Raw genomic sequence first — 70,064 nt, forward strand, 5'->3', positions numbered from 1 at the left:
CAGTCAATCAGGAGCCGTTCGATCGGCTCCCACGAGTTCTCGGAGTGGGCATAACCCCTCCACTTCACGAGGAGCTGTCGCTTGCCGCGACACCGTTGCTCCTGGAGGATCCGCTCCACGTGGTAGTGGGCTTCTCCATTCCGGTCAAGCAGAGGCGGAGGTGCCCTCGTACGAGTACGAGTACTCGGCGCCTCCCGAAAGCCACTCTCGTCCGAGTGCTCCGACTGCGGGTCCGACACAGGGCCCTGAGGTTGACCGCCTCCGTCAACGTGTCCTCGTGCTTGAGATTGTACTTGGCCTTGGGACTGGCGGCGATGCTGCCGCCCAGGCCGGGAATCAGGGCGAGCTCGCTCGTCTTGCGGGCCGCCTGGACCTGTTGGAGCGAGAGGTCGCGAGTCTGCACCTGCGGGTGGATCGCCGGGCCTCTTCGTCCGATCTGGACGAGGCCTTTCGCATGATCCGACGGATCGAAGCTTTGTTGCCACGTCCGGAGCCGCCTGCGGCACACTCCCAGACGTACGCGTATGATGCGTACCCGGCGTACTCAGCGTACTCGGCGTATGGCGCCAAGGTCCGTTCGTATGGAGCCCCTCCGGTGTACGGTCTTGACCGCAGCCTTGCCGTCCCGACCGAGGCTTAAGTGCCTGCTCCGACGTCCTCGTCGACGACTGTGACCGGCCCTCGCTTCGAGGAGCTGGGTCAAGGGGGGTCTGCGAGTCAGCAACCCCCTGCGGGTCAAAGTACCGCTTAAGACGTCCATCATAGAACGTCGGGTGCGTCGTCATTGACTTTGGAAGGTCGATGGTGTACGATGCACCATGTCTGGCCAGGAATGCAAATGGTCCGATGAGGCGGTGCTTCAGCTTGGAGCTGCCGACAGAGCTGACAGTGTCAAGAGGTAGGTTCCTCGTGTCTAGTAACACTAAGTCTCCCACTTTAAATACACTTAATTTTCCTCTTCCATGTTTGTCGGAGTACTCCTTTTGTTTATCTGGGGCCGCTGCCATGGCATCGCGGACCCTGCTGACAATGCTCAGCTTGGTATCCATAAAGGATTCCACTTGTTTCCGCAGCGAAACTGGTCTCACATCCGAGACCTGGGAGGAAAGAGCTTTCGGAGCCTCTCCCCCACTTAGAATAGAGGAGTCAGTGTCTCCTCGAAGAGTGAGAGGCACTCTGGGGTGGCGGAAGCTGTTCAAGTACAACGTGAGCCCCGTGGACGCGTGCACCGCGTTGTTGAGCGCAAACTCAACAACTGGAAGCTGCGTCGACCACGTACGTGGTGCTGCCACGCACACACTGCGCAGAGTGTCCTCGAGCACTCGATTGACGCGCTCTGTTTGGCCGTCTGTCTGCGGATGGTCCGCAGTGGACATCTGCAGACAAGTTCCCAGTAAAGGGAACAGCGTTTTTCAAAACTCAGCAGTGAACCGCGGGTCTCGGTCCGGGACAATCGTTTCCGGGAGACCGTGATAGCGGAACACGCCTTCGACGAACTACCTTGCGGTTTGTTCGCCCGTAACAGTGACGGGAACTGGAGCAAGATGTACCATCTTGCTCAGCCGACACACGAACACCAAAGCTCCGGTGTTGCCGTGTCCGTCGGCGGGAAGCCCAAAGATGAAGTCAAGACTCATCGACTTCCAACAGTCAGCCGGTACGGGCAGGCTCTGTAGTGGAGCCGAAGAGTGCCCTGCGGGCTTGACCCGCTGACATGTTTCGCATGTCTTAACGTACCGGGCGACCCACTTGTACATGTGGGTCCACCAGAAGGCCTGAGAGACCGACAGGAAGGTCTTCGCGACCCAAGTAGCCGCTGGAAGGCGCGTCATGCGCCTCCGCGAGGATATCGAACTTCAGACCCTCGTCGTTGGGTACGACCACCCGTGGAGGATCAGTGGGCTCCACCCGGTAATAGAGGAGACCCTCTTAAAACTCATATCGGTGGAGCCGTGAGCGCTGTCGCGACGAGAGCCAGTCGGACTTCGCGCTCGTTCCGGCCATAAGGAACTTGATGATAGGCGCGACAGCCTCATCGTCCCGATACGCCATGCGTATCCGATCATATAGATCTGTTGTCACCCGCGTTATGTGGGCCAACTCATAGTCAGGACGCCGAGAGAGGGCGTCCGCAAGCACGTTGAGCTTGCCCGGCTTGTATTCGACGCGGAAGTTGTATTCCGCGAAGAAGGACAGCCACCTCGCCATCCTTTGGGAGAGGTGAGGCGAGTTAGTCGCCGTCCTCAAGGACGCGTGGTCTGTGTAGATCACAAAGGGCCTAGAGCCCAGAAGGTGAGCGCGAAACTTCACAAGGGCATATTTCATTGCCAGGAGCTCCTTGTCGTGGACAGGGTAGTTCCGCTCGGCGGCTTTGAGTTGCCTGGACTGGAACGAGATGACTCGTTCGTGTCCAGCCGTGTTGGCCTGCAGCAATGCACATCCGATGGCGTAATCGGAGGCATCGCAGACGACGCTAAACGGCTTCGTCTCGTCCGGCAGGGCCAGGACAGGGGCCTCTTGGAGACTGGCCTTGATGCTGTCAAAAGCATCCTGGTGCTCCTGCTCCCTGCGCCAGTCGACGTCCTTCTGAAGGAGGCTCGACAAGGGCTTAGCGAAGCCCGCGTACCCTGCGCTGTACTTGTGAAGGTAGTTGGCGAAGCCCAACCACTTTCGAAGATCCTTCTGGGATCTGGGCGTCGGCCATGCTGCTATGGCCTTGACCTTGTCTGGGTCAGCCCGAACGCCCACGTTGCTTACGAGGCAACCGAGAACTTTAATCTCTGGTGACGCGAAAACGCACTTGTCGATATTGGCGTAGAGCTTGTTCGCTCGCATTACGTCCAACACTCGACGGAGGTGTCCTAGGTGCACCTCCATGGCCGTCTTGCCTCCTTCGGCACGGCTATGGACGAATATGTCGTCTGTACGAAGGTACGCAAAGGGCGGAACAATTGCGTCATCAGGCGATTGAACGTCGCCGGGGCGTTAGACAAGCCCTGCGGCATGAGGAGCCACTCCCAAAGCATGCTGCTTGGAGTGCTTACCGCGGTGAGCGGGATGTCGCTCTCTCGCATCAGGATTTGGTACCAAATCCAGCGCACTGTGCAGTACGCTCCCGGCCGTGTTGTTCAACAACACATCCTTTCGTGGGATTGGTGTTTGGGCCGGCACCGTTGCGTTGTTCAGCTTGTTATAAGCGTGAACCAGACGCCACTTTCCGTTCGGCTTACGAACGCAGAAAGTCGGCGTCGAGTGCGGGGATTTCGACTCCCGCACCATGCCTGCCTTCGCTTTCGCGGCGAAGAAGGCATCAATGACCTCGCACTGCTCGCGTGGAAGATGCCATTGTCTCGTGACACAGTACTTTGTGCCAGGCGCGAGATCGATCTTATGCCGTACGCCTTGATCCGGTGGGAGCTGGGTCGGTGGGTGTTTATTCACCACGTCCGCATACTCCTTCACCAAAGGATACAACGGATCCTTGGGGTTCTTAAGAATCTCAGAACCCAAGCGCGCCTGACGCTGCTTGTTCAGGTCTTCCAGGACGTTCTCGTCCAAAACAGAGGAGGCGTTCAGCTCCTCCCGAGTGGTCTCAGGTCTCATGAGTACCATCTCAGCAATCTCTCCAGTCTTGAGGTTGGTCAGGAAAGACTCAGCCGTCATTTCCTCGAGGTGAAGTATCTCTGCAACCTCTGGCAACGGTTCCAAGTGGACACCAGATGCCTTGACGGGTAAACCGGTCTCGCCATCGAAGATGTGATAACACTCTTCCACCGGCCTTGTCGGAGGAGCCCGGGCCCTGGACTCCGAGTCGCTTGAAGCGACGTCGATCGGAACGAAGTTCGGATCCGACTTGAGGCGGCGGCGGCGTCGTTGACGACGGCGACTGTGACGGGAAGCTTTGCTGCCCATGTCTAGGGATGTCGTCGCTACGATATCCGAGGCACTCGTGGCCTCGTGTGGTTATTGGGTACCCACACAGGAAGCGTGTTCGACGCCTTCCTCTTTAGTTAAGGTCTGGGCGACCGCGTGTGGCACTGTATTACCCACACATGAAGCGTGTTCAACGCCTTCCGCTTCAGTTAAGGTCTGGGCGACCGCGTGTGGCACTGTGTTACCCACACATGAAGCGTATCCGACGTCTTCCTCTTCAGTTAAGGTCTGGGCGACCGTGAGTGGAACTCTGTTACCCACTCTGAACACGCTGTTCTCAGTGTTCGTGACAACTGCAGCTGTCTGCGGAACTAAGTTACCCGCCTGTGGACCTAAGTTACCCACTTGGCCAGCGCCTCTTCTGGGCGCTGCCACCATCAAAACATCCTCGGAGTCGTCATATACGTCGACAACTCCCTAGCATCGGTGGGATGCTTTGGTACCCTGGCAACCCTTGCGGGCGCCCCGGGTACTGACAGAGGTGGAAACATGACTCGCCAATGCTCTGTCGGACTGCGCAGGGCGGCTGGCACCGATTGCCTTGCCTCGCCAGTCGACCCAGGGCTCGTGCTTCTCAAGCCAGACAATGCCCAGGATCATATCGTACGGATCCATGTCGAGAACAGTGAGCTGTTTGAGGCTGTCAAAGTCTTCAAACTTGACGGTCAGATCCACTTGGACGTTGACGACCTTCCCGTCGGTCAGTCGCACTGACACCGTCCCGTTGCCCTTGCTTTCTCTCAAAGCATCGGGCAACTTGTTGCTATTACAGGCAACCGTCTGGCGGCGTGCGAAATTCGCCCCAGAATCGATCAGGATTCTAAAGAGATGATCGTATCCCCGTACATATCCGTGTACTACGAGCAACCCGCCGCTGCTCTTCGCCGATTCGAGAGTGCGAAGACTCTCAGGGGCTAAGTCCCCGTGGTACGCGCCACCTGTGCGCCCTTCATGAAAACTTAGTTCTTCCCATATAAGGCGCCTCGCCCCTACTGGTTCCCAGCGTTCCCCTGTCCCCGGGGTCCTGGCTTCTGCCAGCGACCCTTGAGGACGGGCTTGGGAAAGGACCGTCTGCGGAGTCTTTCCGCAGGACAGTCGCGCTTGAAGTGGCCCATCTTCCCGCAGCCGAAGCAGCGGATGTCACGCTGCTCGGCGGACCCGAGCTCCATGGGAACTGGTCCGTTGGGGCTTGTTCGGCCGGGATCTGACAAGGAACTCCCAGGCCATGCTGAGGCCGGCGTACGCGCCTGGCGATGGCTGTACTCTTCTTGAAGAGCCGCTTAAATCGCCTCTTCAAGAGTGCTTGACTGCACCCGGAACAGCTGAGTGCGTGCGGGGCCCACTCGAAGGCCGTCCATGAACACAGTCATCTTGATGTGTTCGTTGAGTGGGTTTCCCACTAGGGACGCCGTAAGCTCCCGTATCCCTTGCATATACTCGTGCAGTTCGCGCCTCCCTTGTTTAACCGCGAGGAAGCACGAACGCTGGCGGTACTCGTAGTTTGCTGGGAGGAACGCGGCTCGGAGCTGTTCGCACAGCTGAGCCCAGGATGTGAAACATCCAGGGGATGTTGCTTCCCGTGTGTACACCCAACTCTTAGCACGGCCGCTAAGGTTGGAGAGTGCAAAAGCAACACGCAGTTGCTCGGTCGAGATCAGAGCCGCGTCCATCGCGAGCTCTACTTCTCGGACCCAGAAGTGAAGGTTCTCGCCTTCCTTCCCTTCATACGGCTTAACCTTCAGCCGTATTGGCTTCGAGTGAGGCGGATTTGCTTCCGCCGCCGGAGCCTGCAGGTTCTCCCGCACACGCGCGATGAGGCCCTGCTCGTACGCGTCGAATGCATTGACGCGCTCGAGCTGCTCAGCCGGTGTTGACACCACCAGGCTCTGCAGGGCCTCCATCCCGAAGATTCCTGCCATCTTCCGAACCGACTCAAACTGAGAGTCGTTCATATGGGAGAAGTCGTTCCTATCCATGGCAACGAACTTCGGAGAGGTTCAGGTAGTCTACCCGCGGTGGCGTGGATTGACTACTAGTGCTACCAAGTGTGACGGGGTCACACAGCACCTTGCGCTAGAGGAAGTTATCTTCCGAGAGTATACAAACTCTCAGTGAACGGCAGTTCACAGGTCCCCTCTTTATTTAAAGAGAGCGAAGTGACCTAAATAAGGTAGATTGTAAACTGAGTATATTTATAGGTAGGTTAGGTTTGGGTTTAATACAAACTATAAGTTACCTTTAGAAATGCAATGTCGTTTGACCAATGGTTGGCTTTGAACGACCTTGGTACCCTGTACCAAATATCCCGGGGTATGACGTGTCATACACCTGAAGTGTGAAGCGTCATACTTCATGTAACCAGGGTACACTTAGGGCTACGTACCCCGTTACAAGTCGTGTTCACGGAAGATTGTCCGCAGGATCAATTTATAACTCTGCCATCCCAACCGTACGGGAGTTATTCTGTCTTAGCCTCACTACTCATATTTTGTTAACTTAGAGCGAGAGTTCTCTTGGGCTCATAACCCTGTTAGAAAGAGGATCTTAAGCAAGACAAAGAGGCGTCTATCGCCGAGATAGACGGATGAAGGTCTTGAGGACTTTCTTGTGAATTCGGAACTGCTGTATTTGATACCATTCTCTCTCTCGTACGTTGGTTACATCTACAGCTCTCCTTCCTCATGAAGCGACCGCCTCTTGGTCGATATGTAACTGGTTACCCTCCTACGAGCAGCCATTTCAACATGCACAATCCCAAATGGGATTTCCAATACACATCAGCCACTGGCTGACAGCCAGCGGTCGTCTGCGAGTGTGACATCAATTGTGATCTCAAAGATGTTTAAATTCCTTAGAAGTTCACTTTATGGCCAATTAGATGGGAAAACGTCAGAACGTGTATCAATTGGGCAAACGTTTGTCATAAGCGGCTACAGAACCAGTTAGAGTGATGGTCACCGGCAGGTTTGAACCGAGCACACGTACTGTCACAAGTTTTGGGGATAAATAGGGCGAAACCCATTGTTCAGCACAGAAGACTCGGCCCATTTACGAGACAATCACATTCCAGCAAGTGAGCGACGCCGAGATGGCGCGATCTGTGGCGCTGTCAAAGAGAACTGCGCCGTTGTACGCAGAGCAAGAGCGCATCTCATGCGTTGCGCATTCATCTAAAGTCGGGTATTTCAAGGCGAAGAGCAGGAAACACCGGTACATGAAGAGGCGGGCCCCAGTCCGAGATTCTAAGCGGGCTTACCGCTGTGGAGTGATGAAAACGGCGCCCCTTGGCGAGTTTGCCTCCTTCTGGAGGGGGCCATGCTTCAGAGGCCCGTGTATTTCGCGTGTAGGGAAGACTGGGGCGGAGAGCCGACGTGAAGTCAAAGCACTTCCTTTCATTACGGACCTAAACCCGGAGTTGAGTGACCTTCTACATGTTCCAACAAAACAAAAAAACACGAAATTGACTTCTTTGTTGCTCTATAGCGACTGAGGGACACTCTTTTTAAATGTGTTATGTGCTATCCGATTGCGTGCATGAACGCTTGTTGTGGCCTTTCTGATGGCAACTTGAGCAGCTCTGTGAAGTTCTATTTTCGTCCTCTCCAACACTTATTATGCGCTTCGTCTTGGGGCGTCCCGGTTTCTTTGTGAAAACTGCAGGTAGCCATTCGGAACTCTGGGTGATGTCTGATTCTAGCGGTATAAAGACAGCTTTAGCGTGAAATGCATTGGCATACACCGACACTTTATAACACGGCTGAAAGTGTGTGTACACGTCCAAACGGTTGCCAACACTTTCAAGCGCCGCGATTAGGTGCCTACACGGCATGCCCATTTGATCGACGTAGCTACGCGTACAAGTCCCGTTCCGCAAATTCACTCGGCGTCGGATTCGTACTGAGCTGCATACTGAGTGGACGTAGCAAATCATTCGAAGCATGTTGGACCGAGTATTGGCCAATGTCTGCACTCTGTTTTCTGTGTAGCTTTTCGGCCCCAGGTGTCAAAACGAAACCTTTATTTGCCCACAATCTAGCATTTTCGGATCGCTTGAAGCATTCGTCAACAAAAGAACCGCACATTGCTTGAATAAATCGATACGGAGGTAGCTTTCTCATACCCTTCACAAGCTGAGTACCAAATACGCTCTCGACAAAGTTTGAAGTTCTCCATCCATACAGAGGGACCTCACCGATATTAGCATACACGCACCATCGTTCAGGGGGTATTTCACTCAGATAATTTTTCACATCAGGTCCGAGTTCCAATCCAATCCACTCCAGCCGACTGGTGTACAGTTCTTTTGTATCCGAACTTTGTAGCGACCAAACGAGATTCTTGTGTCCGTGCGTAAACTTGCGAAAGCGCCCTAGGAGATTGCGAATAATGTTAAGTGTACAATACTTTAGGTTCAGACGCATTTCAGTCGCCACGGATATTAGAGAGCCGCTGCGATCACAAAACATCGGAACTCCTCGAAAGCTGTACCCGTGTTTATCCAAGGTCGAAAAAAACCACTTGTAGTTGTTAAAGTCTTCCGCCTCCACCAAGCCAAAGGCAATAGTCACGTTCCTTAAGTTTCCATCTCTGCCAACGAGATGCATTTGCACTCCACTGTACGATGGGCATTCGGAATGGCTACAATCAACCCCAACAACTCCTTGACGCGCGCGAACAGCATCCGCAAACACCTTTACAATCACAATCGCTCGTTTGAAATGTCCCAATGAGTCCTTTTCCGCTAGAGCGATGCTACCAGGGTTTAACTCCGAAAAGTTCGAGAGGTAACTTGGAATTTTGCTGTACGACTGCACTAGATCCTCCTTACTGATGTCATCAACGGCTTCTTTGGCACGGTAAAGTGTTCGTCGCTTTTTCCCAAGCGAAATTCCATCTCTAGACTGGATCTGATCAATGAGTGCGCCTGCTGTGACGCTGCCGTCAGCACGCACAGCACTTTCAAAAGTTGGAAGCTCCGTTATCTGCCTCCGGGTTAGATTAGCGATTGACAGACAGCTGACATGGTCATTAGCAATTAAAGAAATGTACCACGGTCCATACGTCTTGTCAGATCGACGTTTCCGATACACACGCACGGAAAACTCGCATCCATCAGAGCTACACCCAATGAGTCTGTGGACTCCACTTCGTTGCCTGACCTTGACTGCCTTTCCGAGGCTAAGAGCATAGTCTTGTACAGCATGGAGAGCGTCCGTTGCTGACTCAAATACCATGCCAACCGTCAAGCACGCTGAACCGCTTGAGTCGCTACCCTCACTGATATCATCCACGTCGACATCCATTGTTGTCCCTCAGTCGCAATATTCGTTTATGGAAGCGCAAAGTATGCGAGTTTGCCCTGGGACTGTGGGAGGTAGGTCGCTGAACGTCGCGATTTGTGGGTTTGGACCAAACCCACTGTAGCCACTTCTCGGCCAGTGATCTATAGTGCACTACACATTTTGACACACAAACCTCACTTTCATACACCTGTTGGCGTTTGTTTTGAGACTGTCACATACTGTCAATACCGATGGCAGCCCATACACCTATTGACACACGTTTCACACATACTGACAAAACGTTTCAGGATGATACACGTTCTGACGTTTTCCCCAATTAGATGTCGCTGCTTCAGCCTTACCACCCATTGAACACGACGCCCCGCTGCCCACGACTCTCATCCATGGTTCATATCTTCCGCTACTCAGTCGCGCTACTCTGCCTTGCCTCAGTTTTATCGTTTGCCGCCACCGTAGTCCCCCCACGACAGCACAGACAGGTTCTCAAAGAAGCTGGTACGACGAATCCTTCCCCAGCGCCGTCCTCGGTGGACTCCACCGACCACGAAGACACACAGAATGTCGTTTCCTGGGACGTTCAGCCCGACGGTTCCGTCTCCAACAAGCGGCAAGTCCCAGCTCCCTTTGAAGGCAGCAGGACACACATTCAAAGAGACGAGAACGGACATTGGAGGATCGTACAATACGACGAGGTCGAAAGCACACCCGCGCACATTTCTCAAAAACAGCCTCAGGATGGATCAGTTAATGCACAGGATGTCCACCATGTGGCAGAGGACGCAGCCAACGAGGACTGGGGAGCGGACAGGTCGCCTCAGCTCTTCCTGGAAGCGTCCGACACTTTTCTGGCCTTAGAGGACCGTATTGCTGAGGAAGGGCACACTCCAGAACTAGTAGATCAGTTGGTAAAGATAGCAAGCGCCCGTGAAGGTGCTGGTGACCCAGAGACAGCAGACGACTGGGCTTTTGCCGTAACAAAGCTGTCATTCATGCAGCTGCTCGAGCCCAATTTGGAGTCGTTAGATGAGCAGGCTTTTGTTGACGCTATACACAACCTCAACATCGCAGCCGGGGCTGGAGTGCAGTCAGCCCTTGGTGTGCTAGCAATGCTGGATCTACTTGGAGTACCAGACCCCGAGGAGCTGGAGAATCCGAGTGTGCAGCCACTTTCACGACAGGAACGACAAGCACGAGCAGACAAGGCGCTGTCAAGTTTATCTGCTGTTAAAGACTTTATGGCAACAATGGCTGTAGCGTACGGTACTTTGTCCGGAAGAATTTCAATAACGACGAAGGATGCAGCAGGCACTCCATCTGACCCCGAGGCTGTTTGTGAAGCAGCTCTGCCTCTATTCCACAAATGTGCAGAAGAAAACGTGCATATTATTGTCGATGAAGGTGGTGAGCGTCCTGTAGAGATCGCTCGTCTCTCCGATGAGCTACTTGACCCCACGGGAGGAGGCTTCTTTGACGAGTACGGATTCGGTGACACTAATCCCATTCACGATGAGAACCAAGCTCTGCACGAGTTAGAATACTACCGTGGGCTTGCGAATAACCCAATGGATGAACAATATCCTCAAGCTATGCAGCGTCTTGGAGAAATGTATTTTTTTGGCAACCAAGCAGCTCACGTCGCCGCAGATCATGGACTGGCCGCGCAATACTTCCGTCAAGCAGCAGAAGCCGGTGATCCGCTGGCCCAAGCTAACTATGGTATGCTTCTCGCTAACGGGCTGGGTGTGGAGAGAGATGTACCACAAGCACTGGTGTATTTCAACCGTGCTGCTCGTCAGAACCAGGCGTTTGCCTTCCACGGTCTCGGTGTGCTGTACTTTACTGGAAATGAGGTGCCTAAGAACGTGACCCGTGCGCTTGAGTACTTTGAAGAAGCCATTGCGTTAGGCTACGCAGAGTCACACTCGTTTCTGGGATCTGTGTATCTGCATGGTGACGGAGGTGTGCCAATTGACTTCAAGGAGGCTTTTTATCACTTCCAGGCGGCTGTGGACGGCACAGATGGACAGTCCAGCCAGGCGCTGTTTAACTTGGGCGTCATGCACTTTCGAGGCATCGGCACTCCACGCTCTTGCCGCACAGCTCTGCCGCTTTTCCGCGCGGTGGCGCTACATCCCGATCTCATTTCAGGACTTCCATTCTCGCTCATTAAAGCGTATGAATGTTACAAGAAAGGAGACTACGTGCGTGCGTACTTGCACTACCGACTAGTTGCAGAACTTGGTGATGAAGATGGACAGTGCAATGCTGCCTTCTTATTAGAACACCATGGCGAGAGTATCCTCAAGTGGCGCTGGCTTGGACTTGGAACGGCAGTAGAAGACTCGGGTAATCCTTCGCTACGTGAAGCGTTTGCCTTATACTCGCAAGCGGCGGCGTTAAATGACTCGGAAGCTGTCCGGAAGACAGGTGCTTGCTTTCATGGGCCGTGGGTCGGTGTGTGCGCGAACGACCCCAGGCGCGCATTAGAGCGATACCAACTCGCAGCAGAACTAGGAGACGCGCAGGCTGGTTTCAACTGCGGTTTGATGCTACTGACAGGCGACGGTGTCCCGCGAGACCTCACAGCAGCTCGAAGCTATTACGCCGACTGTAGTGAAGCTGCGTTCCCAGCTAATGTACCATGTGCTGTTGCACTTGTGGGGCTTGACGTTCTGCTGAGCGTACAAGCAGTTGTTCGACAGCTCTGAAGATCATCAGACTAGAAGAAGGATATGTTATTTGATAAGCGATAATGAAGCAGCATTCTGCCTAGTTAAAGTTATTGCTCGAATTCTCATAGCATCTCATCTCTTGAGTGCAGGAAGCATGGAGCATCAGCATATTACACAAGCTGCATTTTCCTTGATCTAAACAGTATCGAACGCCTTTGCGTCGTTATCCCACGACTGTTTCCTCTTCTTTGGCTTGAATCCAGCAGCGATTGATGCAGAGCGCATCGCTCCACGTAGTATGCGAACTTGCCACCACTTCCGGATTTCATCGAAGACCAGCACGCTCGACGCGATGCAGCAGATGTACAATAAGTCGCCAAGTGTAAGCGCCTCCGTCTGAAATGTTGCCTGGAGTGGTGGGAAGTAGATGACCAGCAACTGGCCAAGAAGCGATGCGCCTACTGCGTACACGAAGAACGTGTTGGAGAGGATGCCAATCTCGAAGATGGACTTGTCGTCGGACCGGCATGACAACGCGTTGAACATGTCAAACATGACGAACGTCGTGAAGCTCATGGTCCGGTCTCGCTTGCTGATCGTGCCATCAGCACTTAGCTCCACCCAGAAGACGTAGAGAGTGCCACACACGATAAAGCACGCGGACGTGAGCACGCGACGAATCATCGTGCGTGTAATAATACTGGCGTCCTGAGAGCGTGGTCCTTCCTTCATCACGTCATGGTCTACAGGCTCAACACCTAGACTCTGTGCTGGAGGACCGTCCATGATGATATTGATCCATAGAATCTGCATGGCATTCAACGGAGACGGGAGATTAAACAGCGTGGAGAACGCGATCAAGCAGAGAGCCGAGATACTCGTACTGAGCTGGAAACGCAAAAAATGTTTGATGTTGTGGTAGATCGACTTGCCTTCTTCCATCGCACACAGGATCGTACTGAAGTTGTCGTCCAGCAGAATCATATCAGCTGCCTCTTTCGACACATCCGTGCCGTTCGTGCCCATAGCGATACCGATGTCTGCGGCTTTGAGTGCAGGTGCGTCATTAACGCCATCACCAGTCATTGCCACCATCAGTCCAGCCTCCTGAAAAGCGCGCACAATCTTAAGCTTGTGGTGCGGAGACGTCCGATAAAACACACACGTCTTTAAGATGCGCTGCTCCAATTCGTTCATGTCCATAATCTCCAGCTCTTGACCAGATATCACCAGTTCGTCCACACTGTTGCTTCTCTCATCGTCGCAGTCGACACTGCCGAAATTACCGTTCGAAATGATGCCAACTTTCGTCGCAATCGCAATGGCTGTCTCCTTTGAATCGCCCGTAAGCATGATCGTTTTTACCCCGCTAAGTGACAGCTCCAGCACAGACTTCTCCACCTCAGCACGAGGCGGGTCCGAGATTCCCACAAGTCCCGCAAATATCATGCCACGATCCGAATGCTCACCGAAAGATAGCGCTAACACACGAAGGCCACGTGCCGCCATATGCTGAGAAGCCACGAAGATTCGTTCACGATCACCTGGAGTCATGTCCTTCTCGCGACCACAGTTGTCTTCAATCTTATCGCAGCGCGACAGAATCGTCTCAGTCATACCCTTTAGGTACCAGCGAGACGACCGACCCGACGGGGACTCGCAGCACACAGCCATCCACTTCTTTTCCGAGCTGAAAGGCACTTCGCTGACACGACGGAACTGCTGAATAATTGCTGGAGTGATCCCCACTTTCTGCGCACACAGCAGAACGGCTCCCTCTGTGGCCTGGCCCAGCACTTCTCGATCCACAATGTGCGCGTTGTTGCACAGTGCTCCAGAGAGCAAGCAGTGGTAAACGTGGGGGTGAGATGTCTCCGTAACAGGCTCACCACGCATAGTCACGGCCGATTGGGCGCTCTTCTTCATCATTTCAAGCTGCGACAGTGATCGCTCTCGCGCACCAACGCCGTTCACCTCGGCTGTCACACTCTCGAAAGGGACAAAAATCTCGATCACTTCCATCTTGTTGGTCGTGATCGTGCCCGTCTTGTCCACACAAACCACATTGATACATCCCAAAGCCTCAACAGCAGGGAGTTTCTTGACAATAGCGTCGCGTTTGGCCATCTTCATGACACCAAAAGCCAACGTTACAGTCACACAGATCGGCAGACCCTCGGGGATAGCAGCCACAGCCAACGACACTCCGATCTGCAGCATCGTGAGAATACCTTTGTGTTGAATAACACCGATAACCACAATCACAGCGATCACAGCGAGAGAGAACATACTCAAGTGTTTGCCTAGTGTGTCCATACTGTTCTGCAGTGGAGTCTTGCGCTCCTCCACGTTGTGTACTACATCAAAGACCTGTCCAAACTCAGTGCGAGACCCTGTTCCAACCACAACAGCTCGGCCACGCCCAGCACGCACCAGTGTACCCATATAAATCACGTTTTTACGCTCTGCAACTGGATGCAAATGGCTATCGGCAATAGAGTTTGTGATCTTGGCTACAGGCGCATTCTCGCCCGTGAGATTGGACTCGTCCACCTCGAGATCCACCGCCTCAATGAGTCTCGCATCTGCTGGTACTCGATCTCCCACATCCACGATCACAATGTCTCCAGGTACCAGCTCTTTGGCCAGCATATCCACCACTGTGCCATCCCTCAGAGCTTTACAACGCGGAGGTACTAGCTCCTTTAACGCCTCCAGCGTCTTCTCAGAGCGATATTCCTGCACGAAAGCCACAGTCACCACAATCGTGATGGCTACAGCAATGGAGATGGCGTCATCTGTGTGACCCATGGCTACACTCACGACTCCCGAGCCCATGAGCAGCATGATAAGCGGGTCTTTGAACTGTCCTGCGAACTTGATGAGCATGGACTCTTCCTCGTCACCTGCCAGATCGTTGAGCCCACACTGACGTTGTCGCTCGCACACTGACAGCTCACTGAGTCCATAGTTGGTGTCGACACGCAACTCCCGTGTCACTTCTTCGTGGGAGCGAGATGACGCCTGGCTCAACACACCGCCCTCCATACTCAGCAGCGATAGCGACAGACTCTGTCCATGATTCAGCGACAGCGAGCGCTGGGTCTTCAGTACAGGAACTCCGACTGCGGTCTCCACGTCGCTAGAAGTCGTTGCCATGGCTGCGGACCCTGGGGTTCAAAGAAGCCGTTCGCAGGCTGTAGCGTACAGATTTGGATGGGGCCAGCACGATCGCACACAGAGAGTAGCGGTGCGTGCGTTTTGTATGGAAAAACTGGAGAATCACACGAGAGCAGCACCAGATAAGCTGAAGAGGACACCGAGATCTCCTCGGTTGATTCTCCCAAAATGGCACAAAAGTCAGTAATCGGTTGCACTGGACTATCAGACACTGAAACTGGACACTGCAAGTGTGAACCGTCAAAACGCGTACTTTATTTTGATTAGTTAAAAATGGATGAAAACATTTAGACCAATGGAGATGTTGTGTTGTGCGGGGCAGCATAAAAATAAGGACGACCTTCGCGTCCAGGTTTTCCAGATTTCGAAAATACTCAGATTTCTGATTCTCCATGTATTGTCCAGGGATACCCCCATGTTTCTTCGAGGTTTCCTTATACAGAGTGGAATCAGTCGCGCGTAGTATATTCCGAGCGGATATATTACGCGACCAGGTATTCTCCAGTAGGAAAACCCCGGAAAAAGCATGTGTGCGAGACTTGAGCAAAAGTCAAAGTGACGGCAGTATAGCGTTGCAGATAGAGGTGGAGCCAATCAGACATTGCCCCAAACACAGGTATTGTCCAGGGATAATACCTGGGGAATACATATGTGATCTACCTGCGAAGAATCCGAAGTGAGCGCAGCTGATCAGTGTCGGCGCCACAGGCGCCGACACTGTCCAGCTGCATAATGTGAGTCCAGGTATTTACCGGTTGGTTCCCAGGTATAGCCCATGTATTGTTATTTGTTAGCTGCTAGACCACCTGTTGCTCTTCTTCTGGCTTACTACTTCCGCTTCATCTTCAAAATTGCGTGCAGCATTGACCAACGCAGCTTGGTCAACCCTTTCGCCGAGACGTCACTTGGAGCTGCATCGCTCACACAACTCCAAAAGAAACGGAAAACGAAAATACCACAACTGTCGCTGTCTTTCTGGATCGGGTCCACTACTTCCAGGACTGAGTAAGTTGTATCCTTCGTTGCCTTCACCAAAATCTTCGCCACTAGCAGTTGCAACGATTTCCGGTGCTTCTTGCCATTCATGCTGTCGTACACTTTGACTTGTTTGGCACCTCGATCGATTACTATACCACTCCAGTGAACACCCCCAAGATTAACAGGCAAAAGAACGAAATCTTGCACTTCGACTCCTCTAACAAAAGAGCAGAGTGTTTTGTCACCAACGCCACTCTCCTCATCTGTTGGGGGCAACATTTGCTCGTTCGCTCGTTTAAAATGATCCAAGCTTTTCGCCATGTGCCAATCGGAGTTTGTCTCCATCAACGAGTACTGGACGGGCTGACCTTGACCAAATTGATCCATTGCAACGATACTCAGAAGCTGGTAGTTGTATCTATACAGAAACCCTGTTAATATCTGATAAAAACCTGAAAAAAAACTGGAACATTTTTCACCAAATACTATGAAGAAACTCACTTGTTCGTCTTGTGTGTGCAGTCCATCTGGAGCACCTCTGGGAAGCTGTCCTGCATCGCACGCATGTGATCACTCGAGAACGATATCACTCCGGTGTCGCCGTGCGCACTTTCGTTCACCGTGGCCACATTAGCTGGTGACTCCTGGTTAAAGTCCAAGATCATCTCTGCAACAGCGTCATCATCAGAAAGATCAACATCTAGATAGATACACAGTTCTTAGTTAGTCAGGACATTTCCCACCCAATACCACACTAGCATAACTTACCTGACTTCTTCATCCTAGCTATCAAGTTGCGAACATCATCCATGGTGACAGAGTGATTTGAGTTGCTGCGAATGTAGTCGTAAATACTCGAGGTTCCAGCTTGCGCATCCACAAGCAACTCAATCCCGGGCATAAGCGGTGAATCAGCAGGAACCTGGTGAATACCTGGATAATACCTGTAAACTTCCTCGGAGACGAAATGGTTATGAGAGTACACCTCACGCTTCATCTTGATGCACCATGTGCCATCGTCCTTCTTCGAAACCTGGGCCAGCATCTGGAACGGACACTCTGTGCGGCGCAGCGTGTGAGAAGTCCTCTTACCCGACGATCGTTCACGCTCCGGCCAGCCATGAGTGCAAATATATTTTCGCTGAAACGGTTCCATTTCTACGGGCACCAACGGGATCTCAGAATCAGGGCGACCATTGTAGCGTACTTGTGCACGGAGGTCAGCATTACGGCGCGAAACTCCGATCACCTCTTTGATCACAATCTTCTGGCGCGTCGAATCCATGTACTGCTTTAAACTCACTTCGAGGTCCGCCCAGGATTCGTGTTCCGCCTTGAACGGGGGGCCTGGACCAGCTCTTCGTCTTCTACCATGGAAGCCGACCTCTTTTTGCCTTGCCGGTTCGCACCGGTCTGCCGCAATTTGTTTGTCTGAATAGTATTCTCCTCCCGGTTTTCTTGGTCCGATGCCTGGCTTTCTTCACCCTCCTCCTCCTCCGCCGGCCCCTCCTTCGAATCTCTTGACGCTTCAGAAACACATTCTTTGGCACCTTCTTCGTGCCCTGGTACCTCCGCCAGAGCGTCCGCTGAATCACCATCCATTCCCTCGCTGGCACTATCTTCTTCGTCGACTACAGCGTGAGGGCCAAACTGGCCACGAATCTCATCAGCACGCTGGCATGCTTGGGATCTCGCCGCGCGGGTACGAGCGTCCATTACACCGGCGAGCCGGGCTGCCTCCATTCTGCGAGCCTCCTCCTCCTTGCGTGCCTCTTCCGCCATCTGCGCCTTGATCATCGCTGTCTTGTGCGTTCGCGCCATGGTGGGGTCTTCCGAGGGCGCTCCGGTGTCCTCCGGGTGCGCTGCCAGCCGTCCGCCACGTGTCACGCTTCCCCCCTGGAACTGAGTGGCTGAGGCCAAAAGAAAAATTACGGTAAGAAAAACGGTTTTAGTTACAACTGGAAAATACGTGGACGCACACCTGGAAATTCCCTGTTTGGAAAAACCTGGACGCGAGGGGTGCCGTAAAAATAACCACTTCACTTTCCCTCATTTTGTGGACAAATCCGATTAACATGGAAATAGATACCGGTAGCGCGCTTCCCATGCCCTGGGGTCATTATCGTTCCTTTCGGTCATCAGTTAGCATTTTGCAGGGTTTTTTTTCATCCCTAGACAATCATGGAGAATGCTCAGCGCGTGGTGGCAGATATCGTGGCGAGATGCCAATACCGCGGCGTGGAGGTGTCTGAGACGCTTGCTGCGTTTATAGCGCGGTTGGTTGTGCATCGCAGTCAGCGTCATCTCGTCCTAGAGCAGCCCATGTCCCCCCAGGATGAACTATACCTGACGGAGCAGTGCGAAAAAGCGTTATTGCGCAATGATGATCCAGCCATGGAGACCGTCAAGATGCAGCTCGAGTTCGACTTCACATACGCAAATCTCGAAGAGGAATTGCGCACACGAAAAGAGCGCAAGGAGCAAGCAGTGGTCAAGCTGCAGCGCACGATCTCCTCACTTGTGCCGGAGAAAGCCACTGACTTCGAGACGCTCTCGACGCTGTACAAGCACATTTTCACACTGTTGATGCTAGATGCAGATGGACTCAGCAGAAGCAACAACATCAACGACGATGACGACGGTGAAAACACATGTAAAGGGAAATCTAATTGTTCCAGTAAGCAGGAACAAGCAGAGCGTCGTTCCATGGAGAAAGAGGTGGCTGCAGCACTAGAGAGTGTTTTCCCACGCATCGGCTTGAAGTCCTTTGCAACGATGTCTCCTGATGACAAGCGCTTTCAATTGGATGAACTCATGCGTATCGTTGAGGGTATCCGCTTATTCAACAAGGAACTGGGAAAAGGTGGCGCGGGAATTGCAGCCAGCGCCCGAGATATCCAGGAAAGTGTTGCAGCGTTGGCAAAACTTGTGCGAGACGAGGTTCGCGATGCCAACGAGATCTGTACACAGTACACTGAGGTGCTTCTGCATGTGCACCACCAATTAGGAACTGGGGAGGAAGCACACTCCGCGGAGCCATCGCCAAGTCTCGACGAAATCGCACGATGGCAAGACGAGCTGAGCAATCGAAGACAGTTCCTCTCCTACCTGCAGAGCCTTGAAGAGGACATCGCGTTTTCCCACGAGAAAGTTGGCACGCGACTTCAGATGTTCCAGGCCGATATGAGCGCACTGCAGAATCTTGTGGGGGCTCGGACGTCACTGCCAAAGTCACACGTCTACCCGCTCTTTGAAGCTGTCTCCCATTCGTGGGCTGAGCTGCACCAAGAGCACGAACTGCTACAGGCTCGTGCTCGCGCTCTACGATCCTTGCTACGCTTCAAGTCGACCTTTACACGCACGCTTTCATCTGAGTCCCCCATCGTACGACAAGCACGACGTGGAGGCTCCATCCCGCCTGAAGATCTCTTTTCTCATGTTGAGACGTTTCCTGTTGAAAGTCAACTTGCTGTTGATGGCAAAACGCGGAGCTTTGGCTTGGAAGGTGAAGATTTAGATGGCGACGAAGACAACAGCAATCCCAGCGAGGAAGAAGGCTCGGGCTTTCCCATTCGGATGCCAGTGGAATCGACACCGGAGTTCATGCAACTGCCACTAGATTATCAAGGCTTCTGTCCATGGACAGTAGTGGAGCGTGGAGGCCTGTTGCTGCCTGGAGATCCGTCGCTGGGAGTCGTCCAGTATCGCAATGCCTACCACGTTTTCGTCAATGAACGTGCACTAGGCGAGTTCATGATTCATCCACGTCGCTACGTCCAAGGAGTTCTGCGTCGTGCAGGTCGTCAACCAGCCCTCATCTATCTGCTACGTCTGCAAGAGTCTTTCCCGAACATCACGTTGTCTTCGCTTCTCAAAATGTGCCATCGCTACCGTGCTGAAGGAGCTCGAGGGATGCATCTATTGCTAGCCCCACTACCGTCACAGAAAGTAGACGCCAGCACTGCCACACCCACACACTTCATGGAGAAGCGCATCGACTACAATTACGACTGGAACGAGTGGAATCTCCGTCGCAAAGCCATCAAAATCGCCAACCTCCGACATTGTCGCACCGTAGGCGCACAAACAGCGCTCAGTAGTTTCCGTCGCGAGGTCGATACTCAGGTATACTTACCAGGCGATTTGAGCTGCCAAACCAGCAAAACTAAAGGGACCAATCCCTCTCGAGATACGACCTACTTCACAGGATTGCGCAAAGGTCATCTCTACAGCATCGACGACGCCAAACGCGCCGAAGCCAAAGAAGCGAAGGTAAGTGGAACGGACTACAGGAAGAATCGTCGCTCCAAACACAACGAAGTCGACGCAAAAGACGGCAAAGCTATAGAGGAAGATGACAACCAGCCAGTCGTCGTCTCCTACACGTTTGAATTGTCATAGTAAAATTTGGTTTTCATCTAAAAAAATTCGAGCCATAAAAAATTTAGCGCCTTGAAAAAGTGAGAGGCTCAAGCTTGAGAAAACAGCGATACCACGTGACCCTGACACGAGGCTGCGGTCTTGGATCGTGGGTGCTTACACGCTGAAGATGAAGTCCGTGAACTTGTCCGTGTCCACCGACTTACCGTCGGCCTCCAAGAGCTCCGGAAGGTGCTTCTTGATAAACTCGACCTGGGTTGCGTCGAAGCGCTCCTGGATCTGTTCGAGACTGAGCTCGTCCCCCGTGAGAATGTCCAGCGCCTCGTGCACGTCGTCCTTTGTGGATCCACTCTGCAACTGCAGCGTACAGAAGGTGGCGAACCCCTCGAATGAGATCTCGTCATTGTCCTCCACATCGATCTTATCGAAGTAATCGTGGCAGTCGTCTTCACTCAGACTCAGACCGAGACCCTTGCATGCCATGATGAACTCGTCACGAGCAAGGACACCATCGTTGTCCAAGTCAAAGTGGTCGAACACTTCCTTAATCTCCTTCGCCTGTTCGGGAGTCAGACTGCCCACCTCGCTCAGAGCCAGCTCCTTCTCAAGTGACTTGACCTTATCACGGACAGCAATCTCAAGCGACGTGAACTGAGCACGCAGACCGTGGATCGTGTCTGTGGTGAACGGGTTCGTGTGCACCTGCAGACGCTCCAGCTCCTCGTGGATACGCTCGAGCTTCTCCATGTCTTCGGTAAGCGGAACAATGATCTCCACGACCATCGCCTTGGCTTCCTCGAGCTGTTTCGTATTAGCTTCCTCAACCTCAGCGGCCGCATCCTTAGCCTCGTCCCCCTCCTCACTCTCCGGAGCGACAGTTTCAGCGGCGGGTTTAGCGACCTCCTGAGTAACAGAAGTCTCCACTCCAGTGATCTCTGGGTCTGCAGGCTTCCCCTCCATTTCTTCCTCCAGTGCAACGCCAGTGTTAGCTCGAAACAGGCGGTAACGAAGCTTCACCATCGAATTGAACTGGTCCTTCAGTGACCCCTCGACGACGTTAATCGACTGCGTGCTCTGAGCACAACGTTCCTTGATGCGGGCAGACAAGTTGGCGAACTCACGGCAAATTTCGTCACGCTTCTCCACAGTAGCGAGTTCCTGTTCGTAGTAGCCACGCTTCTCAGCCAGCGAGTCCAGCAACTTCTGCACACGAGCATTCGTCTTCTCGATGAGCGCCACATCGCTTTCACGACCAGCTTCGGCCAGGATCTGCTTCTTCGCAATCAGCTTCTCGTTCTCGCTCACCACCGCGTTCTGAACCTTGGGGACGAGCACTGTATCGAACTGACGCTTGGCAGCAACCACACCTGCTGTAGACACGTCCTGGAGCTTTGTGGCCGCCTCCACTTCCTCGTCCATCTCTTCGATGACGTACTTGAGGTTCCGCATCAATGTCTTGGCATCCTTCGCAACGGCGTCCATGTTCTGCTGCAGACGCAGACTCTCTTGCAGTCTGATCTTCACACCTTCCACCTTGTCTTCAGCCATCTCCACGAAATTCTTCATTGCCTCCACTCGCTCCAGCGTGGCCTTGGTCTCGTTGTGCTCCTCTGAGAGTCCATCAGCTTCACTCACGACTGTAGCCAGCAGCTGCTTATAGCGTGGAAGCTCAATGTCCTGCAGAAATGCCACGCTCTCCAGCTTCTCCTCCGCGTCGGCAGTGGACGTGACGCCCAGATCTTCAGCAAAGAGAGACAACGCCTCCTTCTCCTTCGCCCAGGACTCAACCTTTTCCAAGTCTTTAACCACCTTTTTAAGGAAAATCTCAGTCTTCTGGTAGCTTTCCAAGTTTTGGCGCAGTTTCAACTCGAAAGCCGTCTCCAACTCGTCCAGCTGAGCCTTCAGAGCCTGTAATTTCTCAATCGGAGGGTCTAAGTTGGGCACGGCGCGTCCGTTGTTCTTGCAACTGGCAATCCAGCGCCCAGCGCAGCCTTCCACAGCCACAAACTGCGCCTCACGCGGAGGCTTCTCGTTCTTCTTGTACTCAAGGTGACGCGCCAGCGCTTCTTTGATGTCCGGGATGTGACGAGGCTGGCTGAGCGTCTGGAAACGCTCCGTCTGCTGCTGTAGCCACTCCAGCAGACCCGAGGCGTTTTTGTTGAACTCTGCGGACAGTTCCTGATGACGCTGCGCGATGTTCAGCGCCTTGGAGATCGTCGTCACAGCCTTTTTCTTCTGCACACCCGAGGCGAATTCCTTGAAGAGCAGAGACACATACGTGGTGATACTCTTCTCGTCAGGTTTGGCTTGTCCAGCCACGTTCTCCACCTCCAGCAGCTGCGGGATCCGGAGTTTCTCTCGGGCAATGTCGAAAGCGAGCTTAACGTTGGTCTGGGCGTCCTTGGGGTTTAGCGAGTTAAAGTCGAGGAGTGTGGGTGCATAGCGATGGATCAGGGCACAGAAGGCCATACCGTCGGCCCAACTGCTAGAGAAATTCTTGACTTCGACCGTGGGGTAGTCGGCCAGTGAGCGGTTGACCCAGAGCAGCAATCCGTCCTTGCCAGAGACGCCCTCGACGTCGATCTCGGCCACTTGGAAGGCCTTGATGAGGGTCCACATTAGGCCTAGCACCAGCTTGTTGTTGCCATCCAAGATGTCCGAAGAGCCAATGTTCGTCACGTTGACGTTCTTCTTCTGCATGAAGGCGAAGGCGAAGTTCAGGTTCTCCATCTTTTGGATACGCATGCGAGGTTTCTTGTTAAATTTCTGTCAGCAGATAAAGAGGAAGCTGGTAAGCACTACAAGTTTTGAGCATCCCCCCTCCTTCCAAGATGTGTGACGTACGCGGCACACTTTCTCCCGGCAGATAATCTGCAGCAGCGAGATGAGGCGGATACCATCCTTCAGATCCTCGTACAGGTCATCGATGGTCATGCGCTTGCGCGACAGGTACGTGTTGGCCCACTACAGAAGCATCATAACAGTTAGGTAAACGTCTACCCCCCCCCCTCTCGCAGCTGCCGCGCTTACCCTGGTGAAGGTGCTCTTCTGCACGTCGACCCACTCCTCGTTGTAGCCAGCCATACTGTCTGTGGTGCTGTGTCGTAAAGAGGACGGGACGGGTTCGCTCTCGGGCTCGACGCGATCTTCCGCGGTCTCTTTGCTCTCTTGTTCTTCGTGTTTCTTGGGGGCGACCAGCAACACTTGCACTGGGTCCACTCCTCGATGCGAGACTGCGCACGGTCGGTCTGTCGTTGTAGTTGTGTCAGTTGTTGCTGCTGCGTTCAGGCGAGGCGGTTCCGATCTGCTTCGCGCCTGTCTCGCGATTTCTCGATTGGCTTGTTGCTGCCAAAAAGTTTTGAGTCGATTTACACTTGTGCCAGACCAGCACTCTTCTGCTCGAAACTCTCTACACGGCCAGAAAGCCTCTGAGCCCCAGCCCTCGGACCGTGGGCCAACGGACGAGCAGTATTTGACTTCAACTCGGTAAGATCCGACAACGGGCCGCAAACCCACGACCATGTGCATTACTGCGCATAAATGCGACGTACGACAGAGCAAGTCTGTACGGACTCCGTACTACGGAGCCCATGAAGAGGTCGGTCGATACGGTGCAACCGACACTGACCACTGGGCATCGGAAAGTCCGAGGAGCTGAGTACAAAGTAAGGATTTCGTAGCTCGTAGTCCAAGGAGCTGAGTCCGTATTATAGTACGGATTCCGTAGTCAGTGGTCCGTTGCCAGTACTACGGATTCAGCTCTTAGGACTTTCCGATGCGCAGTGGCCCAGTGTTGGTTGCGCGCCGTATTGACTTCTTCATGGCTCAGCTCGTCACCAACAGCAACAGGCCAGCCGCTGCTCGAGCATGGCGCAAAGCCTCTTGGGGTAATCGCGGTCTTGTCAATACGACAATAACTTCAACTGCTTCCGAATTCGAAGCAGAACTTGCATACACCAGCGTTGTCAAGCATGAACTTGGTCGCGTGTGGAGTATGTACCAGATTGTTTTGCTTTTTATCCGACTAAGTCATTTTTCTTTTCTCGTGTTTTCGAGCACACTGTCGTTGGAGCACGGGTTGACTGCAATGCCACGACCTATACGCTGGCTTATCAGGTTGAAGGCTTTGCGGGCTTACGTGGCAACTCCTGTTTGGTCCACGAAATGCTACGACACAGTCCGTTTCCCAGCATCGCTGCATGTTCAACCGCGCACAGCCTTCATCTAATTGTAGCGAGCGGTCCGAGTTGTATTTTCACGAAGTGATTGGTCACTTATTGCAGCTTACACCGGTATTTGCCAGATGCCCCCTACCAATACGGCGACAAAACCGACGAACGGTTTGCAACTTTGGTTGCACTGAGGGAGGCGATACGGGTGCAATTATGCTTAATACAACAATCAAGATATATAGACAACGGTTGCAAAAGTTGGTGTCAGATCTCCCACATCAGCACAAAGACTTCGAAGCAAAGAATCGATACAAGGCAGATTTACGTAGATTGATGTCGTTTAAGGACGGTATTGACTACGCTGCTATTCCCGAGTTCACTACGGAAGCACTCCTACGTATCACGCCGGTCGCTGATGAATAAATGGGGATTGTAACGAGGTACGTATTAGCCAAGTGTACCTCAAATTACATGAGGTGTGACACGTCAAACTTCGGAAGTATGACACATATTTGGTACAGTCACACCTCCTTATTTGAACCTCTATAACTGGCCACTACTGTAACGGGGTACGTAGCCCTAAGTGTATCCTGGTTACATGAAGTGTGACACTTCACACTTCAGGAGTATGACACGTCATACTCCGAGATATTTGGTACAAGGTACCAAGGTCGCTCAAAGCCAACCATTGGTTAAATGACATTGCATTTCTATAGGTAACTAACAGTTTGTATTAAACCCAAACTTAATCTACCTATAAATATACTCAGTTTACAATCTACCTTATTTGGGTCACTTCGCTCTCTTTAATAAAAGAGGGGACCTGTGAACTGCCGTTCACTGAGAGTTTGTATACTCTCGGAAGATAACTTCCTCTTGCGCAAGGTGCTGTGTGACCCCGTCACACTTGGTAGCACTTGTAGTCAATCCACGCCATCGCGGGTAGACTACCTGAACCTCCGAAGTTCGTTGCCATGGATTGGAACGACTTCTCCCATTTGAACGACTCTCAGTTCGAGTCGGTTCGGAAGATGGCAAACATCTTCGGGATGGCGGCCCTGCAGAGCCTGGTGGTGTCAACACCGGCTGAGCAGCTCGAGCGCGTCAATACATTCGACGCGTACGAGCAGGGCCTCATCGCGCATGTGCGGGAGAACCTGCAGGCTCCGGCGGCGGAAGCAAATCCGCCTCACCCGAAGCCAATACGGCTGAAGGTTAAGCCGTATGAAGGGAAGGAAGGCGAGAGCCTTCACTTCTGGGTCCGAGAAGTAGAGCTCGCGATGGACGCGGCTCTGATCTCGACCGAGCAATTGCGTGTTGCTTTTGCACTCTCCAATCTTAGCGGCCGTGCTAAGAGTTGGGTGTACACACGGGAAGCAACATCCCCTGGATGTTTCACATCCTGGGCTCAGCTGTGCGAACAGCTCCGAGCCGCGTTCCTCCCAGCAAACTACGAGTACCGCCAGCGTTCGTGCTTCCTCGCGTGTAAACAAGGGAGGCGCGAACTGCACGAGTATATGCAAGAGATACGGGAGCTTACGGCGTCCCTAGTGGGAAACCCACTCAACGAACACATCAAGATGACTGTGCTCATGGACGGCCTTCGAGTGGGCCCCGCACGCACTCAGCTGTTCCGGGTGCAGTCAAGCACTCTTGAAGAGGCGATTCAAGTGGCTCTTCAAGAAGAGTACAGCCATCGCCAGGCGCGTACGCCGGCCTCAGCATGGCCTGGGAGTTCCCTGTCGGCTCCCGGCCGAATAAGCCCCAACGGACCAGTTCCCATGGAACTCGGGTCCGCCGAACAGCGTGACATCCGCTGCTTCGGCTGCGGGAAGATGGGCCACTTCAAGCGCGACTGTCCTGCGGAAAGACTCCGCAGACGGTCCTTCCCCAAGCCCGTCCTCAAGGGTCGCTGGCAGAAGCCTGGACCCCGGGGACAGGGGAACGCTGGGAACCAGTAGGGGCGAGGCGCCTTATATGGGAAGAACTAAGTATTCATGAAGGGCGCGCAGGTGGCGCGTACCACGGGGACTTAGCCCCTGAGAGTCTTCGCACTCTCGATACGGCGAAGAGCAGCGGCGGGTTGCTCGTAGTACACGGATGTGTACGGGGATACGATCATCCCTTTAGAATCTTGATTGACTCTGGGGCGTCGAAGAATTTCGCACGCCGCCAGACGGTTGCTTGTAACAGCAACAAGCTGTCCGAAGCTTTGAGAGAAAGCAAGGGCAACGGGACGGTGTCAGTGCGACTGGCCGACGGGAAGGTCGTCACTGTCCCCAACGTCCAAGTGGATCTGGCTGTCAAGTTTGAAGACTTTGACAGCCTCGAACAGTTCACTGTTCTTGATATGGATCCATATGATATGATCCTGGGCATGCCCTGGCTTGAGAAGCACGAGCCCTGGATCGACTGGCGAGGCAAGGCAATCGGTGCCAGCCGCCCTGCGCAGTCCGACAGAGCATTGGTGAGTCATGTTCCCACCTCTGTCAGGACCCGGGGCGCCCGCGAGGGGTGCAGGGTACCAAAGCATCCGGCAGATGCTTGGGAGTCGTCGACGTATATGACGACTCCAAGGATGTTTTGATGGTGGCCGCGCCCAGAAGAGGCGTCGGCCAAGTGGGTAACTTAGGTCCACAGGCGGGTAACTTAGTTCCGCAGACAGCTGCAGCTGTCATGACCACTGAGAACAGCGTGCTCAGAGTGGGTAACAGAGTTCCACTCACGGTCGCCCAGACCTCAACTGAAGAGGAAGACGTCGGATACGCTTCCTGTGTGGGTAACACAGTGCCACACGCGGTCGCCCAGACCTTAACTGAAGAGGAAGGCGTTGAACACGGTCCTGTGTGGGTACAACAGTATCACACGAGGCCACGAGTGCCTCGGATGTCGTAGCGACGACATCCCTAGACGTGGGCAGCAAAGCTCCCCGTCACAGACACCGTCGGCAAAGACACCGCCGCCGCCTCAAGTCGGATCCGAACTTCGTTCCGATCGACGTCGCTTCAAGCGACTCGGAGTCCAGGGCCCGGGCTCCTCCGACAAGGCCGGTGGAAGAGTGTTATCACATCTTCGATGGCGAGACAGGTTTACCCGTCAAGGCATCTGGTATCCACTTGGAACCGTTGCCAGAAGTTGCGGAGATACTGAACCTCGAGGAAATGACGGCTGAGTCTTTCCTGGCCAACCTCAAGGCTGGAGAGATTGCTGAGATGGTACTCATGAGACCTGAGACCACTCAGAAGGAGCTGAACTCCTCCTCTGTCTTGGACGAGAACGTCCTGGAAGACATGAACAAGCAGCGTCAGGCGCGCTTGGGTTCTGAGATTCTCAAGAACCCCAAGGATCCGGTGTATCCTTTGGTGACGGAGTATGCGGACGTGGTGAACAAACACTCACCGACCCAACTCCCACCGGATCGAGGCGTACGGCACGAGATTGATCTCGTGCCCGGCACAAAGTATTGTGTCACGAGGCAATGGCCTCTCCCGCGCGAACAGTGCGAGGTCATTGATGCCTTCTTCGCCGCGAAAGCGAAGGCAGGCATGGTGCGGGAATCGAAATCCCCGCACTCGACGCCGACTTTCTGCGTTCGGAAGCCGAACGGAAAGTGGCGTCTGGTTCACGCTTATAACAAGCTGAACAACGCAACGGTGCCGGCCCAAACACCGATCCCACGAAAGGATGTGTTGTTGAACAACATGGCCGGGAGCGTACTGTACAGTGCGCTGGATTTACGGATACTACCAAATCCTGATGCGAGAGAGTGACATCCCGCTCACCGCGGTAAGCACTCCAAGCGGCATGCTTTGGGAGTGGCTCGTCATGCCGCAGGGCTTGTCTAACGCCCCGGCGACGTTCAATCGCCTGGTGACGCAATTGTTCCGCCCTTTGCGTACCTTCGTACAGACGTACTTCGACGACATATTCGTCCATAGCCGTGCCGATGGAGGCAAGACGGCCATGGAGGTGCATCTAGGACACCTCCGTCGAGTGTTGGACGTGATGCGAGCGAACAAGCTCTACGCCAACATCGACAAGTGCGTTTTCGCGTCACCAGAGATTAAAGTTCTCGGTTGCCTCGTAAGCAACGTGGGCGTTCGGGCTGACCCAGACAAGGTCAAGGCCATAGCAGCATGGCCGACGCCCCGATCCCAGAAGGATCTTCGAAAGTGGTTGGGCTTGGCCAACTACCTTCACAAGTACAGCGCTGGGTACGCGAGCTTCGCTAAGCCCTTGTCGAGCCTCCTTCAGAAGGACGTCGACTGGCGCTGGGAACAAGAGCACCAGGATGCTTTTGACAGCATCAAGGCCAGTCTCCAAGAGGCCCCTGTCCTGGCTCTGCCGGACGAGACGAAGCCGTTTAGCGTCGTCTGCGATGCCTCCGATTACGCCATCGGATGTGCATTGCTGCAGGCCGACACGGCTGGACACGAACGAGTCATCTCGTTCCAGTCCAGGCAACTCAAAGCCGTCGAGCGGAACTACCCTGTCCACGACAAGGAGCTCCTGGCAATGAAATATGCCCTTGTGAAGTTTCGCGCTCACCTTCTGGGCTCTAGGCCCTTTGTGATCTACACAGACCACGCATCCTTGAGGACGGCGACCAATTCGCCCCATCTCTCCCGAAGGATGGCGAGGTGGCTGTCCTTCTTCGCGGAATACAAATTCCGCGTCGAATACAAGCCGGGCAAGCTCAACGTGCTTGCGGACGCCCTCTCTCGGCGTCCCGACTATGAGTTGGCCCACATCACGCGGGTGACATCGGATCTATATGATCGGATACGCATGGCGTATCGGGACGATGAGGCTGTCGCGCCTATCGTCAAGTTCCTTAAGGCCGGAACGAGCGCGAAGTCCGACTGGCTCTCGTCGCGACAGCGCTCACGGCTCCACCGATATGAGTTGAAGGAGGGCCTCCTCTATTATCGGGTGGAGCCCACTGATCCTCCACGGGTGGTCGTACTCAACGACGAGGGTCTGAAGTTCGATATCCTCGCGGAGGCGCATGACGCGCCCTCCAGCGGCCACTTGGGCCGCGAGAAAACCTTTCTGTCGGTCTCTCAGTCCTTCTGGTGGACCCACATGTACAAGTGGGTCGCCCGATACGTCAAGACATGCGAAACATGTCAGCGGGTCAAACCCGCAGGGCACCCTTCGGCTCCACTACAGAGCCTGCCCGTACCGGCTGATTGTTGGAAGTCGATGAGTCTTGACTTCATCTTTGGGCTTCCCGCCGACGGACACGGCAACACCGGAATTTTGGTGTTCGTGTGTCGGCTGAGCAAGATGGTACATCTTGCTCCAGTTCCCGTCACTGTAACGGGCGAACAAACCGCAAGGTTGTTCGTCGATGGCGTGTTCCGCTATCACGGTCTCCCGGAGACGATTGTCTCGGACCGAGACCCGCGGGTCACTGCTGCGTTTTGGAAAGCGCTGTTCCCTTTACTGGGAACTCGTCTGCAGATGTCCACTGCGGATCATCCGCAGACAGACGGCCAAACAGAGCGCGTCAATCGAGTGCTCGAGGACACTCTGCGCAGTGTGTGCGCGGCAGCGCCACGTACGTGGTCGTCGCAGCTTCCAGTTGTTGAGTTTGCGCTCAACAACGCGGTGCACGCGTCCACGGGGTTCACGCCGTTCTACTTGAACGGCTTCCGCCACCCCAGAGTTCCCCTCACTCTTCGAGGAGACACTGACTCCTCTATTCTAAGTGGGGAGAGGCTCGGAAAGCCCTTTCCTCCCAGGTCTCAGATGTGAGACCGGTTTCGCAGCGGAAACAAGTTAAAGTCCTTTGTGGATATCAAGCTGAACGTGATCAGCAGGGTCTGAGATGCCATGGCAGCGGCCCAGGACAGACCGAAACAGTACTCTGACAAACGTGGAAGAGGAACTTAAGTGTATTTAAGGTGGGTGACTTAGTGCTATTATACACGAGGAACCTACCGCTAGACACTGTTAGCTCTGTCGGCAGCAACAAACTGAAGCACCGCTTCATCGGACCTTTCGCAGTCCTGGCCAGACATGGTGCGTCGTACACCATCGACCTTCCAAAGTCAATGACGACGCACCCGACGTTCTATGTCGGATGTCTTAAGCGGTACTTTGACCCGCAGGGGGTTGCTGACTCGCAGATCCCCTTTGACCCAGCTCCTCGAAGCGAGGGCCGGTCACAGTCGTCGACGAGGGCGTCGGAGCAGGCACATAAGTCTCGGTCGGGACGGCAAGGCTGCGGTCAAGCCCGTACGCCGGAGGGGCTCCATACGAACGGACCCCGGCGCCATACGCCGAGTACGCTGAGTACGCCGGGTACGCACCATACGCGTACGTCTGGGAGTGTGCCGCAGACGGCTCCGGACGTGGCAACAAAGCCTCGATCCGTCGGATCATGCGAAAGGCCTCGTCCAGATCGGACGAAGAGGCCCGGCGATCCACCCGCAGGTGCAGGCTCGCGACCTCTCGCTCCACCAGATCCAGGCGGCCCGCAAGACGAGCGAGCTCGCCCTGATTCCCGGCCTGGGCGGCAGCATTACCGCCAGTCCCAAGGCATAGTGCAATCTCAAGCACGAGGACACGTTGACGGAGGCGGTCAACCTCAGAGTCCTGTGTCGGACCCGCAGTCGGATTACTCGGACGAGAGTGGCTCTCGGGAGGCGCCGAGTACTCGTACTCGTACGAGGGCACCTCCGCCTCTGCTTGACCGGAATGGAGAAGCCCACTACCACGTGGAGCGGATCCTCCAGGAGCAACGGTGTCGCGGCAAGCGACAGCTCCTCGTGAAGTGGAGGGGTTATGCCCACTCCGAGAACTCGTGGGAGCCGATCGAACGGCTCCTGATTGACTGCCCGAAGGCTGTCGCAATCTGGGAACAGAAGCGGCGGCAGTTTCATAAGTAGTCCGGGGCTTCTTGCCCGAACGGGGTACGGTCGATAGATACATACCGTACCCGCGCTCATCGTGAGCGCTAGAAGCCGCGCGCTTCAGGATGTCCCTTGGCAGCATACGCTTGCTGATCAAGTGGGCAAACCTCACACGAAGATCACGCTGGTCCAGGATGTGGGACAGCTGCTGATCTTCATGGAGTTCTCATAACTCCGTGGGCGAGTACTTGAGAGTCTCCACCCACGCCCAGAACATGTCCTCACAAGAACTCCACGTGGGACAGTTCTCGGGCATAACCCAGGGGTATCCCCAAACAGGATAGAGACCACCTCGGGTCTCGGGCTTCTTACGACAAGTCGTGAAGTCCTTAAGGGGAATGCGGTGTTGCGCGAGAAGCACACACCGAGCAGCCTCCAAGTTGTCGACGAACAACTGTTCTTTCTGAACAAGGGCTCGTTCATAGATGCCCCTAGAAGTGTGGCCGCCCACAAGGCCACGAGGAGCGACGAGAAGCTCTAAGAAGAGGTCAGCCCCAGAGCTCTCCTCGGGAGGCAAATACCCTCTTGAGTTCATGGCAGCTCCCTGGCTGACGGGTGCCGCCACCGGACCCCCACGCACACGCTGGGCAGCTTGGAATTCCTCCTGCTGCTGGTCGAGGTCATTCGAGACCTCCCGGGGCTCAACGATAGCACCCTCCTCCTCCTCTTCTTCCTCCTTCTCCTCCTCTTCATCCGAGGAGCCGAAGAGACTCTGATAGGAGCGTCGAGTCTCCTTCTCCTCGCGGAGTGGAGACTTAGAGGCGGTACGCTTCTTTGAGGGCTTGGCGCCTTCGGCTTTAGAGGCCTTAGCGCGCGCAAGACCCTCGGCAAGCGAGAGACGTTTGCGAGGATTCTCTTCCTCATCGCCACCGGCTTTGGGAGCGCCCTTAGCCCTAACGGCCGGACTCTCAGAGCGCACAGAGGTCCTGGGACTGTGATCACCGTGATCACTAGCGGGCGACTGCACGCTGCCTTCTTTGTGCTCACTGGGCACTGGGCTGTGCCCTCCCACAGAGCCCGCAGGAGCATCCTGAGTGCTCTCGGACTCGGCATCGTCTTCACTGCCCGAGTTGAACTCGCGTTCTACGAACCGAGGGTTCGGACGGTTGTCTGAGGACGAGGGCGACGGACTGCGGCGCCTGCTTGCGCGCTTGTCCGCAGCCGCGTCACCCGAGGAACCGATCGCCTCGGAGGCCACCTGAGTAGCCTCCTTGAGTGCAGAGCCTTTGCCGTGAGGCTTAGTGCTCTTGGCCTGCGCCTTACCGGCTGCAGCCTTGGAGCGTGTCTTAGCACCGCTCTTAGTAGTGCCACGAGGCATGTTAACGGTCGAAGTGGAGACCTAGACGAAGAGCGCACAGGTTGCTGCTCGAGGCTCTAACTGTGAAGTGAGCCTCCGCCGCGCTCGCGCGGCCAAGTCGATGGTTTTTCGACTTTGAGAATGAGAGTTTGTGATGAACACCTCTTCATTCAGATTGGTCGGTAAACCGAACCTAAGTGGGGGAGGATGTAACGGGGTACGTAGCCCTAAGTGTACCCTGGTTACATGAAGTGTGACACTTCACACTTCAGGAGTATGACACGTCATACTCCGAGATATTTGGTACAAGGTACCAAGGTCGTTCAAAGCCAACCATTGGTTAAATGACATTGCATTTCTATAGGTAACTAACAGTTTGTATTAAACCCAAACTTAATCTACCTATAAATATACTCAGTTTACAATCTACCTTATTTGGGTCACTTCGCTCTCTTTAATAAAAGAGGGGACCTGTGAACTGCCGTTCACTGAGAGTTTGTATACTCTCGGAAGATAACTTCCTCTTGCGCAAGGTGCTGTGTGACCCCGTCACAACTACACTGTCTACGGTAATTAGTCTAGGTGCGAAAATAGTCTCAGCTCAAAGTAGTCTAGGTCAGACTATTTATTGTTTAGCCAAAATATCGAGATTCATAAATAGTCTGACCAACACAGGTTCATAAATAGTCTGACCTGAGCCGTGTGGGTAAGAGTGCACATTGGTACTCAGTACGGCTGGGTTCGAGTCACCCATTACTTTTTTTTCTCACAACAATTGGTTTTGATGTTTGTGGCTCTCGAAGTGCCGACCAAGTGCAAGTACATATACAACCCAGAATCATTAGAAGCTATAGCAACAGGTGTCTGATGTTACCTCCGCTTCGGTGGTAGGGGTGAAGGACTGGATGGTAGAGCGCCGTAGCGCTCCCTCCAGTTACGTTTTAAGTCCTCATTCTCTGTTTTATTGGCAAGTCGGCATGGAAGTTGCTACAGCTACTGCGCAATGTGGAGGTTGTGGAGAACCCGTTGGTCCTGTTCATCGCTGTCCCAAGTGTTTGCGCCACATGCATCCATTTTGTAGTCGACCCACTGGAGCCGAAGGCTTTGGGCAGTCGGTGGTGTGTCCAGACTGCGACAATACCGATCGAGTCAGCGACGGCACATCTCAGGCCGACGACTTCGAAGGCGAGCTCAAGTACACGCGATCACGCTCACCCCGTTCATCCAGACAATCGCGCAGCACACAGGCTGTCAGCAGCATCGCTCATCGCCGGAAGGTCGTCCGCTGGATGACAGAGCACGAGGCAGTCAAAGGCGACAAAGGCATGTTTGCAAAAGCTGTCGACAAATTCCCTGGTGTCTTCAACTCGATGACTCGGGCAGCCAGCTTAGCAAAGGCAGTGGACTGGTGGAAGAAGCGTGGGCGTATACTGGAGGCAGATCGTGGTGCGGCTGTTGTTTCGACGCGTCGGCGAGGTGGAAGACGTCGCGTGAGTTCCAAGGTCATTGCGGGGCGTGGGCGACCAAGAAGCGCGTGGGTAACGTGGCTGTATCCCTTGCTTTTGGACGAGTTTGACAGACTCCAAAAGCTTGGCGTGAAGTTCGAGCCGGCGCTTTTGCAGCAGCTCGCGAAGCAGATTCTTCGAGACAGCTCAGCGCCCTACACTTTCAAAAGTGTTGACCCAAAAGGTGCGCTGATCATCGACAAAATCACCCCTCGCTGGGCTCAGGGCTTTATGGAGGCACACCAGATTGTTATCAGGGCCCAGGCAGGGAAAAAGCAGCTCAGCCAGGCCAAGCTTCAGCACATCGGGAAGGAAGTGGCGTTTCACCTAGGCGAGCTTCAGCGTGGGTTTGCCGACGGATCGCTCGATGAAAACGCGATCGAGAACATCGACGAAACTCATTTCGTTGTCGACTTCGACAACGGCAAGACGCTTGGGTTTTGTGGCGACGAGACTGTGAAGTATGCTGACGTGGTCTCCGAAGGTGAAGGAATGACGATGGTCGTGCGACTCTCAGGAGGCCCAAGCGCTCGGATTCACCCACCAATGATGATCTTCATGAATTCGGCGGGGAACTATCCTATTCACGGAGCTCCAGACAAGACCCCCGGCGTCTGCTATCGCTCAAGCAAGAAGGGGTGGATGACTCAAAAGCCGTTTCGAGAGTACCTAAAGAAAGGAGGGCGATGAGAGCAGACGTTCATGGGCGCAAGACGACTATCTTCCTCGACAACTGCTCCGGCCATTTGGAAGCGGGAGAATGTCGTTCAGAGCTCGACGCTATCAACTCCAACCTCAAGTTCTTTCCGCCAAACGCGACGGATCTGTGCCAGCCAGCTGACTCGGTCGTCATTTCCAAGATCAAGGACGCGTGGAAAGTCAAGTGGAACGAGAAGAAGATGGAGTTGATCAAGGAGAACGGGTGGCAAAACAAGGTTCGCAAGGATGGCTCGTGGTCAGACAAGCTTCAAAACCCAGGTAAGATGTTTTTCTTGCAATTCGCTTCAGATGCGGTCAAGGCGGTCAATCTTCAAAGGGATAAGAACGGAATGTCATACGCGTGAAAGGCAATGATGCGATGCGGTCTGTCCCTCGGCATCGACGGGACGTGGTCGGTTTCTCAGCTTTACCCGCATCTCCAAGACATCATCAAGAAGCACGAGGCCCATTTTGAAGACGAGCCTGTTGACACGGAAAACGCGTAGAAATACAGCAAGGTGGTCATTTGCTAACATAGATAAAACATTGTAAAGAACGAAAATTTAGTCTTAGTTGGAGCAGTCGTCTGAGCGACGACCCTCCACGCTGAGGTTTGCCGGCTCGAGTCTCACGTTTTGTGTATTTTTTTGTGACCGGTCGAAATTCATAAATAGTCTTAGCACTTAAATAGTCTGTGTCAGACTATTTAATGTGAATGGCCTGAGAAACCATACACACAAAATAGTCTCGGTCAGACTAATTACCGTAAACAGTGTAGCTCTTAACTTGAATGTAGTATCTCAAAGCAAACGAGACTATAATGAGGTTCATTATACCAGTCCCTCTAATTGACTAAAACCCTCTCTATTCGCTAAATGACAGTCAATTCCGGAGGTAAAACTCTCTATCTGTACAGGTGACCGTCCACCAGCCATATAATCCTTCTCACTTTTAAATTCTAGCTGAATCCCGTCAATATTCCTTTTATAATCCCCGCTCGCACCATGACACCGCCACACTCAGCAGACATTGGCAACTATGAGCAGAAAAGGAAAGAAACCCGATAAAGCTCGTATCACAATAGCATTATGTTGTAATGCAACGGGTACGCACAAGTTAGACCCGGTCGTGATTGGCACAGTAGAAAACCCATGCTGTTTATTGGCGGGGGTGCTCGTGCGCTAAAAGGCAAGGCTGTTCAAGACCACAATAGCAAAAAAGCATGGATGACAGCCCGAATATTCTCCGAGTGGGTACAAAGTTTCAACTTAAAGATGGCTGTTCAAAATCGCAAGGTCCTGCTGTTGATTGACAATGCCTCGAGTCACAAGATTACCCGGTTATATTCAAACATCGAGGTACGCTTTCTTCCTCCTAATCTAACGTCGTCTGTCCAGCCTTTGGATCAGGGTGGGTTATATGAATTTGTGTAGTTACGGTACAACCAAGAAGATGATTCACCTGTACCTGCATCGACAGCCCTTGCTAATTGCGTGGAGCTTTCAGCATTTCTGTTTCAGTGCGAGGGGGACACTAAAGACCAGCAGAGCATGCTGCAATCTTTGACAAAGCTAGTACGAACGCAAGTGGTGAAGCGTAGGCGACAGCGGACACTCGATAGTTACTTTCAGCAAGATGGCTACATGTAGCCACTTCTCTATGTGACCAATTATATAAATGAAAAGACATTTTTTCCCGAACCAATCGGGCGTCATTTATGGAGGTGTGACTGTACACGGTATTAGGGTCGTCCGAGGCCAACCATTGGCTGACATTGCTTTTCTATAAGGGACTTATAGTTTGTTTATTTAACTCAAGCTTAGCCCACCTATAAATATCTTCAGTTAACAATTTACCTTAAATTGTCACTTCGCTCACTTAGGCAAAAAGGGACCTGTGAGCTGCCGTTCACTGAGAGTTTGTATACTCTCGGAAGCCAACTTCCTCTAGCGCAAGGTGCTGTGTGACCCCGTCACACTTGGTAGCACTTGTAGTCAATCCACTCCAACGCGGGTAGACTACCTGAACCTTTCTGAAGTTCGTTGCCATGGATAGGAACGAATTCTCCCATCTGAACGACTGACAGTTCGAGTCGGTTTGGAAGATGGCTGGCATCTCCGGGATGGAGGCCCAGCAGAGCCTGGTGGCGTCAACGCCGGTCGAGCAGCTCGAGCGTGTCAATGTGTTTGACGCTTACGAACAAGGGCTATCGCACATGTGCGGGAAAACCTGCAGGCTCCGGCGATGGAAGCTAGTCCGTCACACCCGAAGCCAATGCGTCTGAAGGTGAAGCCGTATGAAGGGAAGGAAGGTGAAAACCTTCACTTCTGGGTTCGAGAAGTAGAGCCCGTGATGGACGCGGCTTTGATCTCGACCGAGGAGCTCCGCGTTGCTGTTGCGCTCTCCAACCTTAGTGGTCGTGCTAAGAGTTGGGTGTACACGCGGGAGGCGACATCGCCAAGCAAGGAAGGCACGATCTGCATGAGTACGTCCAGGAGATACGGGAGATCACAGCTAGTGGGAAACCCACTCAACGAACACGTCAAGATGACTGTGTTCATGGACGGCCTTCGAGTGAGCCTGGTGCGCACTCAGCTGTTCCGGGTGCAGTCAAACAGCCTCAAAGAGGCGGTTCAAGTGGCTCTTCAAGAAGAATACAGCCATCGCCAGGCGCGCACGCCGGCCTTAGCATGACCAGGAAATTCTGTGTCGAATCCTAGTCGAGCAACCCCCACCGGACCAGTTCCTATGGAACTTGGATCCGCCGAGCAGCGCGACATTTGCTGCTTCGGCTGCGGGAAGCTGGGCCACTTCAGGCGTGACTGCCCCGCGAAAAGACACCGCAGGCGGGCTTTCCCCAAGCCCGTCCTCAAAGGTCGCTGGCAGAAGCCAGGATCCCGGGGACAGGGGAACGCCGGAGGTGGGGCTCCCTACTGGGGGAGAACTAAGTCTTCGTGAGGGGTGCGCCGGTGGCGCGTACCACGGGGAGGTAGCCCCTGAGAGTCTTCGCACTCTCGATTCGGCGAAGAGCAGCGGTGGGCTGCTCATAGTACACGGGTGTGTACGGGGATACGATCACCCCTTTAGAATCTTGATCGAGTATGGGGCGTCCAATAATGTCGCACGCCGCTAGACAGTTGCTCGTAATAGCAACAATTTGTCCGATGCTTTGAGAGAAAGCAAGGGCAACGGGACGGTGTCAGCGCGACTGGCCGACGAAAAGGTCGTCACTGCTCCCAACGTCCAAGTGGATCTGGCCGTCAAGTTTGAAGACTTTGACAGCCTCAAACACTTGACGGTTCTCGACATGTATCCCTACGATATGATCCTGGGTATGCCCTGGCTCGCGAAGCACGAGCCCTGGATCGACTGGCGAGGCAAGGCAATCGGTGCCAGCCGCCCTGCAAAGTCCGACAGAGCATTGGTGAGTCATGTTCCCACCTCTGTCAGGACCCGGGGCGCTCGCGAGGGCTGCCAGGGTACCAAAGCATCCGGCAGATGCTTGGGAGTCGTCGACGTATATGACGACTCCAAGGATGTTTTGATGGTGGCGGCGCTAGGAGGCGTTGGCCTAGTGGGTAGCTTAGGTCCACCAGCGGGTAGCATAGTTTTGCAGACAGCTGCTGCTGTCACGAACGCTGGTAATAGCGTGTACAAGGTAGGTAACAAAGTTCCAAACACGATCGCCCAGACCTTAACTGAAGAGGAAGACATAACACAGTTTACACGAGGCTCGGATGTCGGCACCACGACATCCCCAGACGTGGGTAACGAAGTTCCACGTCAAGGTCGACGACGACGCTGCCGCCGCCGAGAGTCGGATCTGAACCTCGTTCAGATCGACGTCGCTACAAGTGACCCGGAGTCCAGGGCCTGGGCTCCTCCGACACGGCCGGTGGAAGAGTGTTATCACATCTTCGATGGAGAGACCGGTTTACCCATCAAGGCATCTGGTGTCCACTTGGAGCCGTTGCCAGAGGTTGCAGAGATACCGAACCTCGAGGAAATGATGGTCGAGTCTTTCCTGGCCAACCTCAAGACTGGGGAAGCTGCCGAGATGGTGCTCATAAGACCTGAGGCCACTCGGGAAGAGTTGATCTCCTTCCTCTTTCTTGGACGAGGACGTCCTGGAAGAGCTGAGCAAGCAGCGTCAGACGCGCTTGGGTTCTGAGATCCTCAAGAACCCCAAGGATTCGGTGTATTCTTTGGTGGAGTATGCGGACCTGGTGAACAAACACCCACCGACCCAACTCCCACCGGATCGAGGCGTACGGCATAAGATCGATCTCGCGCCTGGCACAAAGTACTGTGTCACGAGACAATGGCCTCTTCCACGCGAGCAGTGCGAGGTCATCGATGCCTTCTTCGCTGCGAAAGCGAAGGCAGGCATGGTGCGGGAGTCAAAATCCCCGCACTCGACGCAAACTTTCTGCGTTCGGAAGCCGAACGGAAAGTGGCATCTAGTTGACGCTTATAACAAGCTGAACAACGCGACGGTGCCGGCCCAGACACCAATCCCACGAAAGGATGTGTTGTTGAACAACATGGCCGGAAGCGTACTGTACAGTGCGCTGGATTTGGTAGACGGATACTACTAGATCCTGATGCGCGAGAGCGACATCCCGTTCACCGCGGTGAGCACTCCAAGCGGCATGCTTTGGGAGTGGCTCCTCATGCCGCAGGGCTTGTCTACCGCCCTGGCAATATTCAAATGCCTGGTGACGCAATTGTTCCGCCCTTTGCGTACCTTCGTACAGACGACATATTCGTCCATAGCCGTGCCGAAGGAGGCAAGACGGCCATGGAGGTGCACCTAGGACACCTCCGTCGAGTGTTGGACGTAATGCGAGCGAACAAGCTCTACGCCAATATCGACAAGTGCGTTTTCGCGTCACCAGAGATTAAAGTTCTCGGTTGCTTCGTCAGCAGCGTGGGCGTTCGGGCTGACCCAGACAATATCAAGGACATAGCAGCATGGACACCGCCCTGATCCCAGAATGATCTTCGAAAGTGGTTGGGCTTGGCCAACTACCTTCACAAGTACAGCGCAGGGTACGCTTGCCTCGCTAAGCCCTTGTTGGACCTCCTTCAGAAGGACGCCGACTGGCGCTGAGAGCAAGAGCACCAAGATGCCTTTGACAGCATCAAGGCCCGTCTCCAAGAGACTCCTGTCCTGGCCCTTCCGGACGAGACGAGGCCGTTCAGCGTCGTCTGCGATGCCTCCGACTATGCCATCGGCTGTGCATCGCTGCAGACTAACACGGCTGGACGCGAACGAGTCATCTCGTTCCAGGCCAGGCAGCTCAAAGCTGCCGAATGGAACTACCCTGTTCACGACAAGGAGCTCCTGGCAATGAAGTGTGAAGTTTCGGGTTTAACTTCTGGGCTCTAGGCCCTTTGTGATCTGCACAGACCACGCATCCTTGAGGACGACGACGAATTTGCCTCGCCTCTCCCAACGGATGGCGAGGTGGTTGTCCTTCTTCGCGGAGTACAACTTCTGCGTTGAGTACAAGCCGGGCAAGCTCAATGTGCTTGCGGACGCCCTCTCTCGGCGTCCAGACTACGAGTTGGCTCACATCACACGCGTGACAACGGATCTATATGATCGGATACGCGTGGAGTATCGGGACGATGAGGCTGTCGCGTCCATCGTTAAGTTCCTCGCAGCAGGAACGAACGCGAAGTCCGACTGGCTTTCGTCGCGACAGCGCTCCCGGCTCCATCGATATGAGTTTAAGGAGGGCCTCCACTATTACCGGGTGAAGCCCAATGAACCTCCACGGGTGGTCGTACCCAACGACGAGGATCTGAAGTTCGACATCCTCGCGGACGCGCTCGACGCGCCCCCCAGCGGCCACTTGGGTCGCGAGAAGACCTTCGTGTCGGTCTCTCGGACCTTCTGGTGGACCCTGGGTCGCACGATATGTGAAGACATTTGAAACATGTCAGCGGGTCAAACCCGCAGGGCACGCTTCGGCTCCACTACAGAGCCTGCCCGTTTTAGCTGACTGCTGGAAGTCGATGAGTCTTGACTTCATCTTTGGGCTTCCGCAACACCGGGATTTTGCTGTTCGTGTGTCGGCTGAGCAAGATGTACCATCTTGCTCCAGTACCCATTACCGTCACAGGCGAACAGACCATAAGGTTGCTCGTCGATGGCGTGTTCCGCTATCACGGTCTCCCGGAGACGATTGTCTCGGACCGAGACCCGCGGTCCACGGCCGCGTTTTGGAAAACGCTGTTTTCTTTACTGGAACTCGTCTGCAGATGTCCACTACGGACCTTCCGCAGACAGACGACCAGACGGAGCGCGTCAATCGAGTGCTCGAGGACACTTTGCGCAGTGTGTGCGCGGAAGCCCCACGTACGTGGTCGACGCTGCTTCCAGTTGTTGAGTTTGCGCTCAACCACGTGATGCACGCGTCTACGGGGTTCCTGCCGTTCTACTGGAATGGCTTCCGTCACCCCAGAGTGCCTCTCACTCTTCGAGGAGACACTGCATCCTCTATTCTAAGCGGGGAGAGGCTCGGAAAGCCCTTTCCTCCCAGGTCTCAGATGTGAGACCGGTTTCGCAGCGGAAACAAGTTAAAGTCCTTTGTGGATATCAAGCTGAACGTGATCAGCAGGGTCTGAGATGCCATGGCAGCGGCCCAGGACAGACCGAAACAGTACTCTGACAAACGTGGAAGAGGAAACTTAAGTGTATTTAAGGTGGGTGAATTAGTGCTATTATACACGAGGAACCTACCGCTAGACACTGTAAGCTCTGTCGGCAGCACCAAGCTGAAGCGTCGCTTCATTGGACCGTTCATAGTCCTGGCCATGCATGGTGCGTCGTACACCATCGACCTGCCCAAGTCAACGACGACGCTCACGACGTTCTACGTTGGACGTCTTAAGCGGTATCATGATCCGCAGGGGGTTGCTGACTCGCAGACACAACTCCTCGAAGCGAGGGCCGGCCACAGACGTCGACGAGGACGTCGGAGCAGGCATTCAAGCCTCGGGCTGAACAGCAAGGCTGCGGTCGAGACACCAGAGGGACCCCGTACGAACGGACCCCGGAACCATACGACGATACGCCGAGTACGTCAGTTACGCGCCATACACGTACGACTGGGGGTGCGCCGAATGCGGCTCCGGACGTGCCAGCAGAGCCTCGATACGTCGGATCATGCGGAAGGCCTCGTCCAGATCGAACGAAGAGGCCCGCCGTTCCACCCGCAGATGCAGACTCGAGACCGCCCGCTCCAACAGGTTCAGGCGGCCCGCAAGACGAGCGAGCACGCCCTTGTTCCCGGCCTAGGCGGCAGCATCTCCGCCACTCCCAAGGCCAAGTGCAATCTCAAGCACGAGGACGCGTTGACGGAGGCGGTCAACCTCAGGGCCCTGCGTCGGGCCCACAGGAGAAGCACTCGGATGAGAGTAGCGTTCCGGAGGCTCCGAGTACGCGTACTCGTACTCGTTCGGTGGCGCCTCCGCCCCTGTTTGACCGGAACGGAGAAGTCCACAACCGCATGGAGCGGATTCTCCAGGAGCAACGGCGTCGCGGTAAGCGACATCTCCTTCGTGAAGTGGAGGGGTTATGCCCACTCCGATACTCATGGGAGCCGATTGAGCGGCTCCTGATAGACTGCCCGAAGGCTGTCCCAATCTGGGATCAGAAGCGGCGGCAGCTTGATAAATAGTCCGGGGCTTCTTGCCCAAACGGGGTATGGGCACTCCGTTTCCGCGCTCATCGTGAGCGCTAGAAGCCGCGCGCTTCAGAATGCCCCTAGGCAACATGTGCTTGCTGACCAAGTGGGCGAACCGGACACAAAGATCACGCATGATGTGGGACAGCAGCTGATCTTCATGGAGTTCCCGTAACGCCGAGGGTGAGTACTAAAGAGACTCAACATAGGCCCAGAACATGTCCTCAGACGAGCTCCAGTTGGGACAGTTCTCGGGAAGAACCGAGGGGTAGCCCCAGAGGGGGTAGAGACCACCCTGGTTCTCGGGCTTCTTACGACAAGTCGTGAAGTTACCGTCGAAGATGTCCAAGCAACGAACCCTCGGTCACATGATGTACGGTGACCCCAAGGTGCAAGAGACTCGACGGTGACACTACCGAACACTCAGCGGATATTGGATACGGTCCAGATGTCACTCAATCCAGGTTGTCCTTATTACTAATAATGGATAGGCCGGATTTGCATTCAGCGGCCGAGAACGGACCATCTACGGTACGAGCCCTCTCGGTGGCGGTTGGGATGAGTTCGCGGAAGACTCCTTCGCGACTCTTGAAAGGGCACGAGCTGCTAAAGATGCGCATGTGACAGAGCAGACGACGCTTGGCGTGCAAGAAGATCCATAACGGATCATAGTTCACTTGATATTTGTAAGGATACTTAGGACTTCTTATTAGGAATAGACCCGAAAGGGCAAACATAAATACAGAACAGAATTTCCACTCAAGCACACAGAGCGACATCCGGCTTCAAGGAAAGCGTCTGGTCAAGCTTGTTTGAGTGTGTTATGCCTGTCGGTGATCTCGAAGCTCTGTAGCGAGGGATCATCCGACAAGGCCAATAGACTGTGTGTTTTGGCCGATTACTATCGGGAGGTTCTACGTGACGACTTATTGTTGCCTATTTGCACGACTGGGAGTTCTTGTATTGCATCCCTTTTATTCTTCCGGCCGAGTGTTGAACACTCGGTTGCCCTCGTAAAAGGCTTACCCGTGTCTGATACCCTTCCGCTGTTGGAATACGAGGATTCATAACACCTATTAACGTTGCTCGCACTAGTAGCGTGTTCTTATTTGTACTGGTTGGCACATAAAAGTAGTTTACAAGGTCCAGTCTGTCTCGATGCAAGTGCAGAACTGCGGTCTTCAGGTCCGCCCGAACGATCGTTTGCTATCCTAGCAGACGTATTAATGTGGGAGCTTTGTAACGGGGTTACATGGTGTGGAACACACAGGGGTACGAATTATCCGGAGAGTTAACAAAATCTCAGTACATAAGTTGGAGAGTTAACAAGGTCTCTCAGTACGTTGGCTGAAAGCCACACGTGATGCATTTGATTAATTTTAACTATGCTAGATAGTTAAACAGATACATTTACCCCTAGGCGGCTTGGCCGCAATAATAGTAAATAAAACACTACTGGTTTTGAAGCATAAAAGTTAAGGTATTAACTTTGAGCCCTGGTCTTTGTCCTTTGGATAAGGAACTTAGTATTAGTGACTCTTTGAGTCGAACGTCTTCCTCTGACGCTAAAGCTACGGCAGCCCCGTTGCACTCGGTAGCACTTGTAGTCAATCCCGCTCCTGAATCGGTTGACTGTATCCTCTGCGAGGATGGAACACCCCGTGTTCGCGAATTTGCCCCCGGCGCAGCAGGACGCGCTTACTAAGCTTATGTCCTTGCTTGACCCGGAGGGCGTGGCTCATCTTGCATCGTAAGGTCCAGAGGCGGTCACCGCCAGGCTGGAATCGTTCTCCCGCTACGAGAGCGAGCTCTTGGAGCTCGCACAAGAGAAGATGAGCTCCGCAACGGCGGCGGCGGCGATGACGCGTGAAGAGTCTATGAGACTCAAACCGCTCCTGGTGAGCGCAAAAACCGTCGAGAGAAGGATGGAGAGAATCTCCTTCTCTGAACCCGTGAGGTCGAGATGGCCATGGGATCGGCCCTGCTCCAGTCTGAGCATCAGCGCGTGGCGCTGGCTATCTCCAGGCTTGGAGGTCGCGCTCGCGAATGGGCATTAACGTGCGGCACGTCTGTTGACGCTGCATTTCCCACTTGGGATCAGCTGAAGTAACAGCTTTCGCGCGTGTTCGCGCCGCCTAATCAGGCGTACCGTATCCGGTCGAAGCTCCTTGCTACCCGCCAGGGTAAGAAGGATTTATTGGGTTATGTCCAAGAGTTGAGAACTCTTATCGCCGGAATGGCGGCGGACCCTCCTCCGGAACTGGTCAGCGTGACCGTGTTCATGGAGGGACTTCGTGCGAGCGCAGCTAAAACGGAAGTGTTCCGTGTACACCCTAACTCTTTCGAAGAGGCGGTGGATGTGGCATTGAATGCCGAGCACAACTTCAGGTCGGCGCGACCTGGTTGGAGTGCTGGTAGGGCAAGCTCTTCGAGCGGTCCAGAGACGATGGACCTCAGCTATGCTGAAGATGAAGAAGCGGAGCTTCTTGCTGCGGAGCAGCGCGCCGGCATCTGCCGATGCTTTGTGTGCAATAGCACTAAGCACTTGAGGGCCTATTGCCCTCTACGCAAGAAGCGCGAGGCTCCGGCGAGCCAACCCTCCGGGGCATCGCCGGGAAACGGCAACTCCCAGTAGGCGCGGGGCGGCCTACTGGGGAAGAACTGAGTTATGTTGTGCCTCGAAGAGGTAGAGGGCAACGGGGCTCAGCCTTGAAGAGAGCTGAGCTCTCTTACGAGAAGAGTGTGTGCAAGCCGGGCTTGCTGGTCGTTCAAGCGAACGTGAAGGGCTTTGCAAAGTCATGGAGAGTCTTGATTGACTCGGGAGCCTCGGGCAACTACGCCCGTCGCTCCACCCTGGAAGGGAGTCAGCTGTATGCTGAGGCACTGGAAGTGCCAACGAGATGTCCGTCTCGCGACGGGGACACTGGTAACTGTGTCGAAGGTCTCTGTCGACCTTGGAGTGAAGTTTGAGAGCTTTGATAGCGTGGAACGCTGTTTGGTCTTAGACCTGGATGCGAGGTATGACCTCATCCTTGGCATGGCATGGCTGGAACGTCATGAGCCATGGATCGACTGGAAGTCGAAAATGCTGGGTGCGTCGCACCCTGCTCCTAGTGGATCTTTGGTGAGTCATGAACCCACCTCTGCTAGGAAGCAGAAGTGCTTCTGGCGCGAGCACGAGGCCGAGGCGGTCGTAGTGCTGGACATTGGTATGTTAGAAATTGTTAGCAACGAGGTTGCTGTTTGCCCTGAGGGCGTACGTGGTGCGGCACGTTATTCGCTGAGCGGTGCAGGTCAGGTCAATGACCAACAGCTAAGTCCTGGTGAGGACGAGCGCGGAGTGGCGCGTAATCCACTGAGTGGTACGAATCTGGTCGATGACCTACCGCTGCGTGGCCCGAGGGTCGCGGACGACTGCGAGTCGAGGCATCATGGGCGTGGCCCAGGAGATGCAGGTGAAGTGACTGTGTGAAGGACAAGGACCTCTTGGCTTTCAGCCGAGTGTCGTGCGAGACACTGTATCCTCTTCGAGGAGTGATGGTGCTGCTGCACCCGGTGGTAGTGACGGAGATGTCGCCACACCGCCCTCATCCGGCCGGGCTCGGTCGCGGAGGGAGAGGAGAAGAAGACGCAGGGCGTCTGTGACGTCTTCGACGTCGGACGATGTGTCCAACGTGACGAGCGGTGATGCTTCACGTGATTGCTGTGAACAGCTGTACACACGCGTGAGCGGAGTGACGGGGGAGGTAGAAGGCGACATCAGCCTTGACACTCTGCCCGCTGCAGACGCTCTGCTAGAGCTGGACGAGATGTACATTGTCGAGCTTGGCGAAGCCTTAAAGGTAGGCGAGCTAGCCGAGGTGGTCCTGCTGGGACCTGAGGAGGAGTTGAACTCCTCATCCGTCGTGGACGACGCGGTCCTAGAGGACACCAAGAAGACGCTGAGCGGCAGAAGTGGATCGGCGATCCTCGAAGATCCTTCGGATCCCTTCTATCCTGTGGTGAAGGAGTATGGAGACGTTGTCCCACCGATGAGCCTGCCTCCGGATCGAGGCTTGTGTTATGAGATTGACCTGGTTCCTGGAACCAAATACTGCGTGACAAGGCAATGGCCTTTGCCGGGAGAGCAGTGTGACGTCATTGACGCATTCTTCCGTGCGAAGCACGAGGCAGGGATGGTGCGTGAACGTAAGTCTCCGCACTCGACACCCACGTTCTGTGTCAGAAAGCCGAACGGCAAGTGACGCATTGTTCATGCTTTTAGCAAGCTAAATGCGGTCACTATACTGGCGCAAACGCCGATTCCTCGCAAGGATGTTCTGCAGAACAACATGATAGGCTGTACGTTGTACAGCGCGCTCGACTTGATCGATGGTTACTACCAATTGCTCATGAGAGCGAGCGACATTCCGCTGGCAGCGGTGTGTACTCCGAGCGGTATGCTCCGGGAGTGACTGGTGATGCCCCAGGGGCTGTCGAACGCACCAGCAACGTTCAATCGTCTAGTGACGCAGTTGTTTAGGCCCCACCGGGCGTACGCTCAAACGTACTTTGACGATATATTCGTCCATAGTCGTACTGAGCACGGAAAGTCGGACGTGGAGAACCACATTGACCACTTGCGAGCGGTGCTCGAGTGCATGCGCACTAATAAGTTGTATGCCAACTTGGACAAGTGCGTCTTTGGCGCGGAGGAAATACCTTTCCTCGGGTGCTTCATTGAGAAGCGAGGCTTAAGGGCAGATCATGCCAAAGTCAAGGCCATCGTGGACTGGCCGGCTCCCAAGAACCAAAAAGACTTACGCAAGTGGCTAGGCTTAGCCAATCACTTGCACAAGTACAGCGCGAACTACGCGGAGATGGCTCAGCCATCATCAGATCTCCTTAAGAAGGACGCACCATGGTGCTGGAACGTCGAGCACGACAAAGCCTTTGAGGCTGTGAAGGAGAGCCTCCTCCAGGCTCCGATCCTTGCGCTACCGGACCCGGATAGTCCGTTTAGCGTCGTCTGTGACGCCTCCGATTTTGCAATCGGTTGGGCTTTAATACAAGCAGATGCCGAAGGGCGTGAACGCGTGATTGCGTTTGAGTCTCGCCAGCTTAAACCTGCAGAGAAGAACTATCCAGCTCATGACAAAGATCTACTTGCAATGAAGTATGATCTAGTCAAATTCAGGGTACACCTGCTAGGCTCTAAGCCTTTTGTGATCTTTACTGATCATGCGTCGCTACGCACTGCGACACAGTCGCCTCATCTCTCTCAGAGAATGGCAAGATGGCCTTCCTTCTTTGCCGAGTATAACTTCGAGGTGAAGTACAAACCGGGGCGGCTTAATGTAGTGGCCGATGCGCTCTCGCACAGGCCCGACTACGAGTTAGCTCATGTCACGACAGTGACGTCGTCAGTGCCTGACTTGATACGCGGAGCGTATGCACAAGACGACATGTGCGTAGCGCTGCTACGGGCTCTTGGGAGCGAAGAGTTTAAAGACTCTGACAAGGAATTGTCTAGGCGCTTACGTGCGAGGCTGCATCGCTACTCGCTCGATGGCGGCCTGCTGTACTACAGCACCGACTCTGAAGATAACCCTCGTGTAGTCGTTCCTCATGATGAGGATCTAAAGTATCGAATCCTCTATGAGGTTCATGATACGCCCGTGGGCGGCCACTTAGGTCGGGAGAAGACCTATGGCTCGGTGAGCTCGATGTACTGGTGGCCCAAGATGTATAGGTGGTTCAGCACCTATGTACGCACGTGTGAGACGTCTCAACGGACAAAGTCCGCGCCGAGCACGGCAGCGCCATTGGCGAGTTTGCCTGTCCCGAAGGGATGTTGGCAGTCCATAAGTATGGACTTTGTGTTTGGCCTTCCCAAGGATAAGGCGGGAAACACGGGTATTGTGGTCTTTGTAGACCGATTGAGCAAGATGGCTCATTTAGCGGCGGTGCCGGACACCATTGATGGTGAGGGTACAGCTCTGCTTATTTTAGACCGAGTCTTTCGCCAACATGGCTTGTCTGAGGCAATTGTCTCGGATCGAGACCCGTGCTTCACCGCGAAGTTCTGGACGTCCCTCTTCAGAGTGCTCGGCACTCGTTTGGACTTGTCCAAAGCGGACCATCCGCACCCCGGCGGTCAAACCGAACGCGTGAATCGCGTTGTGGAGGATACCCTCCAAAGCGTATGCGCTGAGGCGCCAAAACGCTGGAGCCAGATGCTTCCACTCGTTGACTTCGCATTAAATAATGCGGTGCACGCCTCGACAGGCTACACTCCGTTCTATGTGAACGGCTTGGTTAACCTTCGCGTCCCACTGACGCCGCCACGCAGTGGCTCAGGGCTTGATGGAGGAGGGATAGCCGAGCGGCTAGCTGACGTCAGCCCTGTTGCAGTTCGCAAGCAAGTCGATGACTTTGTCTCTTTGAGACTGAGCGTAATGCATCAAGTACGCGACGCTATGGCTGAAAGCCAAGACATGCAGAAGTAACGTGCAGATGCCAAGGGCAGACACAATGTTGAGAGGTTTGAGGTCGGTGACCAAGTTTTATTAAACGCTAAAAACCTACCTACTCATGCAGTGTCTGCGGTCTTCAAGACGAAGCTGAGACCTCGGTTCATAGGACCGTTCAAGGTCATGGCCAGGAAGGGCCTAGCGTATACGCTCAACCTTCCGAAGAAGATGCGCACGCATCCGGTCTTCTCTGTTGGCTTGCTTAAGCCATATCAAGACTCGGCTCAGGTGAGCGCGGAGGCGTTAGCACCAACGGTGGCTGAACCACGGACAGCTGCAGGGCAGCAGGTGGTAGAGCCACGAGAGGCTGAACGACAGCAAGTGGTGGACCCACAGATGGCTGAACAACCGCATGTGGCAGAGCCACAGGCCGCGGAGCGAAGTGCTCGAGCTGCAGGAGCAAGGCAAGCTGAGCGTTCAGCCGAGCGCCTAGACGCTCAAGGTCCGAGACCTGGTTGTGAGTCAACAGTGGTGGCTCTAACCTATCCACAAGGTGGATCATCTCTTCAAGATCGACCGATGGGCGGTGGATGTGAACGCTCGCATCGTGGACGCCGGCGTCGTATGGACGCAGACGCCGTTCCGGCAAGTGCTGACTCTCCCCGCGAGAGCCCAGCTGAGGCAAGGCCTCCTCCTGCTCTGCTCGATGAGCATGGTGAGCTCCACTTTCACGCGGAACGCCTTGTGGCGCGGCGTAGACGCCAGGGTCGTACCCAGTACTTTGTGAAGTGGAGGGGTTACCCTCACTCACAGAACACACGGAAGTTTGAGGTTAACCTCCGGCAAGATAGCCCTGACGTCGTGGACGCTTACGACCGGGCCCATCCTGTGCCGAAGCGCCAACATGACGTACGAAAGCGTCGCCAGGCGCTGGGCGCCTCCCACTAGAGTGGAGAGCGAACAGTTCAGTAGTTGAGCTCAGGCTCTGACCAGTGGCTGCAGCAGCCAGCTCGTACGTATGAGCGGTGCTCGCAGCGGGAGCAGGAGGTGGAGAGACCTCGTGGTGTTGGGGACGTGGTCCCGAAGGAAGCAGGTGCTTCGTGTTGTGCTGAACAAGGTTCAGGCACAAGCGTCTCGATTAACGCATAGTTGTTTTGAAACAACTTGCTCGATGAGCATGATCCGATGTGGATGCGCTGTAACAGCGAATGTGGTATGTTCGGACGGGGATCGAACCACTGGTCTTTGGCTTTCCAGGCCGGAGCTCTACCATTGAGCTATAAGGGCGATGCCCGTACGTCAGTCCGAGAACGGACAACTCATGGTATGAGAGGGCTGCGCCCGGGTGGATTTGAAACACCGACCTGTGGCTTCCAAAGCCAACGCTCGACCACTGAGCAGAAAGGGTGCTGCCCTTATCAAGGTAGCCGCTGAGCTGTTGTCGACGACTCTAATTAGTCAAGAGCATTGCTCTAAGCGGTTTGCAACTCTTGGGGTAGGCGCATGACGCGACCGTAGGTCTGAGACCGCTTGAGAGCAAGATGCGCGCTGCGTTTGGAACATTGGGTCGACGACGAGAAGTTGGGCATCAACGATGCGTAGGCGTTTGTGAGCTCAGTTAAATTCCCGCCGACGGACACGGCAACACCAGTATTTTGGTGTTCGTGTGTCCGCTAAGCAAAATGGTACATTTTGGTCCTGTGCCCGTTACCGTCATTGGCGAGCAAACCGCCAGGTTGTTCGTCGATGGCGTGTTCCGGTATCACGGCCCCCCGGAGACGATTTCCTGGGCGGAGCTGTACAATGCTGGTGTGAGGTGTAGTAACCTCCGCCGTCTTAACAAGACGTGACCTCGCTGAGGAAAGTTTCGAGAACGGAATGTTCTCATCTTAGTGGGGGAGAGAGTAACGGGGTTACATGGTGTGGAGCACACAGGGGTACGAAGTACCCGGAGAGTTAACAAAAAAACTCTCAGTACATAAGTTGGAGAGCTAACAAGGTCTCACAGTACGTTGGCTGAAAGCCACACGTTATGCATTTGATTAATTTTAACTATGCTAGATAGTTAAACATATATATTTACCCCTAGGCGGCTTGGCCGCAATAATAGTAAATAAAACACGACTGGTTTTGAAGCATGAAAGTTAAGGTATTGAGCCCTGGTCCTGGGCTGTAAGTGTCCTTTGGATAAGGAACTTAGTATTAGTGACTCTTTGAGTAGAACATCTTCCTCTGACGCTAAAGCTACGGCAGCCCCGCTGCAGCTTCCTAACTACATTTGTAGCTAGAGTACAAGTGGGAATTCGAACACCACAACTGGTGCCGCGACCCGGGAATAGAGTGTGACCATTGTGAGCTGTTTGTATGGCCTTCCAGTTAGCGAGCTACCAAGAAGAAAGAAAAGAAGAAACATGGCGAAAGGAGAACCGACGGTACCCGCTACTCCTGCCAAGTCTGATGGAGCTCGCAACGAGAGTAGAAGTCCGGACGTGTCGGCTGCACGCTGCCACCGATCTTTCGGTGAGCTTCGAGGACGAGACGGACATCGGTCCTGACGCCCATGATTACGACGATTACGAAGACAAGACGCCGGCTCCAGAGCCAAGCGCAGCGACACCGGAGACGGCCATGCTTTCATCAGAGCTGAGCGGGGCGACCAGGTCCCTTTCGAGGAACCTCGCCGACGAGTTAGACGATGCTGCGGGATTAGGACCGGTCTATGAAGAATATTATGATGGGATCGAGGGTTCTAAACCTTCGGTGGCGAGTGCAAAGCGTTCAGCATTTATGAAGGCACCTCGCCCACCAATCAACGGTGATACGCCAGTCGCCAAGCGCGTTTTCGACCGCGTACAGGCGCTGATGTAGAATGATGAGTGGATGCAACTGTTAAAGCCCATACCCCAGAGACAGGCCGACTGGCCCGCGCTTGCACAGGAAGTTCAATACCCAGTCAACTCCGTTTCGACTAGCAAAGTTACCGAGTATTTAGTGTCGCTACTATTGTCGCTGGGCTTCGAGAACAAGACGTACCCATCGACGATGTCGCTCCAAAGATTGGCGCTCACATGAGGCCGGAACTGCTCTCTCAAAATGGAAGAAGAAGGTTTGGGAGGCATTTAGCAGTGGGCATCAACGCTGGAATGCAGCCTGTGAGTCGACCGACCATTCATGATGGAGATCCGTCCAAGATTCCCTGCCGCAAACACCCCAGAGACTCGATCATACTCACCCGAAGAGGAAGACCCTCAATCCGAGTCAATGCGTCAGATGAACGAGCTGCCAACGCTGAACGACGCGGACCCGACACCGAGGATCAAAATGGCATCACACCGACCATTGGATCGCATCAAACCGCTCTCAGGCTCTCGCAACAAGAGAGAGAACTGTATGCAGTGGCTCCGTGGGTTTGTCTACGAACTGACTGGGACGCACACAGATGCTGACAAATGGTGCATCCCATTTGAGCTAAGTCTCCGGGACGGAGCCATTCATTGATTTTGTCAACTTTTGAAGAAGACGAAGCGCAAGTAGAAGCTGTTGAGCGATGCGTTCATCCGCTATTTTGGCTCGTAGTTCACGCAGACGGAACTGTCCCGTTACTACTCTGCAAAGCGGGAACGTAGCGAACATCTGTGCGACTACATAAACAGGCTGAATGGCTACGCTCGGAACGCCCGTCTACACTTCGAGACGAGTGATCGCGACGCGAAAGAACACGTACAGCAGTTCCCGGCAGCGTGCGATGATGACAAGTTGGCGGAGAGTCTCTACCACACTCGAGTCACCGACATTCACGAGCTCGAAGAGATCATCGAAGATGTTCTCAAGGGCAAGGAGCAAATGGCTAAGCGTGATAGTGAGTATCGATACTCCAAGAATCGTGATGCGCGACGCGACGATGCGTACACCCGCAACAATCGACGTGATGACCATTGCCGCGATGACAATCGCAACAAACCAAGAGTGACGCTCATTGAAGCCTCGGTGGATGATCTAGTTGCTGAATTGGAGGACCGTAAAGCTGTTCCAGGGGGTACTGAGTACTCAAATGAAGATCAGAACGCTTACGACAATGACCAAGACGTGTATGACGACTATCACTCCGAAAATGTGGATGGTGATATCCCATTAAACTAAGGTCAAACTGTGAGCAATGATAATCCAGGAACGCCTCGCTGAAGAGTTTCCAACGTCGCTGAGTCTTCTTCGGCAGCTGCATATACAACTCTTCGCCGCGCGTCCCAAGCATAGCGAGAAGGGTTCGCACCAGGCACTTTGGGGCATCCTGGTGCTCTTCATCTCGTAGATGAAACGCTTGAGCCACTGGAGCGATGCGTCAGAACGGTAGCGCTCCCATTCGAACTCGGCGATTTGGTCGAGTGAGGCGTGGGCTCGGACTTCTAGGTACTGAGTCGAGTCTTCTTCAGCCGCGTCGAAACTCAAGTTTCGGATATATTCCTTCACGGTTTTTTCACGGTTTCCTCTCGCATCGAAGGCGTCATCGTCCTTCTCGTAAGCCTCAGCTTCGTCTGCAGCGTCATACAATTCGCGGTAACGACCTGCATTCCGCTGTCCACGACTCGGCGCTCGCTAAGTCGGGCTGAGCTTCATCGGGGTCAGCATGTGGAAGTCCTCGAAGTATGGAGTGCCTTGCGTAGCGCGGAACACTTCACGTCCCTTCGTCTCCGGGGTCTTCGGCAAAGGAATTTTGCTTGGGTCTTCGCCGAGTGTTTTGAACTCGGCTACTCGGCTGTACACTTTCTTCGTTCCACCAGGGGCCTTCTCCAATCCAAACGCCACTATCAACTTCTTCTTCCATTGCCAGAGCTCAGCCCCACCGCGGGTCAGACTCCAGTCGGACAGGATGAGGCTGTTTGGTCGGCCGTTGCACCGATAGTCCATCGCCTTCAGCAGCAACACAGTTTCTTCCACCAACTGATTGATGTTGGCTGCACGCACCGGTTGAGTTAACTCGGGACCCAACATCAACCACTTTGCCTGCGCCATCGCTACAGGCGCGAACATCATCATCCATTCCAATCTCGATCTCATCTTCTCGCCGAGTCGAGACAACACTTTATTGGCGCTCGGCGTATCGGCGTTCCTCGTCGCTTTCGGAATAAGGGGCGGACGGTCCCCTTGAGCAACGCCATGCTCTTCTTCATCTTCTTCATTGTCCGCACCTTCGTCGAGCTCGGCGGATAAGTTGCGCTCGACAGGACGTGGGGCTCCCATGCGTCCCACCTGCAGCGTCATCTCTTCCACCTCGCCAAGTAGCTCGGCGGTAGTCTTCGTTTCTCCAAGCTCAGCGGTCTCGGCCTTCTCTTCATACTCTCCTTCACTTGCATCTCCGTTCTCGCTCTCCTGGTCTTGGCCATCCTCGTCGAACTGGACAGTTCGTCCCACCTCCATCGTCATGGCGATGAGTCGTTGATCCGCAGGGTCCGACCCCGCGAGAGGCGATCCTCCAGCCATCGCTGGGCTTCCGTCGCTCGGCATTGCTGATCCCTTGACCATCTTCACTCTTCTCTTTCTCTTCTCTTCCTCTTAACTTGGCTAGCTGGCATCTATAAAAACAAGCACACACTCCTGTTCCCGGGTCGCGGCACCAGTTGTGGTGTAGTAGAACACACAAATACCGTCAGATGTGGATTCCTTACACAAACCACAACAATTCGCCGAGTTAGGTCGGCGGTTGTATGGCCTGCGCAGAGGGTGGTCCCCTCGCGGTCCGGCCCTTCCGGGACAGACGAGTGGCTCGCTTCCACTCGGTTCCGACTAACCAAGTCAGATCACTTCCGAGGCTCCGCCGAGTTTGGTTCGGCTGAGCTCGTTCACAACCCTGTGCCCTCCACCAAAGGATGGACGACGGCGCGCGAGCGCTTTTACAGGTCACCGAGCGCAGAGGCTGCTCGGCTAGAAGTGTTACGGCGCCCGGGCTATCCGACGTACCGGCCCGCTGAGTTTGCGGGGCTTTCTTTCGCGCGTAGCGAGACTTTGTCCTACCCGGACCGACCTAATATCTTGGCGCTACCAGTCAATACCCTACAAGCTATGCCTCTCGAGTATTGACGGTAGGCCTAATCCAGCCCTATGCAGGGACTTACCGGAAAAGTGTACACGTGTCTTAGACTAGGAAAATTCTGCTCTGTTATCTTCTGGGAGCCCTTTCGACTCCCCCTATTTAATATATGCTTCTCATACAAATATCTAGTGAAATGTAGTCGTTTCGGATCTCTACCGACCCTTCCGCTGGGTTCTGGCGACCGTTGAGCTCAGCGGCTATCCGGATATCGTCATCCGGACAGATCGCCGAGTACTTACCGTGATTCTTCGTTCCTAAGCTCTGGGTTATCAGACCGAGCCGATTCTTGATCTAAAGTAGGATGGCGTATGGTCGAATCTGGAAATCCCTACACCACAGCTCCATGATGTGAAGCAGCCACAGCTCAAGTCCTCGGACGACTTGCCGTTAAATTTTGGGGGGTCTGCCTTCTGCTTCTGCGTGTTTGCACGTGCCTGGCTCTCATACATCTCGGGCTGGGTTAACGCTTGTTACTGCATAAATGCTTGATTTTCTGCTGGGCCTACATGGACTGTTGCTGCTGTGCCTGTATGGCTTGCTGCTGCACTCACGTCGGCCAGCAACCGGTGGTGGAGTTTGTGCCGCGTTTCCGGTGGTGGAGTTTGTGCCGCGTTTCCGGTAATGGCGGCAGCCGGGACCGAGGACGGGCCCGAAGTTTCTGCAGCGTCACCGCTTATTGTGTGAGTCCGGTCTCCAGACGTGTTTGCGTCGTGCATGTCAGCCATGTTGGCTGACATCGGACTTAAAAAAAAGCGATACAGTATATCCGGACTTGCGAGCGCAGCTGAAAGTTGGGACTGGAAACTGAAACATTGAACTAGAAACTTGAATTCGACTCGAGTATAAATTCGAAATTGTTATGGGCTCTTCTGGAAGACGAATGAGTCTTGATCACTCGCGTGAATGTAGGCAAAACGAAGACTGAATTGAGTTAGAATGCCTCGAGTCGGCAAAGAGTGAAAAGCACGAGACTCTACCGAGCCTAGTGCAAAGACTTAAATCATGAAAACTGAAACTACGGGGGTTGCGATCGTGTGGCCTTGCGACCATGAGTAGCATCTTGAAAGAACCTTGCTAAACTTTAAGGGCTATGTCCATCAAAGATACATACAGTGATAGTCAATTATAAAAATAGAGAGATTGTTTCAATATAATTAGAAACATCATTCTTAAGCAAGGTGAACATGGTGCTGGGGGCTCAGGTTTTTGTAGAAATAATTGCACGGCTTACTGACCCGCATTTTTGCTGAGACTGCTTAAACTCATTTTGTGAAATTATTATCAAATTAAAGTCGCTTTAGGTATTCAGATTTTTTTTTGAATAATTATCCCGCCGAAGCGAAGCAGACGCCGGAAGACCTAATTAAGCACAATTAAACCAAAACTAACCCTGCGTAGCGGCTAGTTTTTGTAATAACGTTAGTTGTACTCTGTTTTCGTTTGATTAACTTTAGAGGCAATTTGTAAATGTATTCTGGGCTGGAGGCGATGGGGTACTCGATGGAGGCTTCGAAGTGGAAAACCGACTAGCTTTGAGGTAAGAGCCGTTTTGCCGAATGAGATGAGTAACTACCACACAGCTTAGTTTTTATGGTTGTAATTTACTTCGAAGTTTTAATTAAAAAAGACAAATTGAGGCTGCGTCAAACAAAATGATACTGATGAGCCATTTAGAGTTATCGAGATATTCGAGCTTAAAGTTGGCCAATTGATTTTCGCACTTAACCGAAACAGTGACATTTACTGTAAACTTCCATCGAAAAACTGTAAAACTACCCTTATTCAATTGCTTTTAGCAAGAGCTTTTAAATAACACTTGAATTTTTAAAATTGAAAAATATTGAGCTCACAACACTCCTAAATGTATCGTCATTTCGAGGGCCCATAAATGACCACAACTTCTTCCGTTTTAAGCATTCTGTAGCTTATAAGGGCTCAAAAGATCGCCCCGCTTTCGTTGAGAGTGCTTAAATCGCGATTCGTACTTAGGTTCATCAGTATCATTTTGTCTCATAGATTTAATCTAAATTATAAAATCTCAGTACTTATTAGTAAGAAGTTATATTACTGATTTACGGAAACTGTTCTAGACAGTTCTCTGAACACAAAATGAACATACACGTACCATAAATATGAATATTCTCGGCAACATCAGTTGCGCACTTTACCTGCAAAATGAAGGACGATGGAAGTTCGTCGTTGCGTGCGCGCCCGCAGCAGGTGATAGACGCTATTCGAACTCTGCTTAAGAAGCTCACACACTAACATATTATGCTCTCTTTTTTTCGCTTCGTGATGTTCTCTGAAGTCTCAGAATCAGCTCCCCACCATTTTGGTTTGTCTTCCCTCGATTTGTCCGCTTCTAAGTCGTTGGTAACCTCTCACTTCATGCAAACAGGGTAGTGCTGCTGCTGGTATGATCGGGCGAATCTTCTGCCACCCGCTAGACACCGTCAAGGCTCGATTGCAGGCTAGCACGTCCACCGGTCAAACCATCACGTCGCAACTCAACCTACGGTCTTTCAGGTCAGAACTTACTTTTACTCTATCTACTCGCATCGCACTCCAACTAATCTCCAATATGCAGTTTGCAACACCTACGAGGCCTGTATCGTGGCATTGGGGTGAGCATTCTGGGCTCAGCGCCTGCGACTTGCCTCTACATGACGTCGTACGAGGTCTGCAAGGACGCGCTCATGGACGTCGAGATCGTCCGCAGTAGTCCGTCGCTGCTGTATTTAGGTGCTGGAATGGCAGCTGAGACTCTCAGTTGTGTACTTTGGGTACCCGTTGATGTTATCAAGGAGCGCATGCAGGTGCAGGTACAGGCTTTGAGTGCGTCGGGAGCTACGCGGGAAATCTACTACCGCAACACTCTGGATGCTGTGCAGACGATCGCGCATATGGAACGCCTTGCTGGTCTGTACAAAGGCTACGCTGCCACTCTTCTTTCTTTCGGCCCATTTTCGGCTCTCTATTTCATGTTTTACGAAAAAGGCAAAGCCTTGGCGCAGAATCGACTCGACGTGGAGGAGCTACCAGCACAATACACACTTGCAAGTGCAGCTGCTGCAGGTGCTACTGCGTCGTTCCTCACCAACCCGCTGGACCTTATCAAGCTACGCCTCCAGGTATATCAATAATCTGTTCTATTCAATCAGGGATTTAATTGTCGAATCCGCACAGGTACAACGTGCGTACGCGTCGCAAGGAACTCCAGCGGCATATCGCGGCATCATTGACGGTCTGACGCAAGTGATAAGGTAGATTTTGTTATTATCCCTACTGGTCCAGTTGATTGACTTCCAGCGTCCTCCTAGCTCACTAAAACTTTGCACTGTTTTCTTTGTGGTGCGTAGACAGGAGGGCGTGTTCGCACTGTACAAAGGTGCAGGGGCCCGTGTTGCTTTCCACGCACCATCGACCGCAATCACCATGTCTCTTTTCGAGAGCTGCAGACGAGTTTTCGCCTCTCTTCTCGATGACTAATTAGACGTGCAAATAGCAGACTTATTTCTTTGGTTTTGACGACACCGTTTTGCCTCCTTTCACCGGCCGAGCATTGTTCGATAACGATCTCATCGCCTCAACCGCGTTCGGAATCTGCTCTAGCTCTTCCTGAACCAATACCCAATTTGTACTGGACACCAAAGCTCTCTGCTTGTCTGCTTTTCCTTCTCGAATTTGAGCTTGGTGGAATGAGTTGGCGCTTGTATTTACCTCCGTCCCCATCGCAAAGAGCTCGCTTCTGGCTCACGCCTAATAGTCGAAAATCAGAATTTGCATTATCATATCGTAGCACCTCGGTGTGGTCAATAGCACCACGCAGCTCTAACTTTTCACGCTTCCGCTTCAGACGAGACGCTTCAAAGGCTTGTTCCTCACCAGCCACAACATTTTCCCGTTCCTCCTGGAGATCATCCAAGTCTTCTGCTGCCTCCTTCGAAATCTGTACCGTGTTGTATTCGACTGGAGCTCCTCCACATCCGCCAGCTGCAGCGTTTATGCCATTCCAAGTCGATACCAGCAGCGGACAATCATCATGGAGACGCAGTTCCAACACACAACCTGCCGAGATGCCATGTTCCTCTACATAGAACCATCACGTTCGTCTCTTCACCGATGAGAGTATCACCCCAATAGATCTGCTGGTCCCAAATAGATAATTGCTGTTCTGTGAGGTCTTCCATCCAGTACTTGATGTAGTTGACAGTATGGTGGGAGTTCACGAACAGCTGAAGCAAGTTCTCTTTTTCAGTAGATGCCTTAAGTAAAAGGTCTTCATCGTCTGAGCTGCTATCTGCGGCTTCTTCCAGCTCCAGCGTCACCTTCGGTAAGATGGCAACCGCAGGAGGCAACTTCAGAAAAATGTGGAAGGACGCCGTCTTTGATCGCTGAAGTTTTGGCGTTAAACGGTCATGCAAACGTTTGCGCACTGGTGAAGTTTCCCGTTCTCCCTCTTGGTCGCGCTTGAGCCGTTTACGAGGAGTCCGGGTTATTACCACTTTAAATTATATGTACTGCTATTATAAAAAAGTGTAGATCCACCCAAAATGTGGACGGGACCACACACACAGAAAACGGGTCACCACCACCACCTTAAAATATACGACCACCACAATAGCACAATCAGTGCCAAAGTATTGAAGTGTTGAAGATACAGAAATAGATAGATATACACGCTCGTCGCACTGTCGCTCATGAAAATTACGTGGAGACATACAAAATGGAGAGTGAGAACGACGATCTTTTAGATGGAGCAGGCCAAGATCCCGTTAAACATGCGCAACAAGCGTCCTCAGTGGCGGAGGCTTAAACCGAACCGCTCATGTGGAGACCTGCGTTTTCGACTCTGAAATGTGAAAAAGTTCTCGAGTGTTTACGTCGACTACTGAACAACAACACGCTACTATTTAAGCTGGTGCGGTGGTTCAATTTCCGCGTCGAACACGACCGAGTTCAGCTTAACAGTGTCGACATTTGAGACACTGAAGCTTCACTTGACAGCAACGAGCACAGGTGCAAAGTGGTAGAGCCAATTCCAGACTGTAGTGACCGATTCGTTCAAGACGTTGGAGAGATGCTCTTTCGCGATGCATTAGCTGTACTCGGAGCCGGACCAGACCGCAATCTTCATGCAGATGAAATAGGCCTTCCGCTTGGCAGACAAGGACTGTAGCGGCGAGATCGACGCGGACGAAGTGGCAGACATGCTGGAGACCATCTTCGCCCAGTCTGGCGCGGTCAAGCAAGGCGAGATCCACAAATACGTCGAGGAATTCATGCGTGTGGTGAACAAAGATAACAGCGGCTTGGTGTCGTTCGAAGAGTTCGTCGAGGCGCTGGAGAACGGCCTCAAGCTCGAGGTGGAGGTGTACACGCCATGTAGACCCAAGGCCTCGGCTCTGGTAGCCAGACCGGAGCATGGGCTGGCAGCTATCAATGCGAACGAGGACGATGCGGGAGATGCGAGCGAGAACGACGAGTCGAAGGTCGCTGACGTGAACCCTGGCGACAAGATTCAGTCCAAACTTCCACCTTTGGGTGTGCAGGAAGCGAATGTCAACAATTCGCGAGCCGCGATGCCGTCACGTGAGAGCTAACGCAACTCGTCCCAAGCTTCGTCCGTTGAGAAGAACAAGAGAGGCTCGGCGGCTGCGTCATCGGCTCCTGCCATGTGTCGCGAGCACGACGTTCTAAATGTGGAGGAATTCTTCGGTAGCGACATCGCGGCGCAGATGAAGACTGCGTACGTGGAATGGCTGCTGGAAGAACGTTGCTACGAGAAGGTGTCGATGGAGGAGTTCTTACTTCTCAACTGTCTCGTCAGTGGGGCGGAGGGTATTGCCAAAAGTCTCATAGAGATGGCAGAGATCGTCGTAGCCTCCTAACAACAAAATTCGCATAGATATATCGAAAACAATTTATTTTTCTTTATGATGAGGCCACAAAAGTCACTGTCTTGTGGCCTCAACTACAGCGTCTTTGTAGCCTGGAAGGTCTTGCTTTGATCCAGACCTGCTTCATCACGCGCGTGTAGAGTTCCGGACGGTAACCGAGTGGGAACAAAATCTCGAACTACACGAACATCGGAGCGGTGATCAGAGCCTGGTCCAGGCTGTCGAAGAGTGCCGGTTTGCGACGATCGAAGACGCCGTGACCAATGAGCTGCAGGATCCAGGCTGTGGGCGTGGATGGCCAATGCGTGCATACTGTGCACGTTTATGGCCTTGGCACCCTCGACAACGAAGTAGTTGGCAAGTACGATCCAGACGGAGATGATGGCGACGACTCCCAAAGTGCCAGTACTTTGACTACGAGCGCGACCCAATCACGCACTTTTTCATGTCGAGCTCATTGCACTGCACCAGCAAACATGGTAGATGAACGCAGAATCAACATGCTAGAAACGTTCATTTTATAACATCAATGAACGTACTTGTGCTTTTCTTTGAGCTGCGTTGGTGGTCGGTCTGGGGTGCCGCTGCTCTGGACGGAGTGTGGTGCTGGAGCTCTTGGGCTCAAGTTGGAGAGTGACACTGGAAAGCTAACTTAATGGCAAAGGGGCACGTGGACTCCACCGTCCCAGCCACAACCTCGTAGAGTGTGGTCTCTGCTCGGATTCCAGCCGAAATGTAGTGCCATGGCACGCTACAAGGGAAAGTGAGGCGTCGTTGACAGCGACTTGTTGTTGCTGCAACTACAACATGATCGCTACAACTTAGTGCTCGAATCACTTCACCTATGCTAACGATTCGAACAAAAGAACTGACATGGAGTGTTTATTAGCTTTGTGCTAAGTGTTACTGCTTCCTAAATGTGTGGACACTCCACTTTTATTTAGTGAGTGCTAGCTGTCCACCATTCGTGTGCATTCTCCATTTATTTTGGTGGCGGCTCCAACTTATTTGGTGGAGTTACACCTACCTCGAGCTTCCATCTCCACCGAGGTCTCATCGCCTTGAACATCTGAGTAGACAACGCAACGCGAACGAACATCCGTCCCTGCTCGTTCTCGTTCACGACCATAAATGTTTCCGCTTACCAAGCAAGTGTAGCTACCCATGTGCAGCTCCTGTCGATCGCACTGCTCGAAAGTGCAGATATGTGGCGTTCCGTGACGGCGACAAGCATAAATACCATCGTCCAAGAACTGGAAGTTGCGTTGGCACATTTTACTTTGACACTCTGCAATTCTCTCCACCTGAAATCGGGTGTATTGATCGCCAAGATGAATTTCAGACTGCTCAAAGCCACATATCACTGGTGCACAAGTAGATTCCTCGGGTTCTCCCTTTTCTTCCTGTTTTACTCTCTTGAATGCAGGGCATTCATCTTGTTGCTCAATTACATTTCGGTTACGAGGCTGCTGCATCTGCCACTTTTGGAAGGCTGCGGATTGCAACTGGTCGAATAACCAGTTCTGAATGAGCCAGTACGCTCGCATGGGACACACGCGTCGATCCAGCTCTGCGTCACCAAACGTACTTGTGCAGCTTTCGTCACAAGCGTGGATATATTTGTGCAACAAACAAATGTATACACGACGGCGGGGAGATCCCGCACATTCTAAATCTCGGTCCATACTCACAATTTTTCCACAGCCTTTACCTGTGCAAGGCTCCCCGGTCTCGAAGCGCAGTTCGGTTGCGTTGACTGAGAGTAACTTGGCCCACTTGGCAATCCGAGCCATCACATCCATCTTGTGCTTAACGCGTGCCATCCATTCCAAGGACGCAAAGTCAGTTGGCGCCTCTAACTTCACTTGATCCCTGACTACTTCACCAAGCTGCTGCGATTGCTGAGGGTGTGCAGCTTCCCGCAGTTTTGCGTCATACACTGTGCGTCTCTCGGGGTCACTGAGCGTTTCATACGCTAATCGGAGGCGCGCAAACTGCGTTGAATCCACTACACGCAGCTTTTCCTCATCTACCTCCACCTCCTCCTCTTCCTCAATGTTCCTTTCACGTTTACGTTTGCGACTCGTAAGCTTCTTGTCTGGATGCAGCAGCAGCGCTAGTTTACGGAACCGTCTTTTGATGTCTTCGGAGGTGACTTTTGAGTCATTTTCCAGCTCTAGGAGCTGGTAAAAGTCTAGTTTCTTCGTGTCTTTGTACTTCTTCGCACTGGACGAGCCCATCGTCGCGTCCTGGTACGGATTCCAGCTACGTGCTAGCTGTTTCAATCGCACGTCCACGGCCTTCCATTGACCGCTTGGACTATCGTGCAGCTGACTGCGGAGTGTACGCGCGTCGGTCGGCAGAATCGAGCCGCGTGACTCGAGCAGCAAGATTTTGTCCAACAGCGCGCGGCGCTTCGTCAGCTCCAGCGGCGACAGGCCCGCTGGATGTGTGCTCGTGCTCGTGTTCGGATCCATGGATGGATTTTAGATAGTTCAGATGAATACGATAAAAATACACTTCAAGCTCTCTTGGTCGGCAGGTATTGTCCAGGTAGAGTTTTAACGGTTTAAATTACTCTCATTTTCTTCTTTTGATTCCTAGCCACCAGTTAGGGAGACACGTGGCAGCCCCCCCCCACGCCCCGAGGATGGCACGCACGAACAAGACTGCCCAGATCAAGGCGAAGATGGCAGAGCAAGAGCGTGTGGCCGAGGAAGCTCGTCAGGCTAACCTCGCTCTCTTGCGTGCGGCGCGTACGCGCTCAGAGAGAGCACACGCCAGAGAAAGTATATAGACATCTCGCCCTAGTCCAACTGAAGTAGCAGAGGACAGCAATGCTCAAGAGCGAGTGGAGGAGGCAACAGAAGACGTCGCAGATGAAGGAGGAGATGGCGAGGAAGGGCAGGGAGGTGTGGACACGTCGAGTGAAGCAAAGAAGACTACGGGCGATGAAGAGGACGATTCGGTGGAAGATGAAGAGGATGCAGAGGAGGAAAAGGTCGCTTCGGGCGAAGGGGGAGAGGGTGAAGTGGAAGAAGATGAAGTGGAGACGGAACCAACGAGAAAGCGTCGTCAAGGAAAGAAAAGAACCGTCTCCGATGTCGAAAAAGAAGAGCTGGTTCAGGTCCCTGTATTTAAGACGCATCATGATTCGTGGGCCTCGCTGGAGCAGTCTCTCAAGGAATACATGGAGGCGACGCGCCAACAAATCGTGGTGAAAGAGGTGATCAATGTAGCCCGCAGGAATGCTGATCTTCGGCGCCAAGTGAGGTACCAAGGGCTTCCTGACTCAGAGTTGCCTCTCGTCCCTGCAGAGATGGAACCTTATCAGCGCAAGTTTATCTGTACGCATGGGTGGTCCGAACGTGACAGATCAACGGGAAAGCGGACGTCACACAAGCTGAGTACTACCGATTGTCCGTTTCAGATGCTGGTTCAAGCTACCAAGCGTAGTGACGGTCAATGGGGCGTTGTGATGAAGCGTGAAGTGTACGCCCATAATCATCGTGTCTCCGAAGACATTTACAGGTCTTATCCAGGTATTCGCCAGGTTCCGGCGGACTCACCTTTGATGCCAGGTATTGAGCTGCTGGTTGTATCCGAAGCCGGGACAACAAGCGTGTACAACTACATTCGAGAGAACTCAAAGCACCGAGTCTCCATGGATGATGTGCACAATCTACTTCGCCGGCTGCGTAATCAAGGTAAATGTTTGGTTTGATTACATGTCTTGTCGTCTTGTTCCCCTCTAACTTGATGCGTTCGCAGGTGTGGAGTTGTCTGATAACGATGCCGTGGCTGAGATGATTATGGACTTCAACAGAGAGTCATCGGCAAATGTTTCTTCGGTGCACGAAAGTGCACGTGGAGATACCGGTGTGCTTTCCTTCACTAGTGGGCATATGCGTGCGATGTTGGACAACTTCCCCGAGGTGATTCAAATGGACTGTACGCACAAAACCAATCAGTAAGTTGCATGGTAGTAATTGGACAGGTTTTCCCCAGGTATGACCAGATTTTGACCAGACTTTGTGTATGGTTAGGTACAGCTACCAGCTTTTTACGATGGTTGGTATGGACCAGTTTGGCCAAGGCCAGCCTGTCCAGTATTCGTTAATCGAAACGAACGGTGACTGGCATATGGCCAAGTGCTTGGATCATTTCAAGCGTGCGAACGAACACTGGCGGTTCGTCCGTATTGTGATCGTCGACAAGGACATGCGCGAAGTCGAGGTGGTTCGCAAGAAGCTTCCCGAAGCTCGGGTGCTGTATTGCCACTTTCACGTGATCAAGTGGTTGCATGAGACGATCAGAAAATCTAAGTCATACGGTGCTTACGACGAGGATGTTTTAGCGCAGATGAAACACGCCATCACCAACATGACTTACTCCAGAACAGAGGAAGACTACCATATGCACCGTGAAGAGTTTAAGAGCCTCGCTTGCCGAGATGATCGCACCGATCTGTGGGAGTATTTTGACAAAAACTGGAACGACTGCTGCGAGATGTGGGTGATGGCGTATCGCGTTGATCTGCCTCACTTCGGAAATCACACCAACAACCGCGTGGAGAGCCTATTTGGTAAGCTCAAACGGCATCTCAAAGGCCACTTTACAATGAGAGCTAGTTTGAAGGTGCTTTTGGACTTCCAGCGACGCAAAGAGGAAGACTATCGGTCCAAGGTCGAGATGCCTGGCACCTTACGGGACGTGTCCTACTCAGAAGAAATGAATGTAGCGCTGGGAATGACAACACGTTGGGTGGCGGCAGCGATCAATGCTCAATACGATGTTGCTACGGATGATGCTGTTGCTAACAACTACACGTTTACCGACAATGGCACTACTGTCACTGTCAGCGGTGGTAAACGTGAGTATCTTATCGAGAAAGAGGGTTACTTGTGCGACTGTGAGTTTGCTCAGACCATGAAGCTTCCCTGCAGACACGCCATGATGTACCGAAAGCGCTGTGGCAACCCATTCATTATCCCGTTCTCGACAATTGCGCCAAGGTATGTTGACTTTGCGTCCAGGTATTGGCCATGTTTTCATCAGGTATTAACCAGGTATGTGTTTTGCAGGTGGTTTGGTCAAAGCCGGCTCTCGCAACAGGAGTTGACAGAGGTGGCGGCACCGTTTGTGGCTAAGATATACAAAGCCCATTCACAATCTGCTGGTGGAAGGTTGAGTGAAGCGGAGAAATACAGACGTGCTCAGCAGGCACTTAGTCGCATCAGTGGTGAGCTTGCGAGGTTCGAAGACGATGCCTTCGCTAGTGCGATGTCGCAGTTGGATCAATGGTGGTACAACATGAGGAATGGACAACCCACGGCAGAGCATTCTGCCCCCAATCGAGACGGTGACAACAGACATGATGATGACAACTCGGATGGAGGAGCAGGTGAAAGTGGAGCAGGGGTGGATTCTGAACAACAGCAAGATACTGAGGCTAGCGATGCGAATGCGGCTACCAAGGATGATTCCGACGACGTACCGCCCACTCAGGTGGCTGGTCCTGCGACTCAAGCAGCAGAGATGTCTACGACCGCAGCCCAACCACCAAAAATCAAGCTGAATGGTAAGGTCAGAAGGGCCGGGCGACCTCATTTGAATCGTTCGGCGATGAAAGTGAAGGCGGCGTTAGCACTAAAAGAGTACAATAACGGGATGAAACTACGCGCTCTTTTAAGAGATAACGACGTCTGCGATGTGGTGTCTACTCTATGGATGATCATGCCTGGAGTTCGCGAAGTTGGGTCTTTCCTTACTACCTTTCCTGTCAGCAAGAATGGTGAGGGAAGGTCAATTCAGTGGCGCGTCGACGGAGATTACGTGCCAGATCGAGTGCGATTCCGGCTAGTCGAATCGCTTGTTGATGATGCGTTGGATAAGTTGAGGGGCGGATTGGCGCTAGATGAAGAAATTGAGTTGGACAGTGACGGTGAACGAATGGGCAGCATTGAGAGTTACGTGGTGTCAATTGAAAAAGCTGGTCAGTTCACCAGAGAGCTATGAAATCCTTGTGGGGGCTACAAGATACTTGTCGCAATGCTGTTCTTTGCTGTACCTGGTTGAATAGCACTGTTAAACCCGCGGTCAGTGACTCCGCTTCAGCGGGTATTATAATGGGAAAGATACTGGAGTGTTGGCCGTATACACCGCTGGTTGGGTTCGGATTCGACCTGACGTACAACAATCTCTTTTGCTTTCGAGATTCCGCTTGGCTAAACGATAATGCCATGCGTGCTTTTGCGGTTTGTCTCGCACGGTACAAGAACAATTGTACAGTCGTCATTCCGCCCCCAAAAAAAGCCAAAGATGCCAAGAATGGAACCCAACCAAAGGCCACCAAAAGTCGTATCTCTACAAGCACGCTCGACAAAGTTGGTGAAAGTGTTGCCTCGCACCAATTCGTGCTTCTTCCTATCAATTTTGGTGGCACGCATTGGGGATGCCTCGTGGTTGACCGAGACACCAAGGTTGTCAAGATGTATGACAGCATGGGCGGTAAGAGAAACAAGAAACGGTTGCAGAAGATGGCTGAAGAAATCCGTACTGGGCCTCTACGTGACGATTCCTACAAAGCTTTGGAAGTAACCGAGCCGGTGCAAACGGACAGTGACAGTTGCGGTGTGTTTGTGTGCCGGTTTTTCTGGACTTGCGTGAGCAGCGAATCCCCCAGCGATGTGTCCTCAGCTGGTATTACGAAGCTGAGGTGGGAGATGCTGCACGCAGTCATGAAGTTGAGGCCGCGCTAGTTATTCGTGCATATCCGTCAGTGCAACATGCATGTAAACACTAACGATTTTAATACATGGTCAATTCTTGGGCAAAACCTGGACAATGACTGTGTGTGGCAGAAGTCGATAATGGTACATTCGTGGTACGCCACCATGAGCGTGAACGCCGACACACCGCAGCGGCCATCACTCTAGAATTTTTCTAAGTAGCGCACACATGATTTGCCCAGGTTTTAAAACCTGTAAAATACCTGGGTAAACGGTGAAGAAAACGATTGGTTGCGGTGAGTTCCGACGTCGACTGCCTACGATCATTTCCACTTTAGCCTAAGTCGTGCACACATGAGTATCCCAGGTTTTATACCTGGAAAATACCTGATTTGGTCATTTAAGTTCCCGAATGTTAATTACCAAGTCTGATTCCGTTCTCTAAAAGGAAACCTGGGCGAAACCTGGCTCCCTAGCTGGACTATCCATGGAGAATCAGATTTCTGAGTATTTTTTCAATCTGGGAAACCTGGACGCTAAGGTCGTCCATAAAAAAATGGGCAAAATTACCTAATACCACCCCTAATGCAAAGGCCTATTTTGAGCTTCAGGGGGCGTGAGTTCATTTCTGGAAACCTCAAGCCGAGTCAAGTATCCAACAACGCAACATTTAATCGTGGGAATGTTCACTGGACGCTTCAAGCTACGATGGATGATGCTGGCGACCGTGGCATTAACGTTTTCGGCGGCGACGACGACATCCTGCAGCGTCAGGGGCTCAGACAGCTCCTCGTCCTCCGGATCAGCGGACGACTGGAGTGCAGGCGATGAGAGCACCTCCGGTTCGCTGGATGAGGAAGGAAATGGACACGGCCACGGATGCACTGAAGAGGCGCTATGGTGCCCGTCATTGGGTATAGGATTGTCCCGCGACCCGAACAATAATTGCGAGTTCCCACCATGTCCATCAGTGGGTTACCAATGGCGAAACCCTTGAGCTTCACACCTGACATCGCAACTTTGTCTTAGCTCAAGATAATAAAAGCTGCCGACGCACTGCTGCTACATGGCAAGTACAAACGGACTATGCTCGAATTAATCGACGATATGTTTCTTGCTTCCCGTATACTGTAGTACTACTACTTTCTGATTTACAACGCAGTAGAATATCGATAATCGGCAAAAATGGCTTACAATCCATGCTTCTATGAGTTGGATCTGATGATTCCTGCAATGCAAACAATGGCGTTGCCCCATACCTTCACATGTATGCAATTCACGGCCGCTCTAAAATATCACCCTTGGTCTGCGCAAGCAGCCTTTTATCCTGATTGATGAGATCGATGACGTTATCGCTGATAACGCCGTCGATCGCATGACGCTTCTGTAGTTGAACCATCTCGTGCTTCGTGTTTTGGTCACCCCACGTAATCAGTACAGTGCCCAGGTACCTTTTCACGAGCGAGGCTAGCTCCGGCGTCTCGAGGAACGAGTTAGAGTTGGATACAATGCCCTGCAGCTTCTCCATTTTTGCAAAATTGGTGGCGAATTGAAGCGTCATTCGCGCATCAAAAGCGTGTGGTGCCATAGAGCCATAGGTCAGAAACAACACGGGGTACTTGGCCTGTTTCGCACGGAGTACGATGCAGACATTCGGGTCGAAGCATGAGAAGAAAATGCGACGCGAGCCAGCGAAGTCGAATACGCACTGAAGGAGTCTGTCTACATACGCATTGATAGCGAAGCAGCTCAGACTCCGCATCCCCGGTCGAAAGAAGTCGTCTGGGAACTTGACCTCAATATTTAGACCCACCTCCGCGGGTACGTGCTTGAGTAAATCTTCAAGCCGAGGAAAGAAATCCACCAGATGATGCTCTTCGTTAGTGTTGTCATCGCTGGCGAGGCGTCCCCGTCGTGGGGAGGGGACCTGCTTGTCCCCTTGCAGACGTGCCCAGTGCTTCTTCACTCGGTTCTGCAAAAGTTGAGTCTTAGTTCCCTCGTGTGGCACGGGAGTCGTATAGGATTGCGTTAGCTGGCGGAAGGTCATGTCATGGATACCGATCTCGTACTTCTCGTGTCTGGTACCATGCGATTCTGCGCTCTTGTCTTCCAAACCAACGTTCACCATAAAGTCGTGATAGATCACGGGCACCCGGT

The 70,064-nt window shown here is 53.2% G+C and overlaps 9 protein-coding genes across 9 annotated transcripts in view; 4 read left to right on the forward strand and 5 right to left on the reverse strand.

The window, feature by feature from the left end:
* Nucleotides 1–10,225: 10,225 nt before the first annotated feature.
* PITG_13234 (uncharacterized protein) lies at nt 10,226–11,959 on the forward strand (the record flags this gene model as incomplete). The annotated part of the gene is made up of 2 exons (XM_002899847.1): nt 10,226–11,879; nt 11,955–11,959. 2 exons carry the CDS (start codon nt 10,226–10,228, stop codon nt 11,957–11,959), a joined length of 1,659 nt encoding a protein of 552 aa, XP_002899893.1.
* A 144-nt stretch (nt 11,960–12,103) lies between these two features.
* On the reverse strand, nt 12,104–15,067 carry PITG_13235 (putative P-type ATPase; the record flags this gene model as incomplete). Its single annotated transcript, XM_002899848.1, has 2 exons — nt 12,104–14,980; nt 15,035–15,067. The coding sequence occupies 2 exons, from the start codon at nt 15,065–15,067 to the stop codon at nt 12,104–12,106; spliced, it is 2,910 nt and encodes a 969-aa protein (XP_002899894.1).
* Nucleotides 15,068–18,247: 3,180 nt separating this feature from the next.
* PITG_13236 (uncharacterized protein) lies at nt 18,248–20,342 on the forward strand (the record flags this gene model as incomplete). The annotated part of the gene is made up of 2 exons (XM_002899849.1): nt 18,248–20,191; nt 20,274–20,342. The coding sequence occupies 2 exons, from the start codon at nt 18,248–18,250 to the stop codon at nt 20,340–20,342; spliced, it is 2,013 nt and encodes a 670-aa protein (XP_002899895.1).
* A 260-nt stretch (nt 20,343–20,602) lies between these two features.
* PITG_13237 (alpha-actinin-1, putative) lies at nt 20,603–23,766 on the reverse strand (the record flags this gene model as incomplete). The annotated part of the gene is made up of 4 exons (XM_002899850.1): nt 20,603–21,217; nt 21,272–23,212; nt 23,291–23,410; nt 23,477–23,766. The coding sequence occupies 4 exons, from the start codon at nt 23,528–23,530 to the stop codon at nt 20,603–20,605; spliced, it is 2,730 nt and encodes a 909-aa protein (XP_002899896.1).
* A 33,926-nt stretch (nt 23,767–57,692) lies between these two features.
* Nucleotides 57,693–58,765, forward strand: PITG_13239 (Mitochondrial Carrier (MC) Family; the record flags this gene model as incomplete). Its single annotated transcript, XM_002899851.1, has 4 exons — nt 57,693–57,802; nt 57,864–58,407; nt 58,463–58,539; nt 58,636–58,765. 4 exons carry the CDS (start codon nt 57,693–57,695, stop codon nt 58,763–58,765), a joined length of 861 nt encoding a protein of 286 aa, XP_002899897.1.
* An 89-nt stretch (nt 58,766–58,854) lies between these two features.
* PITG_13240 (uncharacterized protein) lies at nt 58,855–59,466 on the reverse strand (the record flags this gene model as incomplete). Its single annotated transcript, XM_002899852.1, has 4 exons — nt 58,855–58,861; nt 58,923–58,953; nt 58,997–59,344; nt 59,412–59,466. 4 exons carry the CDS (start codon nt 59,464–59,466, stop codon nt 58,855–58,857), a joined length of 441 nt encoding a protein of 146 aa, XP_002899898.1.
* Nucleotides 59,467–60,486: 1,020 nt separating this feature from the next.
* PITG_13241 (uncharacterized protein) lies at nt 60,487–60,879 on the forward strand (the record flags this gene model as incomplete). Its single annotated transcript, XM_002899853.1, has 1 exon — nt 60,487–60,879. The coding sequence occupies one exon, from the start codon at nt 60,487–60,489 to the stop codon at nt 60,877–60,879; it is 393 nt and encodes a 130-aa protein (XP_002899899.1).
* A 1,279-nt stretch (nt 60,880–62,158) lies between these two features.
* On the reverse strand, nt 62,159–63,684 carry PITG_13242 (uncharacterized protein; the record flags this gene model as incomplete). The annotated part of the gene is made up of 3 exons (XM_002899854.1): nt 62,159–62,281; nt 62,322–62,539; nt 62,639–63,684. The coding sequence occupies 3 exons, from the start codon at nt 63,651–63,653 to the stop codon at nt 62,159–62,161; spliced, it is 1,356 nt and encodes a 451-aa protein (XP_002899900.1).
* A 5,499-nt stretch (nt 63,685–69,183) lies between these two features.
* The window catches only part of PITG_13245 (glycerophosphodiesterase, putative), a gene marked incomplete at both ends in the record, with an annotated part of 3,322 nt that continues 2,441 nt past the window's right edge, over nt 69,184–70,064 (reverse strand). The window contains one exon of the mRNA XM_002899855.1: nt 69,184–70,064. This exon is cut by the window's right edge and continues 576 nt beyond it. Coding sequence (XP_002899901.1) covers nt 69,184–70,064 — 881 coding nt within the window.

This window comes from Phytophthora infestans, genomic scaffold (genome assembly GCF_000142945.1).
Source record: "Phytophthora infestans T30-4 supercont1.28 genomic scaffold, whole genome shotgun sequence".
Lineage (NCBI taxonomy): Eukaryota > Oomycota > Peronosporomycetes > Peronosporales > Peronosporaceae > Phytophthora > Phytophthora infestans.